General features: G+C 56.6%; 2 protein-coding genes across 2 annotated transcripts; both read right to left on the bottom strand.

Annotated features, from left to right (window-relative positions):
- Positions 1 to 9,690: 9,690 nt before the first annotated feature.
- Positions 9,691 to 23,396, bottom strand: LRRC32 (leucine rich repeat containing 32). The gene is made up of 3 exons (XM_014855817.3): positions 23,260 to 23,396; positions 18,583 to 18,673; positions 9,691 to 13,769 (listed from the first exon to the last, which is right to left on the bottom strand). Exons 2-3 carry the CDS (start codon positions 18,667 to 18,669, stop codon positions 11,865 to 11,867), a joined length of 1,992 nt encoding a protein of 663 aa, XP_014711303.3. The 5' UTR covers positions 18,670 to 18,673; positions 23,260 to 23,396; the 3' UTR covers positions 9,691 to 11,864.
- Positions 23,397 to 38,317: 14,921 nt separating this feature from the next.
- LOC106840416 (guanylate cyclase D-like) lies at positions 38,318 to 64,372 on the bottom strand. The gene is given in 18 exon segments (XM_014855871.3): positions 38,318 to 38,633; positions 42,734 to 42,812; positions 43,921 to 43,927; positions 44,151 to 44,245; positions 45,087 to 45,173; positions 46,158 to 46,332; positions 52,297 to 52,316; positions 52,319 to 52,473; positions 52,909 to 53,072; positions 56,019 to 56,167; positions 59,297 to 59,446; positions 59,757 to 59,854; positions 59,856 to 59,911; positions 60,123 to 60,299; positions 62,911 to 63,039; positions 63,123 to 63,219; positions 63,907 to 63,991; positions 64,330 to 64,372. Coding segments are annotated over 18 exon segments (1,875 nt in total). The 3' UTR covers positions 38,318 to 38,524.
- Positions 64,373 to 69,344: the final 4,972 nt, after the last annotated feature.

The following is a 69,344-nucleotide window of genomic DNA, read 5'->3' as shown; positions in this document are numbered from 1 at the left end:
GGCAAAAATTCCATCCAGTAAAAATGACTCTGGATAATCCGTTAAGTGGAAGGACCTGGGATATTAGAAAGTCAAAAGGTCAAGATGACACTGTGTAATTTTCTTTGCCTCTTGACTGTGACCTCCTTTTCCCTGGAGCATCAGGAGGCAAGGTCTAGTCCGAAGCGGAGAGCGGGCAGAATTTGGAGGTAGTGCGGGCGAGAGTAAACGCTTGCTGGGTATGAGTGCACTATATGGGCAAGTCAAAGAACAGAGTAGAAATCACCTGAAATCCTCCTCTCATTCTTATTTTTTGGCGAATATCTTCCTTCAGTCTTCTTTTTTTTTGCCCTAATGCACATTAAAAGCTATACTCAGTAGAGTATGAAGTACCTCCTGATGTGGTGACCTGAGAAACACACGACACCACCGCTTCTGTGGTATTCCTGCCCAAAAAGGCAGAACATGAGAGAGGAAACATCAGACAAACCCAAACTGAAAATCAGTCTACAAAATCGTTGGCCCAGACTCATCAAAAGTGTCAATGTCACAAAAGACGATGAAGATTGAGGGACTGTTCCAGACTAACGGAGACAAGAGTCACGGCAACCAAACGTAAAGCATGATGCTAGACTGGATCCTGGATCGGATGGGACCTTGCGATAAAGGACATTATTGGAGCATTTAGTGAAATTTGGATCTCACCTGAGGATTAGATAATATATTATGGCAATGTTAAATTTACTGATTTGATAACTACACTGTGGTTAGGTAAGAGACTGTCTTTTTCTTAGGAAATATGCATTGAAATATTTGGGGTAATGATGTTTGCAGCTTACTCTCAAATGGTTGGAGAAAAAAAATGTGTATATATAGAGATAGCAAGTGACAATTGCTAACCGTTGGTGAATCTGGGTGAAGGATATATGGGAGTTCTCTGTACTATTCTTGCAATTCTTCTGCAAGTTTGAAGTTGTTTCAAAACTAAAAGTAAAAAGAAAAATTGCAGTCCAATTCGAATAAAACTTCAGTCTCTGGGAGAAAATATTTGCAAAAGACATACCTGATAAAGGACGGCTCCAAAAAAGAAATCTATTTACAAAAAAACAAACATAAAAACCTGCCGTAGGACCCAACACGTCCCCTCCCAGGTATTGACCTGAGAGAAACTAAAACTTATGTTCACACCAAAACCTGTATGTGAATGTTTATAGCAGTTTATTTATAATTCCAGCCGAAGACTGGAAACAACCCAAATGTTCTTCAATAAGCGAATGGTTAGACAAACTCTGATGCAGCGTTCAGTGGAATACTGCTCAGTATGAGGAAGGAGCCTCGAGACTTTCAACAGCGTGGATGACGCTCAAGTGCGTTGTAGTAGTGAAAGAGCCCAGACAGAAAGCTACCTACTGTGTGATTTTATTTATGACATTCTGGAAAAGGCAATACTGTAGCAGACACTATAACACATCTGTGATTCCTCGGGGCTGGGGATGGAGAAAGGAGTTGACTACACAAGGGCACAGGGGACTTTTCAGGGGGATGGAAACATTGTACATTCTCACTGTGGTGGTGGTTACACAACTGTATGTTAACAAAACTGGGATCTTACACATATTTTATAACCCACTTTTTTCACTTCATATTACTATTGGAGCATCTTTCCACGTCAATAAATACACCTCTACATTCATATCATTTAAATGCCTGATTAGTATTCCCTTGTATGGATATACCATAACTGACTATATCAAACCCCAATTGTTGGCTGTTTTAGGTTGTTCCTAATTTTAGATTATTATTAATAATGCTGTGATTGGGTTAATTAACGCAAAGCTGATGAAGCTTTAGCTGCAGGGTCCCTCACTTGCTCAGGACCTTTCCACATGCCTGGGAAGGTCTAGCAATTTTATATTTGTGATTTTGTCTCCTTTTTGTAAAAGGGGCCCCCTACACTGCACAAGCTTCAGGCTCCACAGAAGCTGGGTGTGCCCCTGGCGATGATAAACATCCTCACACTCAATTTTCCTTTGGCTGCGTCTTTATTTCCTTGGGATAAACTCCTAGAAACAGAATTGCAGGGTTAAAGCAGATGCACGTTTTTAAGATTCTTGGAACAAATTGCCCAAAAGCCCACCAGAAGAAGTGATCTAATTTACACCCCAACCCAGCCCTGAACGAGAACACCCAAGATTGGGGTGGTTCCATGGGACTGTGTTTCTCTGTTATTGTGGCTCAGTTATAGTTGCCATTAGCACTATCTCCCAAAAGCAGGGGTCTTGACCTGAGATCCATGGAACCCATGGGTAGAATTCTTAGGGTCTGTGAACTTGGATAAGAAACAAAATTACATCTTTATTTTCATCATTAGCCTCTAATTGAAATGTAACAGCTCTTTCCCTCATGAATGCAGGCTGCCAATCCCCATAGTCTTGGCAATACCTGTGACGTTAGCAGTCCCACCCCCAGCAGAAATTACAGATGTTTCCATCTTGTCACCATTATTGTAGATCTCACAAGAAATTGTTCATGCTCATCAGTGTTTCAAAACCACAGTAGTTATAATATCTGCTGCTAGATCTCATTATTTAATGTGCTAACAAAAAATCTGTATTACTAAATCACAATCATTTTTTAATATTCTAGTGACTGCATTAGATTGATTTGAATTGATTTCCTTTGTAATCGTGTGTATTTTTTGTTCTATGAATTTAAAAACCTTATTCTGAGAAGGGGCCCATAGGCTTCATCAGACTGCCAAAGTTTCCATGGCACAATAAAGGTCAGAACCCTTACTGTATGGGACTCTCACCTCACGAGTCCTTAGACTTGTACGTGACACAGAAGGAATTATACTTTCATGACCCCTGCCTGAAGCCCTGTGTCAGGTGCTGGGGTATAGAGGCGACAGGATAGCCCCCGCCCTTGAGGAGTCCACAGTCTAGGTGGGAGATGCAGTTTCACAGTTCATCCCAATCATTGTCCTGTGGTCTGGGGGCCCAGGGTCTCAGACTTTCCAGAATTTTAAGAAAAATCAGAAATACAGGTTTTTCTATGGGCCCATATAAAACAATTCTTCCAATTTTTAAATGTTGGCAATTAAACCAGATTTTTATAAACCAATGTGTGGGCCAAATAAAGCACGCCTGAAGGCTAAATCTGGCCCAGAGGCCACCAGTTCTCAACCTTTGCTCTAGGAGGAGAACAGAATTCCAGTTAGAGGGGAATAAATTCACTCTGTGGAACAAAATGGCGGGTATTCTGAGGTGGCCCCCAACCCACACCCTCACTCTGCTCCTGCAAATGAAGGAGACAGAAGATTGGAGCCCTGGTGTTGGGAAGAGAGGGTATGGGAGCAGGAGCTCTGTGGTGGACAGTGTGGGTCCCCGCAACTCGGCTGCAGGCCTGGCCAGAGACAGACACCACAGTGGGGAGGGCGTCAAGGGGGCTGCGGGAAGAGTGACGTCGTTAAATGACTGCATACCTAGAAAACCCAAGAGCCTGTAGCAGAGAAACAAGAACCAAAAACAAGTGCAGAAACAAAAGAAACAGCTCACAAAACCTACTTGAATGAAGAGGAAAAATTGATAAGGTTATTGGATACAAGATAAATATATAAAACCAATCACTTTTCTCTATTTTGACAATCAGCATGTAAAAATGGAAAGAGAAAAAATATTCCACTTACAATATTGAGAAAAAGTACAAAATAGGAATAAATATAACAGGAAAGACATAGGACCCATATGAAGAAAACTGTATGATCTTGTGGAAGGACTGAGCAAACGGAACAACATACCATGCTCTTGGATGAGAAGATTTAATATCATAGAAATGTCAAAACTCCCCAAATCAATTCCAGACAGAGTGAAATGGGTTTTTTTGTTTATTTGTTTGTTTTTGAGGAAGATTAGTCCTGAGCTAACGTCCTTGCCCATCTTCCTCTACTTTATATGTGGGACACCTACCACAGCATGGCTTGCCAAGTGGTGCCATGTCTGCACCTGGGATCCGAACCCGTGAACCCCGGGCCGCCAAAGTGGAACGTGTGCACTTAACCGCTGCGCCACCGGGCCGGCCCCAGAGTGAAATGTTTATACGGAAGAATGAATGCCTAAAAATAGCCAAAAATTTATGGGAAATAATAACAGTGCACCAGGACAGGCCTTATATGTATCAGAACAAACTCTAAAACCAATCACTAGAGAGAAATAGATCCATGAAACATACAGAACATGAAATCCAGAAATGGAATCCAAATATATATCAGAATTTCACATTTGACAGAGCGAACTTCTAATTATTTAATAAATGATGCTGGCACAATTACTGTCCATCTGGAATCAAATAAGATTTGACCATTATCCAGCTTCATAATCAAAACTGCACTTCAGATTATTTAAAGATTTAAACGTAAAAAAGAAAACAAGAAAAAAAGAAGAGGAAAATTTAGGAGACCATACAAGCAATCCGAGTGAAACAAACTGAGAAGCCACAAAGGGACAGGGAGAGCTGAGCAGCATCGTGGGGCACAGTGCACAAGCAGAGTCAGCAGACAAATGAGAGACCTGGGAAACGTTTGTTATGAAGACGCTAGGGGAAGGTTAATAACTGCAGTGTACCAGGAGGTTTTACGAATTGGTGAGGAAAAGACCACTCAACAGGAAAATGGGCAATTCAAGGGAAGAGTTGATCCAAATGGCCAAGAAACAGACGACAAGCTGCTCAGACGGAGTGGTAGGAAAGCGCGATTTAAAGGAACAGTGAGAGGCCACTTTACACCTGTCGCCGTGGCCTGCGTTTCTGGCAGGGAAGTGCCGGAAAAAGGTACTCTCATGAGGTGTCTGTGGAAATGTGGAACGTGACTGTCTTTTTGAAAAGTAAGCTTTGTTAAAATTATATATAATATCTATCCATTGATCGAGAATCCCACTTATAAGTGCTTACCTGACAGACATACAACTCCCAGAGACAGCGGACATACAGACAAAGATGCTTTTGCAGCCTGTTTACAGTTGCAGGAAAGCGTAACCAAGTGGATGTCCATCCACGTGAATGGCTGAAGCAACTACGGAACAGTCACCCTGTGGAATTTTATGGACTGTCAAGAATGAATCAGAGCTACGTCGGTTTGTTTGGGGGGGTTTCCTTAAAGTATTGTTGAATGAGAAAAGCAGGATGCAGGAAAATGTATATGAAATGACTCCATTTTTATAAAACGATACATGCATATGAGTATTTGCATATAATTTAAATGTGTCTGTCAATGATTACTTGACTATGGAGAAAACATACGGAAGGTTAGATATGAGAATGTTAGTAAGTTACCTAGGATGGAAGAGGAGGGTACAAGCTGACATAGCCGGTGCAGGAATGGAGGAGGGAGCCAAGCCCATCCTACGCCCACCCCCGAAAATTGAAAAGCAGGGGCCTTTGGATTTAAAGGACTGGATTCTCTTGTCCTGCAGCCTAGCTAGCCCCCTACCCAACAGTGCTTAACTCCTGGGACCCCCCAGCCCCCTGCCCCCTTAGCCACCCCTCCACCCTCCTATATGTGGCCCTCCATATTTTCCTTCGTGATTCTAGAATGGGGCAGCCGAGGCATCAGGGGGAGGGGAGGCTGGGAGGGTCCCAGTGTAGGGGCCACTTTCAGTGCGTGAAAATGGACCTGGGGCTCTAGAGTGAGCTCTCGCTCTCCCCAGGCATTTCGGCAAATTCATGGGAGTCAGGGGACCAGGCTGGAAGGAATATTAAGTCACTCAACTCGACTTGAGTCCTCCAGTCTTAGCTTCAGATCTCGTCCTCGGAGGGAACTTCTCTGAGTCGGCCCATCCCAACTATTTCCTCTCATCGTACTCATCACAATTTGCCATTTTGTCTTTATTCGTCTGTGTGTGTGTATGTGTGTGTCTAATGTCTATTTTCCCTAATAAACAGGGAGCACCACGAGGGGAGGAATCTAGTACTTAGCATGGTGTGTAGCAGGGGCTTAAGGAATATCGCTTGAATTCAGTAATTTACTTACTTATTCTCTTTTTCATCGACTCACTCTTTTATTCCCTTATTCATCCCAGAAACATGTGCTATTGGCCAACGACTTTTCCCCTATCCGAGTCTTCCACTTTCCGGGGTGGCTTTTTGGGGGTAGGTGGGGGTGTGGACGTGACTGCAGAATTCCGGGAATGCATCCACAACTTGGGAGAGCTGGGTGAGTCGGAAGCTCTCCAGGGAAGGAAGGAGGATTCCAGACAGCTGGGAAGTCAGAGCAGAGGGTGCGGAAGGATCAGAGAGGACACAGTTGGGAGTGATGGGGCGGAGGCTGGGCACAGGCAGACTCTTCTGCCTGCCCCAGGCCGCATCTTCCCACTGCCCGACTCCGGGCCTTGAGCCATTTGCTTGGCCCAGAGGAGCCTCTCCCCATCTCCACATGTTGAAATCCTACCCTTCCTCGCAGGGACAGCCCAGATGTCCTCGAAGTCTCCCCTCACTCCTGCAGCTGGAAGGGCCGCTCCCTGCTGCAAACAAACTCGGAGCACAAATCTGGACCTCCCTTGTGGCGCTGACCACTTCCTGCCTGTGCTGCGCCTCGGCCCCTCCCTCCGCCCAATCGGCAGAGGATCTGTCCGACTGTTCCCAGGGATCCCGCAGGGCCCAGCACAGAGCGGATGCTCAGCTCGCTCTGGCCTAACATGTGAACAGCACTGTGCATTTGGGGGCGTTGACTATGGTGCTGTTTTTCGGATGGGGAAATGGAGGCACAGACAGGCTGTGTGACTTGCCGTTGCTCCCCAATCAAAGCAGTGGAGGAGCCCAGACTCAGCCCTGCGTTTCGGGTCCCAGAGGCAGTGCTCGCTCCAGGGCAGCTTGGTGGGAGGTGGGAGGGTTGGGTGGGGTGGGGTGGGAGCTGGGTCCTGAGAACCAGCAGGCCGGAGAGGTTTGGAGTTCGAATGGCCAAGTTCAGGGAAAGCACAGCTGGGGAGGAGCCAAGGTATTTATTATGCTTGGTCTGCAGCTCCAAACAGAGCTGATGGCTGGAGCTGCTCCAGCTCCTATAAACAGCTCGGCCTCCTCCCCGCCCCCTCTCAGCCACCACAGCCCCACTGCTCAGTGAGATAGGGTGGGGGAGACGACCAAGGGAGAGGAGGGAGAAGAGAGAGGGCGGGGAGGGAGGAGAGGCAGGGAGGAGAAGAGAAGACAGGGTCCTGCAGGGATCTGGAGCTCCTTTCTTCGCCTCACCACTGGCCACTGCTGCCCCTGGGCAGCCCACACCCTGCATCCCCCTCTCTGTCTTCTGTGTCCCCTGTGTCTGTCTGAGAAGCCTGTCACCCACTCTCTGTCTGAGGGCTGGTCTCAATCCCCACAAGTTTTTCAGTCCTGGAGGGTGGGGGCATCCATTCAGGAAACATTTTCTGAACTCACCTTCTGTGTTGGCTCATGGGCCCTGAGGACACAGAAGGGGCACCAGGTAGGACCTCCCTCATGGTGGCAGGTCAGGCAGACATCCTGATGCTGTGGCTGAGGGCAGCCTGGCGCAGTGGGCAGCTGGAGGAAGGAAATCAGGGCAATCTCCCTGGAGGAGGTGATGTAGGCAGGGTTGGAAAAGGAGGAGTTCAGCAGGTGGGTCTGGGTGGGAGGGTGAGACAGTTCAGGTAGAGGAGGTGGGAGAAAGCCTGGTGTTGGGGAGAGTCGGGCGGCCAGCCCCTGGACGTGCTCAATAATTGTCAGCTCTGAAGACAAGGAGGGAGGCGGCCAGAGAGATGGTCCTGGAGGGCTGCAGGGACCTGGACTTGCAGGACCTGTGAGCTGCCCAAAGGACAGGGGCACAGAACGCAGACAGCGGGTCCTGGTCCCCCAGGGGGTGCCCGCACAGGGGACTCAGAGGTGAGGCAGCTGGTGGGCCATGTGCTGCCTCCTCCCCTCCTGCCGGGACCTGTGCCCGTGGACTGAATGAGCCGGGTGGCCTGGCCCCGCAGGCTGTCTGTGACGGGGGGCGGGTGAGGGCCTCCCCTCCTCCTAGAACTGCCGGATGCTCTGATGACCTACTTGGCAGCTGTGTCCACGTTTGGCTGAAAACAGGAATTTCTGCCTCACTGGGGGTCTTGACCAGGTGAGCGAACTCCCCTGTTTTCCAGGAAGAGGGGTCGGGGACCTGGGGGGGCTCCCCGCCAGATCGGAGGTTCACAGAGCCCCGGGCTGAACTCAGCCCGCCCTCCTGCCTTCCCTGAGGCCTTTGTGGTGCACCTCCTGCCCCCTCACCCCCAGCCCCATCCGTGAAATAGGCATTTACAACTTGCCTTTGGAGAGTAGGAGCTGGAGCAGGAACTGGGAGGTGAGAGGCCACGGCCCAGAGACGCTGGGCTGGAGAAGTCTCCAGGATGCTCGGGGGTGGGGAGACCAGGCAGCACTGGGCTGGCACCATCGGGAGAGGAGGTGGGGGGAGAAGGCGGGCACCTGCAGAGGCGGCAGTGTCTGGGTGTCCAGCAGCTGAGGACGGGAGGCGGAGCCACATGAGGACAAGCACAGGGGGCTGCAAAGTGGGGGCGGGGAGGCAGGGGGACCGTCCCTGCCTCTAGACTCTGCTTCAGAGCCCCCTGCCTGCCCCACGCCCACCACTGGTGAGGTTGCACTTGTCCCCTCCCCCAGACCCCACAGCCTACACCCTCACCCTCCCACTCCCTTCCAGGAACCAGGAATGCTTTTCTACTGGCCCCTCCGGCTCTTCTCCCAGGTTCCGCCTTGAGCGGCAACCTGCCACTCAGTTCTCCAGACCCCGGGAGACCTTTAGCTCTCTTAGGGGTGGAGGGCTCTGGGTATCAGGGCTGGACACTCAGGAGGAGCTGGAGACAGAGCTGTGGGCATCCTCGGAGCAATGGGGTGGCTATAGCAAGGGGGCGATGACCTTCCTGAGGGAGGAGGGCCTGGGATGGGGTCCTGGCGCTCGGCATTCAGATGCTCCAGGAAGATGAGCACACAGCAGGGCCCGAAAAGGAGTGGCCTGAGAGGAAGGAAAAGCACGTGTGGGGGGTCCTAGGTGCCAGGAGAGTGTGCCCAGGGAGGACGCGGTGAGGGGCCCCCACAGCCGAGGGGTCAAGGAGGTGCAGTCTGAAAAGTGCTGAGTTTGGCAAAGGACGCCTTCAGTGACCTTAGGCAGGACAGTGGGGGCACGGGAGGGGCTGAAGGCAGCCTGGGGTGGGTTGAGAATGGGGCAGGGGCAGCTACTTTCCCAAGAAGTTTACCCCTGAAGGAGGAGAAGGAAGGGAAAGCGGTTTAAGGGCGTCTACTACTTCTGGGATGGGCAAGACTCAAGACTCGAGCACAGCTGAAGCCTGAGAGAAAGAAGCGAGCAGAGAGTGGAGGGAGCGAATGAGAGGAGGGGAGAGGACCCTGAGCAAGGGAGGGAGGGACGGCACTGCCTCTGAGATGGGGCAGAGGGGCGAGCTCAGAGAAAGGGGAGCAGAGGGAGCCGCAGAGGAAGGAAAGCCACCATGTTCTCCGTGGCGGGGGGGGGGGGAGTGGGGTTTGTTGAATGTGACAGGACAGCGGTCCCGCAGGGGATGTGAGCAGGGCTGAGGCCCCAAGGTCCATGTGGTGATGACTCGGAGCCTCAGTCTCCCCCCACAACAGTCCTCGGCCTATCTCCCCAGGGGTAGCATGAGGATTCCAAGACAGTAAGGGAAGCAGAGGACAGCAGGGTTCACGCCGGTGCAATGAAGCAAGGAGCAGGCTGGCAGGCGAGCTGTTTCTCCAAAATCATTTTTTAATACATTCACGTGGGTTATACAAAAGGCTGGTGCCGAGGCCGGGCTGTGGCCTGGCTCCTGGGAGGTGACAGCAGCATTGTGTAGTGTTTGCAAAGATCAGGCAGGAAGGGGCCTGCACCTGGCCCTCCAGGCCCGAGGAAAAGCATCCGTGTGTGGTGAGCACCTGTGGGCATGACCCCAGCGGGACCCGGGACCCGACGCCCCCGGCTGCCCCCGACGCCGCCTGGGCCCTGGGCTGGGCCAGGACACCAGGTTCCAGCCCCGGCTCGGCCATTGACTCCCTGAGTCCTCAACCCCCTCTGGGCCTCAGTTTTCTCATCTGTAAAATGGGGCAGAGAGAGGGGCGTTTTCATCATCTCCTTTATGGAGCACTGTCGTGAGCCAGACCGCAGGCCCAGCCCAGGTAAGAGGGGCAGACAGTCACGCAGGGTCCGGCCTGATCCCAGGGCTTCCCTTCTTCCCGGACAGCCCATGATTCCACGGGAATGAGGGATAGAGGGTGATACCTGGATGGGTTTTTCTACCCATTTTTCTTGGGGAAAAAAATGTCTGCACCATGAGGACCAGGAAGAGCATGTGGAGTCAGTGTTCTCTTGGGATGTGAGAGCTGAGAGAAGGAAACCACTCAGGTCCAACCCCCAGTGCCACCACATGCCCCTCAATGAGGTCTGAAGCCACTTTTTTCACAGGCTCTGCCACTGACTTGTGCAGCTCTGAGCAACTCCCATTCTCTTCCTCAGCCTCAGTTTCCCTGTCTGTGCAATGGGGAGGTTGGACCCAGTGGTCTCAAACTCCAGGTCACGCTCTATGAAGGGAGAGGGGATGAGGGAATGCAAGAGCAAGAAGAGAAAAAAGGGGGCCCACAGCAGTCTGCAAAGGAGGGAACAAGGGAAACTGAGGCAGAGAAGGAGCAGAGGGCCCGTGGCTGCCTGTCTTCTCTCTGCCTGCCTGGGAGAGAGGAGGGAGAGGAGTGGGTGGGTATGTGCAACACAGGATGCTCCCAGGCCCTGTTCTGGCCATGTGGGACCACTTCCGGTCCACCTAAGAGCCTGCAGCTGCCACAGTGACAGAGCTCAGGCCGTGGAGGCAGGAGGACATGAGTCTGAATCTCACTTATGGCGTTTCTTAGCTGCAGGACCCTGGAGGGAGACTTCAAGCCTCCTTTATAAAACGGGATAAAATACCAGCCTCAGAGCCTTGTCATAAAGAGGCAGATGCAGGCTTGGGTTTGCTACAGCTGCCAAGCCTGGGGCAAAACAGAACCAGATCCCAAAGATTCTAACTCCTAGCTCAGCGGCCAGGGTGGGGCTGGGATGGAGCAGGGGCCCCCGGCAGGGCGTCGGGGACTTGGGCAGTATTCAGGCCAGTGTGTGCCGCACGGGAGTGCCAGCCAGGGAAGCAGCCCCAGAGCAGGAAATGGAATGGTCAGGCCTGGGCCGGAGCCCAGCACGACAGCGTTTCCCCAGGCCCTGCTGGAGCCGCCGCGGCCTGCCAAACAGCGCTGGGTCCAAGACGGACTCATGTGGCTCCAGCTCTCTTCCGGTCACAAGCTCTTCATGTTCCAGAGAAGCTGAAAGTCATTATCAGAAGATGTGACAAACAGTCTGCTTGGAAACGTCTCAGACCAAGGCTCTTGGTCTCGCCCCTTGGTTACCCTGGCCTGGCCGGAGGCAGGACCGTCCACACGCAGCCAGCGGGGCTGCAGGGCTCCCACACCGTGTGGTCACTGCATGGCTCTGCGACCACCTCCCCTCCCAGACCGGGAGATGCCTGAGGACAGAGATGCGTCTCGTTCACCAGCGTCCCTGGGAGCCCAGAGCAGGGTGTGGCACACAAGAGATGCTGGTGAATGTCTGTTGATCTGATGGGTCAGCTTTATTCTCTGACAGTCCTGGAACTGCCCAAGTTCCGGCCTCCACAGCTGGGCCACACGTGCGGCCTGGAAAGTGAGTCACTTACCAACGCCGCCGGACAAGGGAAAGGAGCCCAGGGCTGGGATTCAGACACCAGGGTTCTCGGACCCTGGCTCACTGGGTGACCTTGGGTCAGTCCCCAACCTTCTTGGGCTCCCCCACTGACCCGGAAGGGTCTCTGGGCTGAGCTGTTCTGCAGCCCCCGCTTCCTCTAGGCTTTGAACTGTTGGTTGAACTTCTGCTGGCGGACGCAGCAACAGGTGGCCAGGGTGGTGAGGAGGATGGCAGCGACCAGCGTGAAGGTGAGGATGATGATGAGGTTGACGGTCTTGAGCCCCCCCTTCTCACAGTCCTCGGGACGCACGTGGCTCAGGGACACCTCCTCCTGGGAGCCGAAGCGGCAGATCAGGTCCTGGGTGGCGTCCACGTCCACACGGCCCTGGTGCAGCTGGGAGGCCAGCCAGCCATTGCCACAGCAGCTGAGCGGATTCCCCCGCAGGTAGAGGCGCCGAAGGCTGGTCTCCAGGCCGCCCATGGCGCTGCCCGGCAGGAGGCTGAAGCTGTTATTCCTCAGGTCCAGCACCTCCAGCGACACAGCCTGCGTCCAGGCCGGCAGGCGGCTCAAGCGGTTCTCGGCGAGATTGAGCCGCTTCAGGCAGCTGAAGCAGGGCAGATCCACCTGCAGGACGGCCAGCCCATTGCCCTGCAGGGCCAGGACCTCCAAGGAGGCCTCCAGGCCTGCCAAGGCCCCTATGGCCACATCCAGCCCAGGGTTGGCGGAGAGGTCCAGCTCGGTGAGTGGTGTGTGGAGGAAGGCACCTGCCCTCAGCATCTCCATCTCATTGTCCACCAGGTTCAGGATGCGGAGGGAGGAGATGCCAGAGAAGGCCACACAGCCTGGGGGTCCAGGCTCCCCGGGGCCCCCACAGGGGCTGACTCGGTTCCCCTGCAGGTTGAGCCTCTGCAGGCTGACCAGGCCGGCAAAGGTATATGGGGGCAGGTCCCGCAGGGCATTGTCCTGTAGGAGCAGCGTCCGCAGGGACCCCAGGGCTCTGGCACCCAGCTCCAGCATCTCCAGCGCATTGTGGCTGACGTCCAGGAGCACGAGGCAGGGCAGGGAGCCCGCCCGCTGGGCCTCAAAAGCCCGCAAGCAGTTTCGGCTGAGGTTCAGGAAGCGCAGGGAGGTGAGGTGCTCAAGAAAGCCCTGGGGAATGAGCTCGATCTCATTGTAGCTCAAATCCAGATTCAAGAGCTGGGAGAGTGGGTGGGCGCTGGCGTTCCGGCTGGGGTTCAAGAGGGGCAGCGCCGACCAACCCTCGGAAGGTGCGTGGAGGCCCTCGCCGCCCGGGGGCGGCCCCACAGGGAGCCGGATGAGGTTGTTGGACACGTTCAGGAAGGTGAGTCTTGGGAGCGCGGCCAGGTCAGGGAAGTGGAGCAGCTTGTTCTCCCGCAGGTCGAGCCAGGTGAGCTGGTACTCGGCCCGGGGCTCCGGAGCTGTCTGAAAGGCCTCGATGCTGTTGCAGCTGAGGTCCAGCACCCGCAGCTGCTGGAGGCTGAAGTCGGAGATGCAGGTGAGGGAGTTCCTGGAGAGATTGAGGTGGGCCAGGCGGGGCAGGGCGTCAAAAGCGCCGTCCTCGATGTCCATGAGCACGTTGCTGTGCAGGTCGAGCCGCTCCAGCGCTGGCGTGCCCCCAAAGGTGTGGCGGGCGAGGCGTGTCAGGCTGTTCTCCGCCAGCGAGAGGGAGCGCAGGGCGGGCGCCTCCCCCAGCAGCCGCTCCACCAGGCCGCTGTACAGGCTGTTCCCGGACAAGTCCAGGGACAACACGTGCGGCAGGGGGCCCAGACCACCAGTGCTCAGCGCGGTGCCCACCGCCAGGCGGTTGTGGGCCAGGTTGATGTGCTCCAGGTGGGGGAGGGCCTGGAAGACCCCTGGCTGGAGGAAGCTGATCTCATTGGTGCTCAGGTCCAGGTGACGAATGGCGGTGTAAAAGCCCAGGGGTGACGCCAGGATGCTCCGCAGCTGGTTTCCTGATAGGTTGAGGGCCTCGATGTCCCGCGGGAGCCCCGAGGGGACCTGGAGCAGACCAAGGCCCTGGCACAAGACCTCCTTGTCCACCTGGGGAGGGGGAGGGCAGGGAGAGCAGCGGGCATTAGTGGGTGCAGCAGGAGGTGGAACCAGACATGCTCCTCTAGGAAGGATGACCTGAGGCCCCATCAGGATTGGCTAGGCTTCTCCGCTGGCCTCCCAGGTTGCTGGGCGTTCCTCCATCCCAGCCTAAGCACCCCATGTCTGGATGACCCCATCCGGCCCCCTGTCTCTGGCACCACAGACAGTGCTGGCATCAGGGAGGGAATCAAGGAAGGTTTGATGGGTAGACAGGCAGAGAGATGACAGACAGATAGAAGGACAAATGAACTAACAAAAAACCATGTCCTGGGGCCGGCCCCGCGGCCGAGTGGTTAAGTTTGTGCTCTCCACTTCGGGAGCCCAGGGTTTCGGATCCTGGGCGTGGACATGGCACTGCTCATCAGGCCATGCTGAGGTGGCGTCCCACATGCCACAACTAGAGGGGCCCACAACTAAAAATATACAACTGTGTATCGGGGCACTTTGGGGAGAAGAAGGAAAAATAAAATCTTTAAAAAAAACCAAAACAACAAAAAACCCTGTACTGATTATTATCCCATTTTACAGGAAACTGAGCCACATATCATCTAGGGTGATCCAGAGCCAGTGAGCAGCAGGGCCAAGCTGGGACCCAGGCCTCCGGGTCCCACATCCTGGGTTCCCTCTATGGGCCCAGAGAGTGAAAGCTACCCAGCTGGGGTTAGCATGTTTCCAAAAGGGAAAAATGCAGTTTGCACTCCTGTCATCAGTTTTTATCTTGACTCCCCCCAGATCTCATTCAAGCCTTCATCCCGTGGGGCAGAGCCCCGGTCCCTGAGCCTACCTTTCTCCCTCACCCTCCCCAGGTTTGACCTCCTTTCTGCTGCTGCTCCCCACCCCCACCCCTGTCAGAGGCTTCACTTCCCATGGCCGGGTCCACATCAGCCCCAGAGGTGGGGTAGGGGGCAGGGGAAAAGACCGCCGGGGGCCCAACCCACATCTTTGATGACATGACTATGATTTTGCTGCGTGAGACCCATCAGGTCACATTACCACTCTGGTTTCTCATCTAGAAACTCATACTTCTCTAGCACCCACTCCACATTTTATATTTTTATTTAGCATTTTCAGACCCATGGTCTCATCGGATCTTCACAATAGACTGCCCATCAAATATGATCACCCCGATTTAAGAAACCTGAGCTCAGAGAGGGTAAGGGAGGCTCCAGGATCACCCAGCCGGGAAGGAGCAGAGCTGGGGTTTGAACCCAGGTCTTTAAATAACCAAAGGCCCCACTTTTGTCCTTCCACCACATGTGCCTTCTGGAGCCAGAATTCTTTCTATGCAAATGCAGTATCCCTCCCATCTTTTCCAGGAACCCCAGCCTTTCCCAGCAAAGGGTCTGAATTCCACAACCACCCAGCTCAGGCCCACTCCTGCCCTGGCCTCTGTCTCCATTGACCCCTTCTGACCCATCCACCAGCCAGATGCCTGGCAGCTGCTCAAAAAACTCAAAAACTCTACTCTGACGGTGCTGCCCTCTGCTTAGACCCCACCAGAGCAAAGGCTAGGACCCTCAGCATCGTTCAAGGCTATTTGTGGTCCCTGCTGACCTGTTTCCTCTCCTTCCAACCCACTCAAGCCCAGCCCATGTGCAGTGACCACACCTGACCGCTGCCCATTGTGCCCTCCCACACCTACCTCTGGGCCTCCTCCTTGCTGCTCCCTGTGCTGGTTATACCCTTCCCAACTAGATCTGCATGGTGAACTCTGTGTGCTGAGCTCCAGGGCCTCCTCCACCAGGGAGCCTTCCCTGACTGCCAGGCACGTCGGGGCCTCCTCTGGGCTCTCACAGCTCCTGTGCCTCCTCTCTCAGAGCTTTGGCCCCCTGAAATGTGACCTTCTATGTGGGGACCTGCTAGACAGTGAGCTCAGAGCAAAGAGGGACTGGTGTGATTGGTGTGGCTGCCTTGGACCTGGCCCACAGAAGGTGCTCAGGAAACCTTTTTTAATGAACGAAAGAGTCACAGACATCATCAGCTTAGTGAAGGTCTGAGGGACGGACTCAATCACCTTTCTGAAAGGAAAGGAAACGGATGATGATCTTTATATCAAAGTCAAAGACCGTTAGAGCCAAAAGAGTCCGACCTCCCATTTCCCAGATGGGGAGACCGAGCCTGAAGGTGGCAGTGACCTTGCGAGGTCACAATGAGTCCGTGGCAGAGCTGGGAGGGCAGGAATACCAGCCCGGGTGTTCCCTGCCTGGCCCAGCTCTCGGCTTCCTCCAGGTGAGGAGGGGGGAGGCACGAGCCGCCCTCCACCCGCCTGTGCGTGACTCCTGCTCTGAGCAGCACAGTGACTGGCCCTCCTCGAGGACACCCCGGCAGTCGGGCGCCCAGGTGAACTGGAAACCTACCCGGGCCGCCCCGGCAGTCCTGCCCGGCTCCTCGCCCCCTCCTCCCTCACGGCCTCTCTGCCAGCTGGGGCCACGAGCAGAGCCTCCTCATCCCCATCCTCAGCTCAGAGACCATCCGGATTAAAGCAGAAGCCGCAAAAGGAACACGAACACACTGACCGCCACGAGTGGGAGCCCCAGCTCTGCGCCAGGCTCATGTGAGGGCGCAGGCCCCTCCCTCATGTAATCCTCCTCCGCATTACTCACCTCACTGTACCCCTAAGGAAACTGAGGCTCAGGGGTTGGGCTGCCCTAAATCAGGGGGTCAGAGGCTCAAAACCACCACTGCGGGTTCCTCTTCCTTCTGGTGTCAGCTGAGTTCTGACCACGAGGCCCTCGGCCGGGCGAGCACCAGGCTGATCCCTTGGGCAGTTACTGAGTGTTTGCAGGGGGCGGGGGCACATTACCCCACGTGCAAGCCCACACCTCGTCTCACCTCTGGATACTCAAAGGCTCCCTAGGGCAGCAGTCCCTGAGAGTGGAGCCGGGACACAAAGCTGGCCAAGCCCAGAGCCTAAGACAGGCTTTCCGCTCAGGCGCCCAGGTTCGCCGTCACAGAGGCCCAGGGGCTGCTGGCAGGCAGGGCTGCACTGGGCTGCCCAGCTCTCCAGTCCAGGCCAGAAGGAGCTGGAAGGCCAGTGCAGCCCGTGGCACTCCGTTTCTAGGCCGCCCATGGCTCCCTGAGCTCCCAGTCCCCAGCATGACTGACGTGTGTGGGGAGGGGTTTTGGGGGAACCAGCCCTTAGCCAAGTTCAGAGCTTCTTCTGAACGCCCCCCTACCCACTGTCTCTGGGATGCCGAGATGCCACTGCCCAGCTATTTTTTCATTTTTTTTCTTTAGGAGGGAAGACGACTTGCCACCCACCCCATTTTGCCACCTGCACATAGAAGGGACCCAGAGCAGGAAGAGTGACCCGGCAGTGGACAGCACCAGCTCGGGGAGCTGGGTTCAAATCCTGGCTCTGTTACCTCCTATCTGTAGGGCCCTGGTGGGTCGCATCCCTTCTCTCAGCCCCAGGTTCCTCAGCTGAAAAGAGGAATTCTAGGCAGGACAAAATGAGAGAAAGCCCTTAGCAGGGTGCAGGCAGCTCGCAGGCCCTCAACACGTGGCAACTTCTTTCTACTGTTTTGAAATCATCATAACTCCTTCCACAGTAGTTCAGAAAGTGCTCTCCCACCCATTAGCTCGTCCTCCCCAAATCCAGAGCCCATCTGGTTTCCCCCGCCTGTCGGCCGGCCCAGGCCCTTCTCTTCTCTGAGCCTGCGTCCCCGGGTACAATGGGGGGCTGCATATGGTGACATCTGAGGCCTTCTCTGCCCGTTATTCTGGGTTCTGGAAATCTCGGAAGGGCTCCAAGGAGCAAGAAGCAAGGTGGCAACAGCAAGACCCTGCAAACCCCAGGAAAGGCCCGGCCCTGGCTGCCAGCACATCCAGCTTCCAGAAGCAGCTGCCCATCCTGGGTCAGAAGCTTCCAGTCCCAGCCCCAAATGGGGCTGCCAGAGGGCCTGTCCCTTCCCCAGCCCAAGCTCCAGCCTTGACCTCAGTGACTGCCCACCTTATACGTGGACCTAGAAGGTCCCTTTTCCCTATACCCCATGGGGTCATAGTAACTTCAGGGCCATTCCCCCGGTTCAGGGCAGGAAAAAGGAACAAAGTGAGTCAGACCCGGTCCCCTGGCCTCAAGCAGTTCTTGGTCTGGCAGGTGACACAGGCTTAGACCTATCTACCAACCACCCCATGTGTTTGAGACAGAGGGAGCTTAGGGCTGTGGAAACCCAGAAAAGGGAGCAAACACAACCAGGTCAGGCTGGGAGCAGTCAGGGAGGCTTCCTGGAGGAGGCAGCATTTGACCTGGGCAGTAATGAGAGACAGGCATCTGAGCAGGGATATGGCAGACAGGCCCATGTCAAGGAGCCCAGATAGGGAAGAGGATTTGTCCCCAGGAAGGACCCAGTACAGAAGAGGCCCTCCCAGCTGGCCCACCCCAAATTCCCCACACATACACATATTCTGCATCACTCAGCTGGGCCCTCTGCCCTGTGGGGGCAGCTTGGGGGAACAGGCTCCAATATCGGCCCTGCTGGTCCTGGTTGGATGACCTTGGGTCAGTTACTTAACCTCTCCAAACCTCAGCTTCCAGCTCTCTAAAGTGGGAATCATGGTACTCAGCTGGCAGGATTCACAGTAAATAAGGTATTTAAACATCCTAGCGGGTGCTCATTAAACGCAAGGCTTGGCAGAACTGAGTGCATTCTCTTCCTCTCCTGCCTCTTCTAACTCTGGCGGCCGGGGCGGGAGCGGTGGGACACCCTAGGCTGGGCGGCTGGGGTGCAGGCACGTGCCCCTGCCTGGGCAGGCTTCTTACCATCTTGCAGGACACCTGGTCTCGGTGTTGGGAGGCAGCCAGGCTCAGGGTCAGCACGGCCAGGAGCAGCAGGATCTGGTGGCTCATGGCTCTGCAGAGGGCAGGAGGAAAGCGGAACACAGTAGGACCACAGGCTCCTTCCCATGGCCAGCCTGTCTGACCCACCCTCGGGACCCCCCGACCACAGCGGCAGCTGGGGCAGAGGTGCCGAGAATGGGGCACCTCGTGAAGGGGCTGGGAAGTGGGGCTGCAGCCCATCATGAAGGGCCTGCGCGGCCAGGCCAAGGAGCCGGGCCGTTGCCCTGGGCAAGAGTTTTTAAGCAGCGGGTGACATGGTCAGATTTGGGTTTCAAAAGCCCCCACCGGGTGGAAGACGGCCTGGAGAGGGTGAGCAGGAGGCAGAGTGACCCTGAGGGCCGCCTGGGCCAAGTGCAAGGTTGGGGTGGGGTGAGGTGGGGGGCTGGGCCTCTGACTCCACTTCTACCCAGGCCACAAGCAGGTCCCCCATCCTCGCTCCTCAGGCCCCAAACGGAATTCCTCGATCCCCCACCCCAGGACGTTTATTTTGCCCTTTTCTTTTGATTTTCTGATTCTGGAGTCCCTGCCATTGTTTGAAGGCTGGGCCCGGAGCCTTGACAGGAAGCCCCACCAGGAGGCCTGCCCTGCCCCGGCACTGTGGCCGTGGACTTCCCCAGGAGCAGGCTGCCAGGCCCTCTACTTTCACTGAAGCCACCGCCAGTGCGGGGACGCTCAGGCCTGCTGGGCCAGCCCTTCTCTCTATGAGCAGCCGGGGTGGCATTGAGGGTGAGCACAGAGGTCCTCAGCAGGGTCGGATCCCAGCGCTGCAAAGGGCTCCCTCACTGAGGACCTGGGCCACGTGCTAGGAACACACAGATCAATCCACCAATTTCATTCATTCATTCATTCACACCTTTACTGAATGCCCCCTCCTGTCTGGCTCTGTGCTGGGCACTGGGGATGCAAATAAATGCACAGAAGTTACATACAAAGCGTTAACAAGGAGGGACACGTAAAACCCTCCAAGAGCACTGGACTCAGAGTCACCCATACCTGACCACTCCCTCTGTCTCCTCCACTGACCTGCTGTGTGACCTTGTACAAGTCACTTCACCTCTCTGAGCCTCACTTTCCTCTTCTGAGGTTAATGCCAACCTCGCCAAGTTTTGTTAGAGATCAAATGAGATATATTCTATGAAAGTGCCCCTTACAGAGCCTTATTATGCACCAGGCACTCTTCTCCACACTTTCCATGTATTAACTCATTTAATCCTCATGACAGTTCAATGACTTGACTGAACTAAGCCAATGGTTCCATGACTACCATTCCCATTTTGCAGATACAGAAAGAGAGACTCAGAGAGATTAAGCAACACGCCCAAGGTCACACAGCTAACAAGTGGCAGGCCCAGGAAGTCAGGCCCCTGGGTCTGTGCCCTTAACCTCTACACTGTAAGGTCTCCCACAGGTGCTCGATCAATGAGCACTGAATTGTGACGTGAAGGATGCTTTAGAAGAAGAGGTATTTATAGGGCCTCTGAGGGCTGGGTCTTTCCTGCTGGAACCCACTAGCGTCCTTGCGATGAGTTTGCAATGAAGGTGGCTGCTCTGAGGTCCTTTCTTGCTCAAACAGGCCAGAGCCACAGCCCTGTCTTTTCCAGGGTGTCCCCTCAGGGCCATGGGCCCCCCGCCCCCGCTGCTGCTCTCCTCTCACCTGCATTACAGGTCGGGCTTTCACAGGAAATTTTGTTCTGCTGCTTAAAAAGCAGAACATCCCCCTCCTTGTGAAAGCCAGCGTACTCAGAAGTGAGTGGAAACCCCTCAGCGGGGCCTCCGAGGCCCTCAGGGAGCCGCCCCGCCCGCCCGCCAGCTCTTCTCTCCAGCTTCGTTTCTCATTGTCCCCTCCCCACTCTGGGTTCTGGGAGCCTCCTATTTCCTCCAGGGCTCTGAGCACCTTTTCACTGCCCCACACCTTTACTTCCTCCTCTCTCTTGTGCAAAATACCTCCTCAGCCTTTGGGGCTCAGCTTAAGGCACCTCCTCCAAGAAGCCTTCTCTGGTTCCCCAAATCTGGGCTGTGTACGGCCTCTCCTCCAGGTTCCCACAGCCCCCTCGCGCAGCACTGAGTGTTCCGTGGTTTGTCTCCTGACCCCTCTCCTAGGGGACGTGCCTCTAGGGCACAGCCGGCTCGCTCTCCTCTGGGACCCGGCTCCACCATGTGTAGGCCAGGCCGGAGGAGGAGGCGCTGAGAACTGACACGAGGAGTCTCGGAGACATGGTGACACCGGCGAGAGCAGCTCTTCACCTTGACTCTCCCTTCACCAGCCTGCCCCACTCCTTCCCTCAACAGGGGTTCTGAATGCTCTCCCTGGAAAACTGTCCCCCCCCACCATCTGCCTCCCGGCCTCCGTCATCAATACCACCGACTGAGGCCCCAGCCTGGGGCCTCGACCTCAGCAACACCCTGCTTCCACCCCGACCCTTCCCGCTGTCCCTCGCAGAGCTGCCAGGGCCACGTCCACTGGAGAACCTCCAATAAGACCTAAGCGCCACCCCACTGCTCTGACTCCGTCCACCCTTCGCCCTTCGCTAGCCCAGTTCCAGCTTCCCCAACCTTCCTCCAGCACAGCCGTGCCTTCCTGCCTCGGGGCCTCTGCCCATGCTGCTCCCTCCAACCAGAACGCTCTTCCCCACTTCCCCACGTGGGTGATGGTTTCCCTCACATGGATCACTCCTTTATCATCTACTTCTTACTGTGAGAGCCGGGGTCTAAGTGGTGCTCACTGAAGGGACAGCGAAGCCAGGGGTGGAAGCCGGCCTGCAGTGGGCTGTGTGGTGATTGCGGGGTGAGGCCACAGAAGGACCAGATTCCTTCTGAACCTGAGGGAACTGCCGCCAAAGGGGCTCTCACGTCCCCCTCCTCTGCCTGCCACATGCCACCCTACCCCCAAGATGAGCATCTGTGCATCCAGCAGGGACGGCCCCTGCAGCCGGGGGAACTCTGCCCTGGCATCCAACAGGAAGGGGCCCTCAGTTGTGGGCACCCTTCAGCAGCGCCCAAGACACCGTATGCAGCATTGGAGGGCTGCTGGCTCTCGAGACAGAGGGGAGAGAGGACAGGGCTCTGAGGCCCAGGCCCACGTGCAGACTCTAATGCTCAGCAGCCCTGCTCTCTGTGCCAAGTCTGGTGCGTCTGGGTCCCATCTTAGGGCAAGCAGCCCAGTTCCTGTCCTGCCCCTGGCTGCCCCCAACCACTGTGATGATCAAGCTGAGGACGGCTGTGAAGCTGCCCCCGGCAGGTACTGTCTTTCCCAGCTGGGACAATGACACGCAGGGCTGAGCAGCCCAGGCGAGGTGAGCTGAGGAGGGAGGCCCCAGGCCTGCAGATAAGTGGCCTAGGCCAGAGGAGGCAGGAGGCATCGTGGACTCTGACTGGGAGGTGAGATGCCAAAGAATATCCATGTGTGTGCGTGTGTGTGTGTGTGTGTGTGAGAGAGAGAGAGAGAGAGAGAGAATTGGGGGTGGGGGGCAAGGCCTACCATCATAATAAGCCCATGCCTACTATTTAAGGATGTTAGACACTCTTCCACACATTTGAGCTATAATCATCTCATTTAATTCTCACTGTTGTTCTTCCAGTGAAGTAGTCACTACAATTTCCATTTTACAGATGAGAAAACTGAGGCTCAGAAAGATGAAGTGACCAACCCAACAGTTACTCAGCTTCCAAGTGTTTGGGGATTTAGGCCACGTCTACACGACACAAAGGCTGTGTTTTCTCCAGCAGGTGCTGAGCTGCCCGCCCCTACAGAACTGTCCTCATTTTGCCCATGAGGCAAACGAGGCTCAGAGAAGTGACTTACCCAAAGTCACACGGTAGCAAATAGTGGAGTTGGGATCAGAATCCAGTCTGTGCGCCTCCAAAGCATATGTTTCCAGACCCCCGACCAACCTCTCCCTCTCTAATCCCCTCCACGGGTCTCCCCACCCTCAACGCACACCCCCAGGTAGACAGGCTCCCAGGGGCCGGCTCCGGGGTGCTCCTCTCGGCCCGGATCGCTGGCAGAGCGGGGTCCTGGGAGAGCCGCTGTGGCCGTTCCCACCAGCAGTGAATCACTCAGGGCAAGCCCCATTCTGGAGACATGTGCATCCCGCGGGGGAATTAGACCTTAACCCAAAGGAATGTGGCTGTGATGGCGGAATTTCAGACAGCTCAGGGTGGGGGTGGGGGTCCCCTCACATCTTATCATCCATGAAGAAGGCTGGCCTGGAGCCCTTTGGAGAAAGGTGGGTGACCCCTCCCCCCCAGACCCCGCAGATGAGCAGGCTATCTGGCGCCGTGGGTCGGGAAGCCCCACGCGCGGGGCCTGGGTCAAAGGGTGGTAGGAGACCTGGATTCCAATCCTGGTCTGGCCTTGACTAGCTGTGTGTCCCCAGCAAGTGCTGGCCTTTCTGCCCTTCTTTTCCCATCTGTCAAATGGGACCGCTGGCCTCGCCCATCGTGGGAAAGGTCTGCTGAGACGGGAGCCCGGGAGACCCCCGGGGCCGAGGGAGGGTCCACCCTGGCTCCGCGCATGCAGTGGGGGCGGCGTCCCGGCGTCCCGATGGACTGAGCCGTGCTCTGGGGGCGCGGGCCGCCGTCCCGGGGGGCGGCTCCTACCTGGCTCAGCGCGGCCGCCGCTCCTCTCCCGGGCAGCCCCGGCACATTTTGCGCAGCCCTGCCCCGCCCGGTCCCAGCCGCGCCGGCCCCGGGGTCCCGCGCGAGGAGGCGCCCGCCGCTCCGCTGCCCCACGGGAGCGACCCGCGAGGGGGCAGCCGGCCCCGATTTAAATACCCCTCCCGCCCACCCGCCCACCACGCCCCCCTCGGCCGGGCCGCGCGGTCCTAGCGCCGCCGGTGCGCCCGCGCGTGACTCGGTTTATCCGGAACCCGCGAGGCAGGGAAGCATCTTCTTGACGCTGGAGCCGCGGCTGAGAAGGGGCGGGCCGAAGGGGGCGGGGTGAAAGGGCGGGGAGGGAGCGGGGTCGCTAAGGAGGCGCTGGGCGAGCGAGGCCGGCGGGCCGCCGCACGTGCAACTCATGGCCGCGCGGGGTCCGGAGCGGGGGTGGCTCCAGGAGCCGCAGGTCCGCAGAGGAAATCCGGACTGGCCCCGATTTCCCCGCTGCCGGCGCCGCTGCACTTGGGGAGGGCCAACAGGAGAGGTGACGGCGGGGGCTGAACGCGGAAGGAAATGACCCTTCACTGGCCCTGGGGCGGCCACGGAGGGGGTTCCCCACCCCGCAGCCATCCCTTCTGGCGAATCCAGGCAGGGCGCTTCCCTCTCTGGATCGTGCTCCGCTGTCCAGACCCGTCCTCCTCCACTATCTCCCGGATCTTTAAGCAGCCTTGTGAAACAGCACCATCAAAGTCCCCAGTTTTCAGACAGAGAAACTGAGGCTAGGGATGAGTATAGTGAATATAATTAAAAAACAGTTGTCTGGGACCAGGAAGGTCCCCATTTATATTTGGGGAAACTGAGTCTCAGAAAGGTTAAGTGACATTTCCAAAGTGACACAGCCTATAAGAGGCGGAGATTTGAGCCCAATTTGTCCACACGGCTAAGTCCAGGCCATTCCACGCACTCTTTTCCGATCACCGTCTTGCTGGCATGGTTTTCAAGTGCTGTGCAAAAGTGGTACTGTGGTGTCAGTGTCTTTTACATCAGAGGGTGAGGCACACCTTTCCAAAGCCACTCCCTCTTCTAGGGGCCTCGGCCCTAGCCAATCACAGGGACGCTGCCTGGCTAGTGTGGACCCAGGGATGAGGGTGCCTGGGGGAGGAGGGTCCCACTGTCCTCTGGGCCATGGTTCCAGGGGTGGAGGAGAATTCTCTTCTTCCTCTGTGTTTCTCCTCCCTGATGGTCAGTGGCCCTGAGAGGGGCACAGGGTACCCCACGTTACAGATGGAAAGAGATCGCAGACTAAAGCTGTGCTTAGCAGCTGGGCTCCCTGCGTCCTAGATGGCTGCTGCCATTCCTCCCTCCCATCTCGCTCACTCTGGGGAGAGCCTGGGCAGATGGGGACGGCCCAGAGAGGACAAGCTGTGATGGGGTGGCCCAGGGCTAACCTCGTCTCAGAAGAAGAGATCAGAGACAGCTTCCCTCTGGTGGGGCCTGAGCCGCAAGGTGGGCGGGGGCGGGGAAGGTGGCAGGACCTGGGCAGTGTGTCCACAGCTCCCCCTCCCTCCTAGCCACCGGAGCCCTCAGACCTGTGCTCATGGAGGTCCCAGCTGGTCATCCCAAGCCCTCTCTGGATCCTACTGCTCCATCTGGTCAGACGGAACCTCAGTCTCCCTGTCTGCTGGGGTTGGTGCCAGAACTAAGTATATGGGGCCCAGCCTGGGGCCTGCACCCGGTGGGTATGAGGTCATTCCTCACTGTATTTACCGTAGCCAGTGATGATATTTTTGCTGTGTACCCTGTGGGCTTCCTTTTCCAGATGCTTGTCCAAGGGGCCACATGTCCAGGAAGTGCTCGTGGCAGCCCTGCAGGTGGGCAGAGTGTGGCTGAGTTGGACTCAGGCAGGTCCCAGGGGGCCTCTTTTGTCCCACCTGCTCCCCCTCCCCCAGCCCCAGGCCAGCTGGGCGCTGCCCCACCCCTCCCTGAGCCGCTGGGCAGCCGAGCAGAAGCCGCTGGCGGGGCGGGGGATCTTGGGGGCTGGGCGGGAGCAGCCCACCTCCCACACCCCTTCCAATGGCTGTGGTTTTGCTTAGTTAGTTCATGGGGTTCCACCTCACTCAGTGCCCGGATGGGGCTCCCCAAGAGTTGGAGACAGATGGGCAACCAAGCGTGTCCCCCTCTGCAGAGGCCTCTCGGGACTGGGGGCTAAAAGCCGGGAACCCCACGTGCTCAGCGCCCCTCCTTCACCTCTTCACTTCTTCAGTGGTCATGTTGCTGTGTTACTTTTGGCAGCTTGCTTGATCTTTCTGACCTCAGTTTGCTGATCTGCAAAATGAGACTAGTAAGAGCACCTGCATCTCGGCTTGTTGTGAAGATCAAACGCAACGGCGTGACTTGCATAAAGCACCGGCTCCCGGGGCGGCCCATGCTCCTTGCTCGGTAAACATGACTCCCTTCCCTGGTGGGCCTTATGGCTGGTGACGAAAAGAGCTCATGGAGCTCTCGGACCAGATGGGAGGCAGACGAGAACACAGGATGGCTGAGTCCGGAGTCCTTGAAGGCCAGGTCCGGGGGTCTGAGCTTGATCAGGAGGGGGAGGGAGGCTGGAGCTGAGTAGGGCTGGCTGGCCTGGCAGCCATGTGGAGGGCAGCTTATCATTGAAAGCCGCCAAGGCCAGCTCTCCGTCCAAGGCTGCTTGGCTCCTGCTCGCGCATCTTCAGGAGTGGGGACTGCTCCTGGCCAGCCTGCAGTGGGCAGCTCAGTCTTTGCAGTGTTGGTGCTTCGCTGGAAATGCTTCCATTCCCCCTACATCTGTCGGGGAGCACAGGAGACACTCTTTTCCTGTGTCCTCAGGACTACCCTTCTGAGGTGAGAAAACCCCCTTAGGCACCAAGTCAGGCCCAAGGCTCCCTGCGAGGTTTTCGCCTCAGCCCTAAACCCAAGGGTTCCGAGTAGGAGCAGGTGACCCAGGAAGGCAAGGATGTACACATCCTGTGTGACTTTGGACAAGTCACTAAACGTCTCTGAGCCTTGCTGTCCTCATTGCACCCTGGATGACCCCCAATTTAGTTTCCATTGTTCTATGCCAGTCCTTCCTCTCATGTGGCAAATCGGAGTAAAGAGTCACAGGCAGCCTTCCAGGCGTCTTTATTCTCAATTACTGACTAGGAAACTGAGGCTCAGAGAGGTTAATTAACTGACCCAAGTCACACAGCTTTGGAGCCAGGAACTGAACCCAGCTCTCCAGACTCCCAGGCCAGATGTCAGCACAAGGATGTGACTGTTCTCACTCCCTGCCCCTGCCCAGCGCCTCTGCGCGCCCCTGGGAGTCATGGGGTTTCCTCATCAACACTTACTGGGGCCCTCGTTTCTGGGGCAGAGCCCTGGGTTCCCCAGTTCTTCTGCCCTCCCTCCCTTGCTCCCTAGGGTGACTGGACTCAGACCATACCAGCTATGGGTCACCTCCTGGAGGGCCAGCAGGAGAGGTGAGCAGGTGTTGCTGGGTGTCAGCTGAGGGGAGTTTGTGAGCCGAAAGCTGACACTGGGTACTTGGAAAACAGATGCTTCTAAGGGACAGGTGAAGCGTCCTTGCTCTGAGGACTGGCGGAAGTATTAATGGAATGGTTAGGGCTTGCAGGGCCAGGCCTGGGCGTCCTGGCGCTGGACGATCTCCTCCTCCTCATCTGACGGGGGGGACTATCATTGTCCCCCTTTTACAGAAGAGGGACTGAGGCTCAGAGGGGTTCTGTGACTTGCCCACGGTCACACTGCTAACAGCACAGGGCATAGCCACCATTCCCATCAAGTCGTCAGACTGCAAGGTCCTTGTGCGTGGCTGGCGACTGGCTTGGCTGGTTTTCTGTTCTCAGTGGGGCACGAGTCACCCCTTCCTTGTGGCTGATGGAGCAGCCAACGCAGGGCAGTAGGTGCTGGTGAGGCCCAGGGCGTCCCTCCGCCGCCACCCAGGAGGCTCCTGGCTCTGAGTCTGCTCAGTGAGAACCGGGCCTGAGGAGTCTGGAGGCTCCCGGGGGGCCCCCAGGGAGAGGGGGGATGTCAGGTGAGAAAATTCGAGACCGGGTGCCGCACACAGGCCAGGATCAGAAGCGTCTCTACAGCTTGACTGTGCCGCGCCGCGGACCGTGAAAACCACAGCTCTCTGCCACGCTCAGGCTGCTGGGAACCTGCGGGTTTGTCCCCTTGAGCCACCCCACTTTTTCTCTGTTTTAACCATTTGAAGGTTAACCCCTTCTCTCGATGATCCAGGGTGATCACTGTGGGCTTTGGTGACGGTCCCTGATGCCATAGACTATAACCTCCCATTAACAACAATGGCAACCGAGCCGAGCCCCTGGTGTGGGACAGCAGCAGACACGAGCGTGCCCTTGAAGGCGGCACTAATGAGAGGGAGGCTGCCGCGGGATGGCCCCCGCCGCGGGGGACGGCGACCTTGGGCAGGTCATCCTCCCCTGGTAGTCTCGATTTCTCATCTGTAAAATGGGGACAGTCATTCTGCCAACTTCAAGGGGGTGTTGAGACGATGACACTGTGGAAAGCTGAGTGCAGTCAGGGCTGAGTCAGCGTGATTGTTGACAGCACCTCCTCACGTGAAAGTCGGGGACTGTGGTTGACTGAAGGGGGCTGTGGGCGGATGGAGCGCCCAGTGATGGGAGACGATGACTGGGAGGGGACTGAGTTGGAGGGACCTAGTTCTGTAGGCTCAGGGGACCCAGGGCAGAGCTGGCTTCTCAGGCAGGGCCCGGCTCCCGTGAGGCGAAGGGCTGTGGTCCAGATAGGGCATCCTCCCACAGTGGGCTCCCCTGCCTCCCAGGGTTCCCGGAGGTCCCTTCCCAGCCCTCCCAAGCTGGGGCTCCTCGCTGTGCCGAGCTCCCCGCTGCCTGTGGGCTCCTGTCTTCCTCCGCGTGGTCAGAGCCCCTGGGCTGGCAGAGCTTCTGGAAACTGGCTCACGCGTACCCGGCGACCCACAGAGAAGGGTCGCCTCCCGAAGTTTCGGAGAATCCTGCTTGCCTTCTCTACTTCCACTCCAGGGGGGCCGGCAGATTCTCGGCCCCTGGAGCGTGGGGATGAGGTCGCAGGCGGGCTGAGCGTGTGAATCCCCCCACACCCGCCTCTTTCACTTGCCCCACGGGCCGTGCTCCAGGGTTCACGCAGCAAGCTGTGCCCCGTCCAGTTCCTCCCAGACTTCTTGTTAAGACAGATTGCCCGGCCGACCCCAGGGCCTGCTCTGAAGGGGGTCCCGGACTCCACGTCTGGAGCGATCTCCCAGGGGTGCTGAGGCTGCCAGTCCGCCAGCCCCGCTTTGAGAAGGGCCGCGCCTGTGCGGCCGTGGGGCTGGCCGGCTCTGGGTGAGGCTGCTCCGGGCCACCTTCACCCATGCGGAAGCGGGGATGGCAGCCACCCTGCCCACTGAGGCGCAGAGCTGAGGGACTGAGGTGGACAGGTGACGGTCGACAGGACTGCGAATCTTCCTTAGCAGGAGTCAAACCCTGAGACCCGCGTGAGGCCTCGCGACCTTTCCGGTTGGGAAGGGGACCGGCTGGGGCAAGCTGCCTTCTAACGCAGCTTTCATGTTGTAACCCATTTCATCCTCCAACACCTGGTGAGGTAGATGTTATTAGTATTACTATTACTTTCTCCACTTTACAGATGACACATGAGGAAACCCAGAGAGGTTAAGTAATTAACTCAAGCTTGCACAGCCAGCATGGATGAGTCCAGACAGTGGGGCTCCAGCGCCAACCCACTTAATGCTCTATTGTATTGCCAATTGAAGGAGAGTTAATTAGCCAAAAGTGCATATAATCTAAAACTCTTTAAATTTACCTCGACACCCCATGTGTAGAGCTGTATTTTCCCCCTTCTTGGGTAGGGTAAGAAGGGACCTGAGGAGGGCCGATCTGAGGAAGAGAGCAGCCCAGGTTTCAGGGAGGGCCCCACATGGTTCCCATCCTCACTGCACGCCCACTGCTGTGTGACTTTGGGCTGGTGGCCTCACCTCTCTGAACCCATTCAGTCTCTGTAGAGTGGAGCAATGATGGACGACTAGGGCTGTTTGAAGAGTGAGCTCCTCTGTGTTAAGTGCGCCCCCCCCTCCCCCCGTGGAGCTCGCCCTGTCGGTGGCCCTGCTTATGACTCCTGGTGAGTTACTGTTTGCATTTTTTTGGCTGCAGCTCTATCTTCTTTATGCTGGTTTAGTTCAGGGAGGGAGGGAAGCAGTTTGCAAAGCTCCCCTGGGCTGTGCTCCGGGGATGTGCGGAGGGAACCTGCTGGGCCTGTCCCTCGGGGCAGTGAGAGAGGGCAGCGTGTTCATTCTGCAGGGGACAGGTGGGGCCCCCAAAGGATGGCAAGGGGGCAGGGGCCTGAGTACACCCTCCTCTCACCGGGACAGGGTCCTCTTTAGTGCAGGCCACTGTGGCCCCACCTTGTCCTCCTCATGACCCCAGGGTCTTCTAGGGTACCTCAGGTGCTGGCCTGTCGGGAGAATCTGAGGCTTGAGGGGGGCAGTGACCAGCCCGAGGACACACAGCCAGGAAATGGCAAAGCAGGGACTGGAACTCTGCCTCTCTCTGCTGTGTTGGGCTGTCGGGACTCCCCCAGGAGATCCCCCCACACACGTGCTCCCCCCAAAACACAGCGCACCTGCACAGGCACACCTTCACATACAGCCCCAGAGACAACACAGGACGCACAGGGCCACAGCTCGGGAAAACAGCAAGCACGCATCAGCCTCCCCCAGGAGCCTCACCCAGGAACCTCCCCCAGGTGCACACTGTCCGCAAATGTTCACAGAGACCCCCTCAAAGTCACACACTCACCACCCACAGATACGTACGCCCTGCACAAATTCAACTCATATACACACCACGCATGCAGCACACATCCCAAGTGTGAGCACGTGCGATGGGCACACAGTGTATATATATATATATATCTCCCATGCAAATGCCGTAGTCGCAAATATACCACCCACGTTGCCCACGGCCACACTTCACGTCCCATACAGACAGCAAAGACTTAGAACACCCAGGCTCCCAAACCTGCACACACGCACTGGACACGGTGTGCAGGTGAGCATGCTGTGTGTGTGTGGACGTGGACACACGTGGACACACGTGCACACGCTCGTGGGAGCAAGGCCGCGATCTCGAATTGCTCGTGGCTCTGATTTTCTCAGAAGCAGACCACACACGAGCCAGGTGGCTTCCACTAGGCTGCTTTCCTGGGGTGTGAAAGGGCGAAGGGGCAAGGGCTCGGCTGGACAGACTGCCGTGGCCTCCCAGGATGCCGTCATTACTCCCAAGGGGATGCTGGGAGCTCCGGACCCCAGGAGCCTGGGCTGGGCTGGGGCTCCAGGATGCAGAGGGCTGGATCCTGTCTCCTGAGGAGTGGGTGCCCGGCCCCGGCCCCACAGCCAGCCCCTCTCTCCAGGCCTGGAAGCGTGGGCATCTAGATCACTGCTCCCAGCCTCTTCTAGGCTGTGTGACTTCTGCCAGCTTGCCCTCCCTCTCCCCTGTGCGCTGGGGGCAGGAGACCTGGGTTTGAGGCCTGAACCAGACCCCTATAACTGCAGGCGTCAGGGCCCGCCTGGGGGACGGGGCTGTGCTTCCCCCCGGCGGAGGCCTCCTCTTGGGAACCCCCCTGGGCATCCCCTCGCCCTGCAGGTTCTCCTTCAGTCAGCGTAGACACTCCCCTACCTCACAAACCCCTTCCGGGCCTCCCAGGTCCCCACCCGCGGGTGCCCAGCCCTCCGGTCTCCCCGCAGCCAGCCCTGTCAAGGCTGTTGGCTGCGCTTGCTGTCTCCATTCCCCTCCACCCTCCTGCCTGCTTCCTCCACTTGTCTCCAGCCCCATCCTTCCGACCAGCGCATCCCCAGCCTCCCGGTCCAGAAGTGCTATGGACACTCTTCTGTCCCCAGCTCCATTGGTCCCTTGGTCACTTGGCTGCATGCATCACAGCTGCCCTCTCCCTCCTTCCTGAGGGCCCTCTCCCCTTGGCACCCTGCGAGGCCCCCCCTCCTTCTCTTCCCACCTCTCCTGCATCTCCTCCTGGATCCTTTTCTAGCCCCTCCCCTTCCTCCTCCTCCTCCACCTGATCTTTAAATGTGGAAGCTCCTGGGCCTCCCTCCCCCTTTGGCCTCAGCTTGCTTCTCTCCTCACCCTCCCGCGAGGAGAACTTCCTGCCCCAGGATCTCCGTTTCCTGTACATCATCCAGCCGTCCATCCTCCACGTGGCGGCCAGATGGAGTCTCTCCAAAGCGCAGATTGGACCAGGTCACTCCTCGACTTAAAACCCTTTGATGGCCCTGGGGGGCCGAGCACGTGTCACATTCCCCATTTTCCTGTCTCTTTCTCTCCTCACCGGGGCCAGATTCCACATCACGCACACATGCATCCTCCATCACCTTCTCTCTGCTCCCTGCTCTCTCCCAGCTGTGCTCCATTGTCTCTGTCTCAGTCCCTCTCCCTTCCCCTCTCTCCCCTCTCTCTGTCTCTCTCTCTCCATTTGGAGTTGCCAGAGCTGAGGGCTATAGGAACAAGCTTGTGGGGCTCCCATACCAAAAACAACAAAAGCCGAGCCCTCTCACTGGAAGGGCTCTTCATGGCTGTGCTACAGACGTCCAGGAGGCCAGGAGAGGGGAGGCTGTGGCCGCAGAAGTCCACCCTCCCTTGGGTTGCCTGCAGGGGGACCCTTGAAGACATCCTGCCCCGTGACTAGAAGGCCCGAATCAGCCCTCTAAAGGGCTCCTGGATGGCCGGAGTTCCCCGGCTTCCCTCCGTCTCTCCCACTGCCCCACTCGCACTGCAGGTTCAGACCTGGACCTCTGTCCACAGCGCACTCTGACGGCTGCCCTTCAGCTCCTCCATCCACCATCAGGACATCTGGCTGTTGGCCTTGGCTTCACCCGGGGCCCTGGCCTCACCTGCCTGCTGCTCCGGACCTCACCCCAGAACTCACCCCATTTCCTTTGGCTGGCCCCGCCCTGCGGTTGGTGACTGAGGCTGTCACTGTGTCTGCGTCACAGTTTTCCATGTAGTGTGTGGCTGTGGCCAACAAGGCAGCCAGGATGGTGACTGTGGTGGGGGCTTTGGGGTCGAGGTCCAGTTCTGGACTAAGTCTCAGTAGCTTCATCAAAAACATGGGATGGGCGGGCTGGCCCCGTGACCGAGTGGTTAAGTTCGTGCGCTCCGCTGTAGGCGGCCCAGTGTTTCGTTGGTTCGAATCCTGGACGCAGACATGGCACTGCTCATCAAACCACGCTGAGGCAGTATCCCACATGCCACAACTAGAAGGACCCACAACGAAGAATATACAACTATGTACCAGGGGCTTTGGGGAGAAAAAGGAAAAAATAAAATCTTTAAAAAAACATGGGATAGGGCCGGCCCGGTGGCGCAGTGGTTAAGTTCACACGTTCTGCTTCTTGGCGGCCTGAGGTTTGCCGGTTCGGATCCCGGATGCGGACATGGCACTGCTTGGCACAACATGCTGTGGTAGGCGTCCCACATATAAAGTAGAGGAAGATGGGCATGAATGTTAGCTCAGGGCCAGTCTTCCTCAGCAAAAGAGGAGGACTGGCAGTAGTTAGCTCAGGGCTAATCTTCCTCAAAAAACAACGATGACAACAACATGGGGTAGAATAGAATTATGGAATAACGCTTACCTTGCATGACTGTACAGAAGATTGAAGCACAGGTATTCCATCCATATCAGTTCCTTCTTTTCAGTGAGATAAAGACCCTCCCGCGGGCTGCCCACAGTGGGAGCCTTGAAGACATCCTTTCAAAGGCTCCTGGGCTTTTAATCCTTCTTGTGGGTGTTCTTTGGGTAACCAGCAATGAGGCAAGAGGCTGAGGCTGGGTACTGATTGGCTCGGCACCATATGGGGTCTGGGAGGCAAGGGGGTGGTGGGGAAGAGTGGAGGGCCCTGGGAGGGAGAAGCAGAGGTCTGGAGGGGTTCACGAAGCTTGGCTGCATGACGCATGATGATGCACTCTCTTCTCTGGCTCCCAGGAAAGCTCCAGAAAACTCTCCATTTCTCATTGATGCTCTGGGAAGTTGGGTCGGTTTCAGGGCTATATACAAGTGCTGAGCGTAGGCTCAAGGTGGGCACAAGGGGGAACAAAGACTGCCCCCATGGCCTGGCTTCCCTCAGGCCATGAACCAATGGACAATTCTGGCGAAAGGTCGAGTGGAAACTGTGATATTCCTTGAGCTGGAAGGATTTTTCACCTGGACACAATGGTGACATGAGAAGGTTGCAGTCTTTAGGCAACTGGTTCCAGGTTTTGGGGGGTTATTATAACTACTTATATGACTACTTTTAATAATAAAAATTCTCTAGGTTGAAACCGGGGAACTGAGCAATTTGAGAAGACAAGATGGGCTTGGCACAAGGGTGGGAAAGGGCTGGGCATCGGGGCGGGGACGGTGGGAGGGTCCTCTGGCAGGAGCTCCATGGTGGAGGGCCCTGGCCACCAGCAGTGCAGAGAGTGCTGAGCAGGAAAGCGACATGGTGAGGTCTGTGCTGCAGGCAGACTGGGGACCGCAGGGGCCGGCGGGGAATGGAGGCAGGAGGCCAGCATGGAGCCCAGGGCTGTTGTGAGGACCCCGGTGATGGGGCCTGGACAAAGGGGAGATCCCCGTGGTGGGCGAGATGGATTTGGGGATGGATCATGGGAGTGCGGAGTGGGCCATGGAAGGACAGGGAAGAGAGTGTGATCAGCCCTGGTTCTGGCCAGGTGACCTGGCAGAGCATAGCCAAGGTGATCTGTGGCTCATCAGGGACGTGCCCCGCAGGCAGCCATGAGCCTGGAGCCCAGAAGGAAGGTGTAAGTCAGCAACAGAAGAAGACTGCCAGCAAGAGCCTCATTCTCCTGTCTGTGCGCGGGGACCAACACCTCCCTCCCAGGAGAGGGTGTGGTGGGTTGTGCGAGCCAGCATCCAGGGAAGCACTGGCTAAGACTGAGCATCACTGTGTGTCATTTAATAGGGAATGCAAATGGCTGGAGACTGGACAAACCTTTGACACGTGCCGACTTGGGCCAGGCCTTTCGGACAGTAACAGGACACTGAGATCTGCTGTCCTCTCACTGTCCTTCAGTCGTCAAGGAGATTCCTAAGCAAGACTCCTCTGTGGGTTGGGCCCCACCCATCAGTGCAGCATCGTTTCCCTCCCTAGCTGGGCAGACGAGCCCAGGGTGCCTGCCTGCTGGCTGCGGAGGGCCAAGAATCTGGGGGTTGCTGGAGAGGCTCCTGGTTCTCTCTGGAACAGCTTGCCTGCCCCCTAGTGGACTTCTGAAGAGTCTCGGGGACTCATGGAAACCCCTTGGACAGGGAGCTTGGAGATTCCGTGTCCCGACTGGAGCCCTGAGCAGGAGTGGCTTGTGCACGCAAGTCTGGGGCAGAGTGGTGACAAAAGGCAGCATAGGCGGCCCTCGGGAAAGAACCTGGGCTTCTGCATCCCACAGCCCCAGGTGAACCCAGCAGCAATGGGGATGATGAAACCCACTTCCTAGGGCTGCAAGGACGGTTCCCTGAGACAATGCATGCACAACATGCTCAGTACATGTGTGTCCCTTCCCCCTACTCTACGTCGCTTCACCTCCTCTGTGAGTCCAGACAGCTCTAACAGTCTTTGAGCTGACCTGGATCTTCATGCGCTTGGATTTCCTTGAAGCGAGGTTCACCTGCCACCACAGTGGCCTCCTCCCCCTCCCCTGCCCTGTTACATTGCTTCTCCCACCAGGGTCGCAGAAAGAGGGCAGACCCAGTCCTGCCCTCAGGATGCCCCCAGTCTGGAGGAACAGTGCTGGGCAGGGTGGTCAGGGGGCTTAAGGGGCCATAGGAGGTACCCCTCCTGCAGTCCACAGGGGTGGAAGTCGAAGTTCCAGGGTAGGCTTCCTGGAGGAAACAGCAGAGGAGCAGAAGCATAGAGGGTAAGGAGGAGTTGGCTGGAAGGGGTGGGAAGCAGAGGGCTGGGGAAGAGCCCTCGGGCGGGTGCAGGATTGGAGGTGAGGGCATCTATAGCAACAGGAGGGGTGGTGGTGAGGAGACACAGGCAGCCAGGAAAGCCACAGGCACACACCCACCTGCATCTGATGGGCCAGATCGCAATGAAGCAGCGGATGAACAAGCCCAGAAGCAGGGAACACAGAAAAGAAGCTCTGCGAGACCTCGGGAGCCGGCACTGCAGGAGGGGAGATGGTTCATTAAAAGCCTTTGGACTAACTAGTTCACTAGTTTCCTTGTTCATCCATCAATTCAACCTCCCAGCGCACGCCACTTCCTGGGCGTTGGACTGAAGGAATGAACTAGATAAGGTTCCTGCCATCAAGGGAGGGTCAGGCATGGCAACTGCTTGTTTCATACAGAGGGCAGTTGGGAAAGGGTTTCAGGAGGAGGTGGCTTTTCAGTGGACTTTGAAGGATGTGTAGGAGTTCACCAAATGTTGAAAAAGGGATAAGGTCATCTAGGTAGAGAAAATAGCAAAAGCAAGTTGTGGCATCATGAGGGGTTTGGAGAGGAGGAAGAAGGCTGTCATAGCCAGAGAGCTGGGTGTGCCGAGGGCAGATGAGGTGAGGCTGGCGTATGTAGGGCCTGAAATGTCAGGCTAGTGTTTGCGTTTTTGCAAGAAGTCTGTCCCAGTTTGTGCCTGGCTGAAGAACCATGAACCAGGCAACCCAAGATCACCCAGCCCTATGAGGACTTTCTGGAGCCCCATGGCCCCATCCACCAAAGGGAGAATCCCATCCCCTAGAGATGGCTGAGGTGTCCCATTGCTGGAAACCCATCCCAAGGGACAGGAGGATGGCCCCAGGCTGGTGGGGGACAGGAGGGGACCTCACGGGGACCAGCTGACATTGACTCATCATGAAAGTCGTGACTAGGGGCCCCATCTCTGGGGTTCCACCTGGATGTGTGCAGGGAAGCCCCATGCAAATGCTGGGCCTGCTCCTCCTGAGAGGAGGGCCAGCTCCGAGAGCCGCCTGGGCCTTTCCAGGAAGGTCTGTCCTCACGCCCCATTCCCGGAGGAGAGGGCTGTGTGCCTGAGGCAGCCCACTGGAAGCCTCCCAGAGGCTCTTTCCCTGCGCGTGTACCACTGTGTGACCATCTCAGATCAGAGACAGACAGAGCTGGCGCGGACGACTCATTTCCCTCCGAGCCTCTGTTTCCTGCTCTAGAAAGTGGGCAATAGCTCCTGTCTCAGAGAGCGGTTCTGGTTGAGATGGAAACCATGGAAACTCCAGGCCTGGGGCCTGCCCCATAGCAGGCAGTGGGTAAATGTGGAATAAATGAGCCCCAAAGGCTTCCCGGGCAGAGGAAACCAGCCCAGCCCCGGGCGGGGGCACCACACAGGAGCCAGGCAGCCACTGGCCCTCCTCCTTGTTGACCCCGTCTCCAGCTGATGGAGGAAGGTTTTGTTTGTTTGTCTGTTTTTTGAGGAGGGATTGGTCCTGAACTAACATCTGTTGCCAATCTTCTGCTTTTTTTTTTTTTCTTTCTCCCCAAAGCCCCAGTACATAGTGTATATCCTGGTTGTAAGTCATTCCAGTTCTTCTATGTGGGATGCTGCCACAGTGCGGCCTGATGAGTGGTGTGTAAGGGCGGGGTCGGGTCCCTACCGTGCAGTGAGGGGCTGAGGGCTTAGAGAGGCCCCCTGACTGCTCACGGGAGGAAAGCTGAGGCCTGGTTTGAATTCTGGTCTCCCGCGTCTGCCCGCCATGCTGGGTCTCCATCTACCCCCAGCCCAGAGGGACCTTGCAGCCACCTGGACCAAACCCTCCTTTTACAGAGGAAGAGACTGAGGCCCAGAGAGAAAATCCACAGGCCTAAGGCGGCCACCCAGAGGTCACGGAGGAACAGGGCCATGCTTCTGTCCCCGCACCCCAGGACCACAGTCACGATCACCCACTGAGCCGTGGGCACGTCCACAGACAGGCCACCCACATCCTCCCTTCCACAAACTCCCACAGGCTCGCTCGGGGCCAGACCTCTCAGTGGTTGTCACAAGGACGTGGGAGGGAAGGGTGACTGGCCCCATTTTGCATTTGAGGAAACAGGCGTAAAAATGTTAGGTCCAGAGTCACGCAGGAAGGGGCCACAGCGGCATCTCCCAGAGTCGAGTCCAGCACTTTCCACCACACAGCCACTCGTGGCTCCACACATTCATCATCCACATCCCTTTCACGGCCCTCTCTCTGACACACACACACGCACGCATACGCACACGCACACACAGGCAGCCTGGCCTCTGTGACAACAGTGACCGGCAGAACATTTTCTGAACGACCTGAGTTCAGTTCCAGTGCCAGCTCCCTCTCCCGAGTGGTCTTTTGAGGAAGGAGAGTTTGTTCGCAGCTTACCCTGCCCCCGGCCCCCACCCTGGCCCCTCCGTCAGGGAAATGAATTCCACGTGCGCTGGTCTGTCTGCTCTGAAATCAGCCTGAGGGTCTGGTGAGCACTCTGATGTTGGAAGCCAGTCAAATGAGTTGGCTGTGGGGTTTTTTGTTTGTTTTTCTTTCTGTAAGACAGAAGTGTCACTTTCCTAAGAACCAGGGAATTATCACTCCACTCCCCTCGTCTCCCTTGAGATTCTGAGAGCCCGAAACCTGGACTCCCAGCACAGTGCTCACAGATGCCCAGAGGGTTAGGCCGGCTGGAGAAGAGAGGGAAGGAGGCAGCCTGCTTGAGCATTTGCTGCAGGCTGAGCCCTGTGTCAGGAACAAGCCTTATGTGGGCCCCCTCAATGCCCATTTTAGAGATGACAAAACAGAGACTCAGAGAAGTGACGTGACACAAGGAGGTGGCCCCGCTGAGCCCGGAGCCCTCATCTGCCTGGCTCCAGCTCCCGGCCCCTGTCTTGCTTCTGCCTGTAGCAGCCGTGCCACCGGGGCAAACGGCCTCCTCCCTCTGGGCCTGGGCACCTTAGCTGTACAACTGGGGCTGTGTTCTTGACGCCAGGAACAATGAGCTTTATAACAAGGAGCTCTCAGAGTCAAAATGATTTGTCAAGAGCAAAGCGCTGCATGAGAGGGGTGGAATATTTCTATTTTTATTGTTTTTGCGTCAAGAGGCAAGTTTGCCCCTAGGAGTCATACCGGAACGCATCCATTACTGTCGCTCCAGCGCACTTGCTAATGAGCACCCAGTTGGCTTGAGGAGCTCAGCGAGAGGATTCTTTGAGGGGAATGGAGCGGGGAGGGGTTGAGGGTGTGCAGGCGCAAGAGTCTGGCTGGCCCTGTCCCTCTCCTCAGGGTCCAGCCGAGGCCTTCCCCAAGCTCCAGGGCCTAGCTGGGCACTGGTGGGCTTGAGCAAAGGCCATCTTGATTTCTTGGTTTATGAGGTCTTGCCAAGGGTCCCTAGGGAAAAAGGAGAAACAAGAATAACAAACCCACCCCCCAGAACAAGAGTGGTAGGTGCTGGAGCCCACAGCTGCTTACGAGGAGCCCCTTTCACCCCCTCGGCTCCTCCTGGGCCCTGCAGCAGCCCTGCCGTGGCCATCCCAGCGCCCTCCGCACTTGGAACCTTGGGGACCAAGGCTCAGAGAGGTGATGCGCTGCTGGCTTGTCTGCATATGTGGCTTCCAGTCCAGAAGCCTCCTGGGAGACGGGGAGCTAGCCCCAGCTCTGTCCCCCGCTCAGGACGTGAACTTGGGAGGCCATGAGGCCACGGCGTGAGGGGCTCTGTGACTCTCCAGGCGTGATGCAAATCCGGGGTGGGGACACTGGGCCCTGCACACAGTCATTTTCTCCTTTGCTTCCCGCACATGCCCAGAGGAGGGGAGAGCGGGTTATGGCCTCTGTACAGAGAAGGGAGCAAGGCTCCCAGGGACAGCCAGGACCTCACAGCAACCTGGCAGGGGGCAATTTGGAGGCTGGGTGCCAGGGCGAGAGGGGAGAGGAAGGACCACTGTGTGGGTTGTCTCTGTGCCATGTGACAGGAGGCACTTCCGTGGGCTCCACCAGGACAGGGGAGGGGCTTCTGACACCTTACCCCAATCCACATCAGCCTCCCCAAACACACAAATACAAAGATCAGTAACTTCTGCAGATACGGCAAATACAGAAAGTGAGGATAAAAGCATCTTTAAAAAAAATCAAGCTATAGCGCACAGTTCCGGTAAAAATTCGGTAACTGCCTTGTAAACACAACTCCAGGACAGGTGTGCATCCCGGGGCCGCCCTGAGCCCTTCCCACAGAGATTCCAAGTGTCTGCGTCTGTTGGCCTGTCTGTGATCTCACCTCCAGGTAGGCGGAGGGGCATGTGGTGGGGTTTCCGTATGTGTGTGTACCTCGTGCCCAAGACGAGCGCCGTGTGTGTTCGTGTGCGCACGCCCACATGCACAGGCGCGGTCCCCTGTGCGCCCACCTACCGGCTCTGAGCACGTGGGCCGAGGCGGGTGCCGATTCCCACCCTGCCCGCCTGGAGGCCTGCAAGGCTCCCGAACCGGGTGGAGCTCACTGGGGCTGATCTCCACTCTCCTCCCTCCCTGAGCCAAGAAGATGAAAACATTTCTGGCACTTTCTAAAGTTTCTGTCCAGGAGTGGGAAAGTCATCAGCTGAGGGAGTTGGGGATGACACATGGCTGCCAGACCTGCCGGTTCCCACTCCCAGGACGGGCGGGCTGGGGGCTGGGAGCCGGGCTGCACGGCCAGGGCCCTGCGGGGGAGCTGGCGGGGGCTGGAGAGCCCACCTTCTCTGCATCCTGGGCATAGGGGACCTGCAGGCGCATCGTCGGCCAGGATCTCCTGGGGTTTGTGCAGGCGGGAGAAAGTTCCATAAACACATCAGCAGGAAATGTCAGGGGGTAACAAGTGCTATGGGGGCTGCAGCGCTGGGAGATGGGGTAGAGGGTGACGGCCCGGCTCCATCTAGGGTGTGTGATCAGAGCCACCTGGTGAAGCAGGCAGCATCAGAGCTGAGACCTACAGGACGGGAAGGGAGCAGGCCAGGGTGTTCCAGATGCAGGGGACAGTGAGAGCAAAGGCCCTGTGGTGGGAGGAAGTTCAGTGTGTTTTAGGGAACAGCGAGGAGGCCCTGAGCGGGTGGTGCACGGTGGAAGGTGGCAGGAAAGACGAGACCGAGGGGCAGGCACAGATCAGCCGGAGCAGGGCCTCAGAGGCAACCTTGAAACAGTTCGAGCCTGAGCCTCAGAGCAGCAGGAAGAACCCAAGCGGGTTACACGGGGAAGTTGTATATTGATCATGTTTGAGCTTTCTTTAAAAAAATCACTGACTGCCAATGGAGATGAATGGAGGGGCCCAGTGGATGAGGGGAAATGGCAAGGAGCCCCCCTCAGTGGGCCAGCAGAGGGGCCCACATGGAGGTGCAGAAGGCAGCAGGTTGGGGTGTGAGGGACGCAGAGCTGTGGGACGTGCTGAGGATCCCAGGACAGCGCCTGGCCCTCTGGGTGAGGAAGGTGAGGCTGTCAGGGAGAAGAGAACCCTGGAGCAGGGCCAGGCTGCGGGCACAGGGGCACCCAGTGGGTCTGCAGAAGGCATTGCTGAGGGCAGCCGTGGGAGCTGCAGGGCCTGGAGCTCAGAGGGGCAGCGTCGGAAGGGCAGCCCCAGGGAGGCGCCCTCTGCAACCCCAACATTTAAGGGTTGAGGGGAGGAGAGGAGCGGGCAGGGAGCCCGCAGAGAATGAGCTGGAGAGGAGGGAGCACAGCCGGGCGCCGAGGAGGCCGCGGAAGAGAGTGTTTCTAGGAAGAGCCAGCGCAAAGGGGAAATTCTGCTGAGCGGTCGGGCTGAGAACTACAACTGCCCACGGATCTAGTGACACGGGTGGAGGTCACCGGTGTCACGGAGCCTGGGGGCAGGTGGGGGTGGAAGGCAGACGCAGGAGCAGGGCAGGGAGTGGGAGGTGAGGAAGTGAAGCCAGCGTCAGCAGACGGGCCTTCTGAGAAGCACAGCTCCCGAGCGGCAGAGGTGGGGTGGGTAGCGAGGGCGCGAGGTCAGGGGACAGGAGGGCAGGAGAGGAGGGCTGAGAGAGAGGACCTTGCTGGATGGGGAAAGGGCACGAAGGGGCCCAGCCGTTCTCCCCAGGGATGGGAGAGCTGGGGCTGCTTTGGCACATGGGGAGGCCCAGGGAGGACAGGGACCCGCCACAAGTCACACAACCAGCCCCATCCGTCCACACAAGGACTGTCCACAAGGTTGCAGGCCCCTGGGCTGCTGGTTCTGTGCCCAGGAGGCTGGCGTGTCCTGTGTGTTCTGCACCCCGGCCCTTCTCCGTATGCCAAGGTGGGCCCGTCCACGCCCGCCCCCTTGCTGGACGCTGCTGCGTGTTGAGGGAGGGCACTCAGAGATGAACGGGGACAGCTCCTGTCCCCTGGCACTGCTGTGCCCTGGGGTCCCTGGGGCCCCGAGGCCTGGGGGCACCTGACGGCAGGATGGTGTGGAAGTGGCTGCTGTAACCGGTGCCTGCAGCAGCCCTGTCCACGTCAGCCCGTCCGCTTGGAGGACGTGCAGCCTGGGCTGCCTCAGCGCTGGTCTTTCCCTAGGAAGCCCATGTGTCTCCCACGCATTTCTTGTCCTTGAGAGATGGGAGGGGGCAGCCCTGCGTTGGGGGCCATCCTGCAAAAGCTGAGAGGAGCCAGCCGGGAGTTCTGATAAAGGAAAAACTCTGAGCAGGGAGCTCTGCCGTGGTGCTGCTGTGGGGGCCAAGCAGGGCACTGCCCATCCCCAGGCTCAGTGTCCCAGCCGGGGGAATGAGCCCGTGGGCCGCTGTGGGCCTCGGGGCCTTCTCACATCTGGGAAACTGTAATTCTCAGCCACTGGCCACACCTGTGCTCCTTGCACTCCGGCCCTCTGTGGACTGTCCACTGCTTGGGTGGAAGGGAGTGAGGAACAGCACGTCAAAGCAAAACGTTATCGCTTCCCCCCCACAGCATCCCCGTGTTAGGATGTGGGGTCCCAAAGGGCAGAGGACAAAGAGAAGAAGCAAGTTGCTGGGCAGGCGCAAGCGCTCAGAGAATCTGCGTCATTCGGCCCTTACAATGTGAGTGCCCTTTGGTCTATAAATTCCTCGTCTTCAGAGATCGTCTGAATGGCGACAAATGCTCGGTGATATTTGTTAACACTTTACCGCAACCAGCTCAGCATGGGCAGCTCCTACGTGATCAGCCACAAGCGGAGGGTTGAGCTAATCGTGGCGCGCCCGCGTGTCGCAATCCCGACGCTGTGTGTTTACCTAGCGCTCTGGACAATCAGGAGGCGAGGTCATGGAGGAACAGGATCCCACCCACAGCGAACGCAGCAGAGACGCCTGCGGGAACCCCGCCGATGGCTCACCGGCTGCCTCAGGAGTAGGAAGATGCGGACATTTAATCATTAAAGAATTCTGTATTTTCCACGTTTTCGACACTAGGGCGGGTAATACTTTCATAATCAGAAAAATAGCAGATATCAAATTTCAAGCTGAAGAGGCTAAGCTTCTGGAGAAATTCGTCTTACTCACCCAGGTTTGACGTCCGTATGTGTGGGGAGGGGTCTGGGGTAGCCTGCCTTCCCCGCCAGCCAGGTCTCCTCCTCCACCCCTCCCCCTGGAAGAGAGAGGAAAGGGCACGGAGCAGAGAGCGGGGCAGCGGTAGGTAGGCAATTCCAGTGGCTTGGGGGAGAGCAGCCTAGAGCCTGGAGGCGGGCTGTCTGGGTCCAAATCCTGGGTCTGTCGCTTGCTAGCTGCGTGACTTTGGCCGACTTACTTCACCTCTCTGTGCCTCAGTGTCCTTAATGCTCCATGGAGTCAATGCAAGGATGAAATGAGTTAATATTTCTCTGTTAGGGAAATAAATAAGTAATGAATCACAAATTCTAAGACCAGCAGCTCTGGAATGCTCAGATGCCACTGAGTCTGTGATCTGTGAGTTTCCCCAGCCATTGAAGGACCTGCTGGCCTCCCCTGGGGTGGGAGGGCAGCTGCCTGGAGGTGAGGAGTAGAGGGGCAGAGGGGCCCTGAGGTCAGAGCCGGCTGGTCTAGAGGTTCTGTCCCCGGCTCCGGGCCGGGGATGGGGATTGCCCCTTGGAGCCCGGGCCGGCCTGAAGAAGCTGAGGTTGGTGCGCTGCCCTCCCAGCTCCCTCTCGGCATCCCCAGGCCTGGCCCTAGCTGGGGAACTGGGGGAATGAGAGGGGGTGGGGGAGGAAGAAAAGTCACTCACAGGAATACTGTACCATTGCCTTTATTGAACGTTAACATTAAAAAAAGAACACAGAGGTTACAGGGCCGTCTCTGCCTTTGAGGTGCTCGTGGGCAAGTGCCACCCAATATCGTACCTACAGCAGCAGAGGGCGGGTGGTGGCACTGCTGGGTGCACAGAGAAGGCATGACAGTTACTGCTGAGAGAAAGGAAGAAGAGTGCTCTGGGTCAGGGCAGACTTCAGTCAGAGGTGATGTCTGTGCTAGGGTTCTGAGGGATGAGTAGGAGCCCAACAGTGCTACGGAGAAGGTGCAGGCTTGGAGCCACCAGACCCAGGATACAAGCTGTGTGATTTTGGACAAGTCATTTTGCCTCTCTGATTTAATCTCCTCCACTATAAATGGGAACATTGATCCTCCTTTCACTATTGCTGTGAGTAATAAATATCTTAATATATGTTGTGTACCAGCGTGCTGCCCAGGCAGGTCATCAATAGAAGTAACTGCTCTGCCCTGGCCCTTCTCCTCATGAGGAGCCAAATGAGGGACTGGCTTCCAGGAAGAAATGTTTCCTTAGACTTTGGGGAGTTGAGAGGACGTGGAAAGGTGACCGACTCCATCCCCGACTTCAGGCAGGAGTTTCCTCCAGCAACATTAGTCAGACGAGAATCTCTCCCGCTGCCCATAGAAACTGGAACTTTGGGGACTTTTCCCACCAAGCCCAGGAAAGAAAGTGTCTCACCTTCGTTTCCGTCTGGCCTCTGGCGTCAATTCTGTAGGCTTCATCCAGGCTGAGCAGTGTCTAGACTGTGCTTCTGCTGACGTGAATTCTGTATGCTGAGGAGAAAAGTGGGAATCAAGTCACCACCTGGTGGCAGCATACCGAGTGTTCGGTAAAGTCATTAAGAGCCTGGAACAGCCCCAGTTCCAGCCAGTAATCACATAGTTCTGTTCCATGCGATACCCTTCACTTGGCCTTCTTGGTCCTCTAGTAGATTGTCAGTCATTAAACTAGAGACCTGGCGGAAAAGCAAATTACAAAGATTGAGCGTTAAGAGGCACTCAAGATGAAGCCAGAAGCACTAGGAACACCGTTTCTCCTTGCAGGGAAGCCTATGGAGGCTGAGTCAGGGCAGATAAGCAGCTTTTATTTTTCTTTTAAGAGCAGGTCACCCCAATAGGACCACCAGGTTTGGTTATGCAGGATGTGCACTGAACAACATCATGGAGCACATGGCCTATGCGGCCACAAGCAGAGGTCCTAGGACTTGAGCTTTTTCAGCTGCTCTAACCAAGAGTCAGAGTGACTCCCGCTGCCAGCAAGAACCGACGATGGCATTTAAAAAACTGGAAGGGGTCTCCTCGTTATATAGATGGGGACACAAGATATAGAGGGAGAGCATTCTGGGCAAACCAGGCCGGGCCAAGGCTGGGACCATGGTCTCCTGCCTCTCCAGTCCTCGTTCTCTCTGCTGCTTCTCCCATGAATCCTCACAAAAACCCTGCGAAAAGGTAAAAGAACTGGGGTGGACATCCTCTCCCTCCAGTTGCTTCACTGACACCTAGGGGATGCTGCCACCAGGCAGAGATTTGCTTACTAAGCACCGTTTCAAAGAGCCAGGCTGCAGGGGTCATTGAGAGAGTCCTTCCGGGCAGGATAGAAACACGAGACCCTCACACAGCCCCGTGCACTCCATCCGGGATGCAGTGTTAACAGTGTCCCCAAAGAGGCCCGTGAGCCCCACGACACCCACCACGCAGAGCCCTGAGGTGCAATGTGCCTGGTGAGCTCCAGCAGGCCGTGGCCAGAGAGAGGTCCCCATGACAGTCTTGTCTTTCCCCACGCCCACTGCCATCCCCACCCTGCAGCCCGGGCTCTGACTGGGGGGTGAGGATAAAGCTATCTGGAGTCTCTATGACACCCAGAAAGGAGATGACCTCTGTGCCAGGCTCTGGGCAGGGGGCGGGGGGACACAGATAAATCGGAGTCAGTCTCTGCTCTTGGGGAGCTCCCAGCCCTGCAGGGGGAGATGGGTAAACTGTGAACAATGCGGTAAAGAGTGAACCACTAGAGCCGTGCCAGTCCGGAAATAAGACTCTGACCCAGCTCAGAGGGCTTCCTGGAGGAGGAGGAAGTGCATGAGCTGTGTCTTGAGGGATGAGAAAATGAGTGGGCAGGAAGCAGCAGGTGCAAAGGCACAGAGGCAGAGGGCCCCCGTGTCTGAGGGAAACTGCAAGCATTGGAGTATGGTTGGAGGGCCAAGCGGAGAGGGAGCTGAGCTGGAGAGATTAGCAAGGGCTTTGCAGACCATGGAGGGGAGTTTGGACTTTATCCTGCAGGTGAAATTACGGAGGGAGGAGGGAGCCGGAGCATGAGAAGGACATATTAGACACCCTGAGGTCTCTCCCAGACCCACCCAGCAAACACGCAGCTGTTCGCATGACAGCAGAGGGTCCCTGTCCTGCCTCTTCCATCAGACTGCCAGCTCCTCAGCACGGACGTAGATGCCCTCGACAGATGCCGAGACAACAAAAAGAAAGATGCGTGAATCTGAGCATCACAGATTCTTTGGTTTATAATATCTTAGAACCTTAAAATAATAGAAGAAAGAAAGAAATGTAAAACCTTTCTGTCATAGGGTTCTAGAATCTCAGAATTCCAGAAGCACGCCATTGGGGTTGCCCCAGCCAATGCCCCAGGCAGGGTTGGGGAACTGGTCTGGCCTGTCACCCCGGCCCCTGCCCGTACCTGAGTGCAGGCCAGCCCTGATGCGAACGGGCACGGTGGGCGCATGCCTCATCCGGAAGTCGCCCACAGAGCTGAGGGTGTCCAGGGCCATGTTGGCGAGCTCAGCCGCATGCCGACTCCGGTTGTGCCGGGGCAGCCCCAATGCCACCATGTAGGCGTCCCCGATGGTCTTCACCTAGAAGCCACAGCCTTCATGCTCCAGCCCAAGAATACACCTGCTGGCCTGTCCCTCATCAAGCACGAGGCTGCCTCGGGGAGCCCCTGACTGGTCCCTGGGCCACAGTGCCGTCTCTGCCAGGCCACCCGTTCCGGGCTCTCCGGCAACAACTGGGTGTCACATTTCAGATGACCCTGAAGTGTGGGTGACCACACCTGTCTCGGCTCCTCAGACCCCAGGCCACGAACAGACCTGGGCGCCCATCTGCACCACGCCCCAGCGCCCAGCAGGGCTCCAAGCTAGAGAAGAGCACGTACATAGTGGATACCTTTCCTCTCTCCCAAAACCCGGGGGCCTTCCCAGGTGCACTGGGGAGAAGGTGGATGCTGGAATCAGATAGATGTGGATTTGAACCCTGGCTCTGCCCTTTACCTGAGGCAGCCCACTTCACCCATGTAGGCCTCAGTTTCCTCTATGTGGCGCGTATTTTAAAGATAAAGTATGGGAAGAACCAGGCCCATCACAGATGCTCCATAAACGGAGACTTCTGTCTTTATCGTCATTGTCATTATTTCCTTGGCTAATGGTTTTGGAGAAGACAAAACCCCAGAATCTCGGAAGCAGGAGGGACTTGAAAGGCTCCCATCTCCCCCGGCCCCAGGGCCGTGCTGGCCAGCTCGCGTCTCTTGACAGGAAGGGCCCTCCTCTCGGGGTGGTTGCTTCTCCCTGCAGGCAAATGTTGAGTTGCATTGGAACCTGCCTCTCACCTGCTGGTCCCAGCTGTACCTCCTGAACCGTCTCCACAGATCTTTCCCAAGCGCCTTCTCTGTTCCGAAGGCCCTGTTCCAGGTGCTGGGGATGCAGGTGTGTGTGGTGGCCTTCTCCCCTGCCACAGGCCAGGCCGGCCAAGGAGAGGACAGTGACTCTACCCCGAGTCTTCCGGTCGGCCCCAGAGCCCAGCTGCCCCACTGCCGCTCCCACAGCCAGCGCTCATCGGCGGCACCCGGGCCGGGCAGAGCCGTCCCTCTGGCCAGGGACACCCACTCTCCCTTAGCACCTGGCGGACAGTAATAATAATGATGATGCTTTCGCCTGCCCATAGGAGGCGCTGTAATTCAGTAAATCTCACGCGTTGGCCATGGACTGTGCCTTCTTCCTGTGTCCCTACATCTCTCCCTCACCCGGGCTGTCCCCAGCCAAACACCGGGAAGTGACCTGCCCTAACCATGCACATTCTGCTGAGACACTGCAATCTGCTCCTGGCCAACGGCCGCCATGATTTGCAGAATTGCCGGACTTCTTCCGAGCAGTCGCTCCTGGTTCCCCACACTTAAGCCACACAGGAACCTCTCTCCTCCCCACAGAGCCACGTGCTCACCTCCAGGCCTGATCCAGGTCCCTCTGCCTGAAATGCTCGCCCTGGGTCCCCATCCGGGGAGACCGAGCCCCCATCAACCCAGCTCACGCTTCATCGCATCCATAAGATGTTCCCAGTCACCAAAAAGTCACTTCCTCCTCACAGCTGCGACCTCCCTCTCCCTCCCCGTCATCCGTCACCTGTCATCCGTCACCCAGCACTTGTGGGCTGGCAGCGGAGTATGGCAGGGCAGGGGGCAGGGCTACCCCCCACCGAGTACCGTTCACAGAGGAGAGAGAGCCCCCCCACCCCACGTCCCAGGAGGGGTAAAGACGAGCAAGCCTGGCTTTCCCTCTGCCCGCCCTCTGCTTCCCCGCCCTCTGCTTCCCCAGAGGAGGAAGAACGCGTTATCGGAAGGGCAAGATTGGAAAAAGTGCCCCCTCAAATACACGTACAGCAGTTATAACGTGCCAGCCACTGTGCCAAACCCTTTACAAACATAAATGCATATTTGATCTTCACAAGAATTCTGTGAGGTAGGTAGCCTTACTATTGCCATTTTGCAGGTGGAAACTGGGCCAGAGAGGTTAAGTCACTCTCCAATGTCACACAGCACAGATTTGGACTTGGTCAGTCCAGCTCCGGAGCCTGTATGCTATGCTGCCTCCTGATGCACATCGCTTGGGCCTGTCTGGCTCTCTTTTGAGGAGAATCTGTCTGCTGCACAGGATGTCCCTCTGCTCCTGCCCAGCGCTTGTGTCTGGGCCGGGTCCTGCCTCCCAGAGGCCACCAGGAGACCTACTGCTCCCTGGCCCCACTTCCAGCCCGCCAGCTGGGCAGCTGCAATTCACCTGCAGTACACCTGCTCCGGGGACCAGCCTGCATCAGCTGCGTGACTCAAGGTCCAGGCTGGGAAGGAGAAGCCGTTGAAAGCCCCATGGTGGCCACACATCCAGCCCACACTCTCCAAGATGCTAAGCTGCCCACTAGCCCTCCCCCTGCCTGCCACTGAGCTGGAAGGGAGAGTTTGGTGCAATCAATAATCATCCCTACAATCCCAGTGAAAGAAGGATGACCAGGCACAGGGCCCACTCTCTAGGAGCTCGGACTTGCAAAGATGGCCACTCAAAGCCTCCTGGCGCCGTGGACACTCAGGGCTACCAAGGGCTGGGGCTCATCGTTCAAGGCTCTGGTCCTTTGCAGACGGGGGAACACAGGTAGAAGAGAGCTGAGAGCAAAATTTTCCATGCTAACAAACACAGGCGTGAATTCCAACTCCATCACTGGCTTGCTGTGTGACCTTGGGTGAGTTGCTTCCCTCTCTGAGCCTGTGTCCTCACCTGTACAGTAGGGATAATGATCCATCCCTCTGAGGGGCATTTCAAGGGTTAAATGACATACCCTGTGATAATCCCTAGGCCAGGCCTGTCCTCTGTAGATGCTTAACCCATGCTAGTGCCCCCCACCCGCATTCTATGCTTTCAGGGGGAGGCCTCAGCACCTGCTCTTACTGGGTTGTCGCTGTCATTGTGTTGATGAAGGAATGAAGGACGGCACTTCCTCTCACCTTGCTTAATCTGCAGAGGATCCCAAGCCATAGGCACTTTCACTTCTGTTTTACAAATGGAAGCTTGAGGCTCAGAGAGGTGAAGTGATTTGCCCAGGGTCACTCCGCAGAATGGCTGGGGACAGACGCACCCCCGGGGCTGAGCGGCTGGGTAGGTCCTGTCCTCCCCCGCAGCCCACATGGGCTCCCCTCTGGAGTTATGTCCGTAAAAGAGCTCGCTCAGCGCCTGCTGGGAGGGAATCACAGACTCCTGTGGAATCAGGAAATGGTCGCCTGGCTGCCTCCCAGCCCAGGCCGGATTAAACAGCGGTAACCAGATCCTGCTGGGGACGAGGGGAAACCGAGGCGGACGGCGTGAGTGATGAGAGACGAGCTCGCACATGGCGAGGAACGGTTCCCCTGTCTCCCCACATCTGGAGGGGTGTGTGGACCTCGTTTCATTTCATTTTGTTCTGCCAGAAAGACACAGACCTCTTGGCCAGGGTTCAGAGCAGATCAGAAGGTGTGACTCAGAGCTGGGAGGGACACGTGTGAGAAAAGATTAGCAGGGGAGGAAGAGAGGAGGCCAGGGGCGACTCAGGGCACATCAAAGCCGCGGGGCTCAGCGAGACCAGGTGAGGAATCTCTTCCTGGGGCCCCTGGGGCTGGAGCGGCTCTGGAGGCAAGAGGGGAACTCAGCCAGAATGAGAGACGACGCCTCAGGACAGCGGGCTGGGGTAGGAATGTGGGGTCCTCAACGGGAGATGGGAGGGAAGCTGCATCCTTGGAAGGTCAGCGGCTCGGGTCTCCGCAGGTCAGTGTTGGGCAATGTGGTGCAGTGGACAGAGCCAGGTGGCACGGGTGGACATCGCGGGTCCCTGTTCTGGCTCTGCCGCCTACCAGCTGTGTGACCTCAGGCCAGGCACCTCGCTCTCTGGGCCTCAGTGAGCTCCTCATTTGGTCTACATACATTTCCTGAGGCCCTGCCGTGTGTTGGACATTGCCAGGCAGTGGGGACAGAGTGCTTATGTTGGAACCATAAAGTGTGGCTGTGTCGTCCAGGGGTAGTTGTGAAAGCACCAACAGGCACTCTGAGCCACTTCTGGGAAGGAAAGGAAGTTCACCTGAGACCAAGGTCATCTGAGACAAGGGAGAGCAGTGTTCTGGGAGGAGGGAACAGCATGTACAAAGGCCCGGTGGCTGGGGAAAGCAAAGCACATATGCGGAATGTAGAGGCTTCAGAGGTGGAGTGGTCAGAGATGCAGGTGGGGAGGTGGGACCAGCTCCTGAAGGGCCTTATGGGCCACTGTGAACTTGTGGCTTTATCCTGAGGACGTCCGTGTCATGGGGATGGTGAGGGCCCCTGGAGCAGGGTCTTGGGACCAGAATGTCCAAGTTCAAATCTCAGCTTCACATGCCACTGGGAATATGTAATTAGACAAGCCACTTAATCGCCTGTTTCCTCATCTATAGATTAGGGATACCAGCACCCACCTCACAGACCGCTCAGATGATTAAATGGGTTAATACATATAAAGCACTTAGACTACTGTCAGGTATACAGTAAGCACTCAATAAGTACTGGCAATTATTGGCACTGTGCACAATGCTGTCAGCAGGGTGCTTAGCCCCTCGGAGAGTTAGTTCTCTCCTCTGAAGCTCACTGTCCAGGAGCCCTTCCATCCTGGCCTCAGCCCTGCGCCTGGCCCTCCCCTGTCGCTGTCTCCTTGGTGGGCTATGGCCGGAAGTGGGCTTGCGGGTCCCAAAGGAAGGCTAAGTCCAGCAGAGCCTGAGTGTGGCTGTCTCCTGGGCCCTCCCTCCCCACCTCCCCCGCCTGCCATGTCTGACTCTGACCCAAGACCCCAGCAACCGAAAGAGGTAGGTTGGGACGGGAGAGTCCCCATACAGGGGAGGCTGAAGAGCATCGGGGCAGAAGGCTAGCAGGATTACTCCACAGTTTACACAGCGCTTCTCCAAGGGGAACAGGATCCGCCCATCGTCCGTGAAGCCCCAGGATGGGGGTCATCATTCCTGTTGCAGAGATGGAGAAACAGAGACCCAGAGAGGGGAGACCATTTGCCCAAAGCCACACAGAAGGTGGTGGCCTGACTGGGACTCCAACGCAGGATGGAGAGGTGCACAGGGACTAGCTCACGGAGGGTCTTGACGGCTCTGCCAGGACCCCTGCCGCCCCATCCAGTGCTCCCACCCACCCACCCACTCCCACCACCGGCCCACTTCACGTCCAGCCATCACAACCCATTCAGCGTTCCTCTCACTCACCAGGCCGCCCTCTCAAGCCTCAAGCTTTAGCACGTTGTTCCCCCATGGGTGCCTGGAGCAACCACATCCAGACTGGACAATGCTAGGGAGACAACACCTCCTCCAGGAAGACTTCCTCGCTCTTCACACGTCTTCCCGTAGCTGGAGTGGGTGCTCTGCCAGCCTGCTCTGCCTCCCCTGATCATCACTTTCACTGTGAGCTGTCTTCCTCTTTCACCTACAGCACGGAGGGCTCCCTGAGGACAAGCATGGGAGGTGACCCATCGGTCTCCCCTCGCCCAGCACTGGGGGAGTTTATTTCCCCACCTCTTGAGTCTGGGCTGGCCTTTTGACTTGCTCTGACCAACAGAATATGACAGAGAAAGCAACTTGCCCAGTCCCAGCTTAGACCTCAAGAGGCTTCTGTGCTTCTGCCTTCTCTCAGAACCCTGCCACCCGTGCAAACGATTCCAACCAGCCGCTGGAGGATGAGGGACCACGTGGACCAGAGCTGAGCAGTCCCAGACAAGGCTCCAGAGAAGTGAGCCAGCCCAGCCAAGATCCGCAGAGCCTCCTGTGTCACCCACTGCTGACCACAGATGCACGAGCGAGTCCAGCCGAGTCCAGAGAACTGACCTATCAGCTTGTGAGCAGTAATAAAGGCTGATCATTTTATACTACTGGGTTTGGGGGTGATTTGTTACACAGCAAGGGCTAACTGATAAAAACACAAAAATAAATGACCGGAAGTAAATGTACGTCACAAACACTGTAGTAAAGGAAGGAGAGATGGATGCCAGCCTCCTGGTACTCTCACCTTATACACGTCGTGGCTGCCAGAACAGCATGGAACAGCGTGTAGAGGGTGTTGAGCAAGGCTGCCACCTCAACGGGCTCACTCAGGGCCGAGATGATGGTGAACCCCACGACATCGCTAAAGTATATGGTAACCTGGTCAAAGTGCTCCGGCTCCACGGTTGCCCCCATTTTAGAGCTTTAGCCACAGACCTGAAGGGGCGGGAAGAGCCAGAGTCACAAGGTGGGACGACCCCCTTTCCACAGTTTGAGGTGAGAGTGGGATATTTAGGGGAAAATTCTGAGTTGAGCGTCAGGAGATCTGGGACAGGTCTGCTGGGGTGCTGGGCAGCTCTAGCTGTCCCTCTCTGGACATTACTTCTTCTGAAGTCAGATGGGGGACCTTGAGCCCTCTCCCTGTTCCCAAGGGAGAGAGGTAGCAGAAATTCAGTACTGCATGCCCAGCACAGTGCCCGGCACATAGAAGGGCTCTGTGGGAACATGTTAGATAAATGAACAATGAATGAACTGAATGAATCCAAGGGGCCCAGATTTACTGAGCACCTGCCATGTTCCAGCTCCCGCGCTCGGAGCCACTGGCTAGAGGCAGCATCAGGCCTGAGGGGCCACTCACGGAGGGAGCATCTGGAAGAGCAGGCTCTCCGTCCTCTGCCTCTCCAGCTCCAGCTCCTCAGTCCGCTCCCGGACCAGGTCCTCCAGGTTCCAGGAATACTTCTGCAGCATCCGCGGCATAGAGTCAGCAGGACTGGTCTTGTTGCCTTGATTGATGCTTTTGAACTGACGATGAAATGAAAATCCCAATTTATCCATGGAACTCAGCGCCCTCGGCCCTCAGCACGGGAATCTGGGCCACAGGAACGAACCAGAGGGAGTCCCTGCCTGGAGGAGCTGGATCGGTGGGGAGCAGGCATGTGACAGACACGAGGTGGCAGCTCTGACAAGGGAAACCACACACAGCTGGGGGGGAAAACGGGTTAGTTCTGTGTGGGGTGGACAGGCAGGGAGAGGACTTCACGAAGGAGCCTGTGCCCAGCACAGCATCACTGTCAGCAAACAGTGACCCTGCTGCCCTGGTTCTCACAACGACACTGTGGAATAGGCCTTCTTTGTTTTTCTTGAAGATAGAAGGATGGATGGATAGATGGATGGATGGATAGATGGATGGATGGATGGATGGATGCATCAATCAATTGATTGATAAATAGACAGATAATAGATAGGTGGGTGGATATGACAGATGGATGGATGGACAAGTGGATGGATAGATGGGTGGATAGATAGATAAAAAGAATATCTGTAGATTATTTATTTGTATAATCTGTTTCTACCTCTCTACTTCTATTTGCTCCAAAAACATTTTTAAGTACTAAGGAAAATGAAGCAATACCATAAAATAAAATAATAAATGTGTAAGGCCACTGGGACCAAAGGAGAGTAAAGGTTAAAAAAAAAAACTAATCCAGGAGTGAAGTCTATACGCAAAATGCATGCTACACTTTTGGTCACAATTTTGGATATGAGCTTCCTAGCAACAAAGCAAAGAGGGAAACATAGGTTACACAATCTGCGGAGTCCATGAGACAACGGAGCAGAAAACTGGTTGCTCAAAAGAAACACAGCTGCTGCAGGCACCGAGCAGTAGGTCTTCGTTTGAGGACATTCACGCTTGGTCACAAATCGTACCTTCAAGAACAACCTTACAGGAAATATGACAGCGTGCTTCCTAAGGAGATTTACTAGAAGCTTCCCCAACGTGGCTTGCACCTTCTCAAAGTGCAGTCAGTAGAAGCAAATTCATGATGGTCAAAGTGAAGGGGTCCAGTCCCGTCTAAATCCAGCATCTGAGTGTGTGTGTGCGTGTGTGTGTGTACATGTGTGTATCCAATCTCCATCGATACCACTTCTCTCAACCAAAGGTCTGTAAGGTGCGGAGTGGCAGCGGCCCCCAAAGTCCCCCCATTTTGTATTACCTGTTAAAGGCAGAGGCATAAGCATTAAAGGTCAGTGGGGGTGGGCGTGATAGCTGATGACCTTGAGACACCAAGGACACGAAGCTGACTACAAGGTTACCTGCAAGGAGGGCTCCCTTTCAAATGAAGAAACGAAGGATCTGAGAGGTGAAACGACTGGCGAGGACCTCACCGTGGTGGAACTGGCTTTCGCACTTTTATATATTAATCTTGTCATCTGCCAGCCTGCTGAATTATTTTATCACTTGGAATGTTACACTGTTTCCCTTGCATTGCCCAGGAGCACAGTCATAGGATCTGCAAATACCATCATTTTCTTCTTCCTTTCTAATATGCGTTTTCCTGTTTAATTGCGTCGGCTGGTACTCCCAGAACAATGTTAAGTGAACTTAAACTCGGGTCTTTTGACTTCAAGGTCCGTGCTCTTTCTCCAGTTCCTCACCCACTCTCTCCTTTTCAGGGAATCACCTTTTTTTCTTTCATTTTTTTTTACTTAACATTGGTCTCTCCAGTATGGCAAGTTAGGCCAGAGTCGGTCTTCCCAGGCAACTGTTAAGGAGGCTGAGGCTCGACAGAGAATCAACTTGCCCAGGCCAGCATTCTGCAGGCATCCGGACCCTCAGCCCCCGACGCACTCCCCACCTTCCATGTGCTGATTGTACCATGTGCCTTTTTCTGCCTCCTCTGCCGCTGGGCCTGAGGCAGCATCTTCCCCCACGGTCGCCCCGCCTTGCTGGCCACGGCAATCTCCGATCTCTGGAAAGAGTCCCTGCTGGGGTTCTAAGAACCAGTTGCTTGTCCCGGCTCTGCACCCACCCTCATGTGGCCACTGAGCGCTCATTTGCTCTGAGGTCCAGATTTCTCGTCTGTGAAGTGTAGACAGTGCCCCGGATGCCAGAGCTGAGGTGGGGAGGGCACGTGGTGAGGCTTTTCAGAGGACACCGTGAGTTTCTCCTCGATCTGTCTTCCTGCCCCTCGCTCCCTCATTGCCTGTCTGGGCGCACCTCTCCTTGCTGAGCCTCTCCTCGGCAACGCGCTGCTGCAGCTGGGGAGTGGAGGGCGGAAGGGGAGGCCTGCGCGTGTCACCTCGGGCTGGATGGGTTGGCCCTGTGGGAGCTATTAGCTGGTTCAGTCAGGCCCACATACTCCACCACCGCCCCGCAAACTCATACAGGCTTGCCTCGCCCCCTCCCGCTGCAGTCCCAAGGCAGGTCTGGGGGCCCTGTGCCCCTCGCATCCTCCCTTCCCCAACGTGGGGAACCAGTGCTGCCTCCCCAGCCACAGAGGGCCTCTCCGCTCCGGTGCCAGGAGGCCTGGTACAGGGCTGCGGCTCCCAGCACCAGCTCTGCAGACGGACAAACCTGGGTCTGGATTCCAGTCCCACCTCCCTCAGTTACCTTAGGCAAGTTCCCTCACCTCTCTGTGCCTCAGTTTCTCTCCTGTAAAGCCAAGATGATAACAATACTCCTTAAGGATGGCCACTGTGATCATAAGATTAAATGAAGTAAGCATAGCACTTAGCAGGGTGCCCAGGAAGGCCCTCAACAAACGTCCAAGGAACGAGGCTCTGGGAAAGCTCTCCTCAAATGGTGGACCCCAGGCCCCACCCTCAGGGAGGATGGTGCTAGCCCACTGCCCTTTACTGCATAGGGTTTCTAGACCCCAGCGACAGTGTCTGGCTCCCACTGGGCAAAGTGAGGTGAGCTGATCAGCCATTTCTTGTGAGTACCCAGCTCCTCCAGGGTGCACTGGCCTGGGGGTAGGTCTGGTCCAGGCTGGGTCTGTCCTCAGGGGCCTCCTCCCAGCACTGCTCCATCAGCCGGATGCACTCAGGTGGCATGTGGTCAGGAGACACCCGTGGCCAGCACAGGGGATGGGGAGACGCCACCCTCCTGATGATTTCTGCCACAGACACTGAGGGGACAGTGGGCCTGAGGTCCCCAGGAGGGCTTGTGGGAGGGGGCTGGCCTGGGGTCCTGAGAGGGAGGACAGGGTAGGCCTGCGGGGGTGCAGGGATCAGGCCCTGAGGGTACTCTTTGGCCCCCTGCTGTGTGCCCCAGAGCCTGCTGGCCAGTGGACCCAGGATGGCTGCCTTCCGGGGTGCCCCCCACCCCCCAGGGATGTGGCTAGGAAAAGGATCCCAGACTAAGAGCCGGGGGTGCGAGGTTTGGGTTCTCGATCTGCCTCTACCTCTCTATGAGATACAGGACAAGGCGATGACGTCTCGGAGCCTCAGTCTCCCCATCTGTGAAATGAGCTTAATGAAGTGCCTCTCGAGAGGGGTGCTGAGGGGGGAGACGATGGATGTTAGGTGCCTGGCACCTTGCAGGCTCTCCCCACCCAGACGTGGCAGCAGTGGCTGCTGTTCTGTCCCAGCGACGCCCAACGCACTCCACTCGGAACCCTGACGCCGCGGTGCTTTCTACAGCCCCGCCCCCTGGAGACGCTCTGGGGCCGGCTCCTCACAGTGTGAAGCAACGGCGGTCTGCTTAGCACCATCAGCGTCTTCATCGTCATTGCTAGTTTCCCACGACAGTCCTGCCGTGGACCTTCCTGTCCGCACTCCGTGTGATAAAGGTGACCAGAAAAAGTTGAGGTCAGAAAGATCAGCGTTCTAGAGCTGGCTCTGCCACTTGCCATCGCTCTGTGCCTCAGTTCCCCCACCTGATAACTGACGGGAATAAGCCCCCCTCCGGAAGCTGCTGGAGAGCTAGGGGAGCTGAGAGACTCACGAGGACACTGAGAGGAAGAGGAGCTGGGCCCAAGCCCAGGCTTTCAGCAGATTGGGAGGGGACTTGGAGACAATCTGCTTACAGGTGTTATGTCACCTCTCTGAGGCTCAGTTTCCTTTCCCATAAATGGGGCACAGTAACAGAGAGGACCTCAGAGGGCCGAGAGAGGAGAGCGGCTCAGTCTCGCAGGAGGGCTGGGATCCTCCGCTCGTCTGGGAGCTCGTCTGGGAGCTCGTCTGGGATGATGGATTCATCACGCACACACACGCACAGCTCTTCTTCAAAAGCCTGCAGATGGTGTTGTGATGAATAAAATACGAGTCCATTTCAAAGCATTGCTGATTTCAGACCAGATTTCGTCTTTGGGTGTCTTTCCAGTCAGCAGATATTAAAAGTCAAATAAGACCATGTGAGGCTCCGAACTTTTTGGACATTAAAATGGAGTTCTCATACGCGAACATGCTGGGAAGCACTGGCCTGGGCTAGGCCACTCTCGTGCTCTGTGACGGTGCCAGGCCCGCCGGCCACACCCAGTGCATCGCTCCGACTGCTCGGCCCTGCTGATGGCTGAGTGAGGAGGCCACCCCTCCAGCTCCGCGGGAAGATGCTCCCTGAATGACCCCAAGAGATCTTAGGTCAAGAGCCCTGAGCTTGCCCCACCCCAGACCCACTGCTTCCCGCTGAGAAGCCCCTTCCTTCCTCTGAGCCTCAGTCAACTAACTGAAAAGATGCCACTGACCCACCTCCCAGGCTGTCCAGGGGAATAATGCATGTGAAGGTGGTTTGGAAACTGCAAGTGCCCTGCACACACAGGACCTTAGAGATGTCATTTCTAAGATGTTTTTCTAACGTAAGGTCTGGTCCCAAGCAGGAGAGTCAGGAAAGAACCTGGGGTCCCCCATCAGCCCACCCTAAAACCCCCCAGGCAGATGTTTGTGTGCCCACCATGGGTCAGGTAGTTTGTCTAAAGCATTTCACTGAATCCTCGTGACCATTCTGGGAGCAGGCATCACGGTTCCCATTTTACAGATAAGGAAACTGAGGCTCGGAGCCTGAAAGGTGCTTCCTCAGAGCCATGAGGTGACTCCTTGCGGAGTGGGGCTTAGGTCGGTGTCGGCTGACGCCTGTGCTCTCAACACTGTACTCCCTGAGACCAGGGAGAGCACGGCCCAGGAGGTCACAGGCGCTGGCCTGACGGCCCAGTCCAAGCGAGGCTGGCCGTGGAGCTCCAGGCCTGGGCCCTGCAGAGAGCCTGACCGGGCGGCGGCCTGAAGGGCCTGCACTGTGGCGCGGCTTGTAGACATCTGCTGGTCTTCTGCTCCCAGCGGGCAGATGTGGGGGGGCGGCTGAGGTGTTGAACAAACAGCCTGACAAAGCCCCTCTCCTTCCCACTCCTCCACCTCATAAATTTGGGGCCTGGAATGCTCATTATTCTCTGAGCCGTGCTTTGAGGGAGAAAGGGAGTGGGGCCAGGCCTCCCCGTGAGTTAAAGATTATCCACTGTGGCGGGAGGGGATGGTGGGCTCAGCTCTACCACGGCCCTGCATGGCGGCTGAGATGCCAGGGCATCTGCGGGCACAGGTCCCTGGGATGGAGCAGAGGCAGCAGAGGGACAACTGGAAGAGCACCCCGGGGTCAAGGGAGCCCGGAGAGAGAACACGGAAGGGGAGAAAACATTTCCGAAGTGGGCCCTGGCACTGGGGTCAGAAGAGAGAAACTAAGACCGGGTGACAGTGGGGAAGGTGTGAGGGACTAACCTGTACGCCCAGGAGTATGGGGACAGAGATGCTCTTGAAGGAGCCCACCCTGGGCAGAGAACCAAGCCCCCAAATACTGAGCGGCCGGGCCACATCAGACATGGGTTGGGGGTCTGGCACATTTTATATCGGATCCCCATTTTAAAGATGAGAAAACTGAGGCTCAGAGAGGGTAAGTGATTTCTGTAAGGTCACACAGTATGTGATAGAGCTGGGGAAGAGCTGAGGTCTGCCTAGACAAATAATCTGTGCTGGGCAGTGGGTGGTTAGGGCAGGAGCACCCGCGAGCACGGCAGTGACACTGGTTGAGGAAGGAACGGGTCAGACCTTCCACTTAGAAACCACCATCTTTAGCGCTGGAGCTGGTCAGCTGCTATTTTGGCAGAGTTGCTGAAGGATGCCCTGCTGAAGCCAAAGAGACCCAAGGCACGTGTGTCTGTGTGGTTATTTTCAGGCCTGGATTTCCTGATGGTCAAAGAGCAACTGAACTACGTGGAGACTGCCGTCAGGGACAGGCCAAGGAAGGAGAAAGAGTGCTGTACCTTCTGCCGAGAGCCCCAAGGAGCAGTAGGGCGAGCCTCGAGTGAGCACCTCCTGCAGGATGATGCTGATGCTGAAGATGTCTCCTCTCGGGGTGCCCCGCCCGGGTATCCCGGGCCCCTGCACCAGCTCCGGAGCCGTCCACAGCAGCTCTGCAATCACAGGGCAGGGCCACACCACCATCACCACCGGACCACCCAAGCGGGGCTGAGCTAGTCAGATGCTTCACACCTGTGGGGTCATTGCCCTCTCCCTACAGTCCCCCAGGGAGATAGAAGCTTCATTCTCCCCATTTACAGGTAAGGGGCCTGAGGCTCAGTGAGGAAAAGTCATCAACTCAAGGTCACAGCACAGGAAGAGCCGGAGGACTGGACATCTCCCCTCTCTTCTGCCTCACAAGCACCTGATTTAAAAGGAGGCCTCAGAGCCTCCTGGCAGCCCCCTGCCCACTCCTGAGCTGACCTTCTGGGGCCAGCCAGGAGCGGGGAGCCCCCTGAGCCTCCAGGAGCTCCACGTAACCATGGTCAGTTACCTTCAGTACAAAGCGTCCATCCACCACGGTTTCGGGACTTGAGGCGGCCGTGAGGGAAATGTCGATGGTGCAGATACCGCACGCCCTAGAGTGGACATAATGGGGGTCCATCAGGCCTGTGATGAGTGAAAGGGACCCCTGGTCCTCTCAGAATTCCCACAGACCCCAGAACCCTTTGTCATACCGTTCAGATTTTCCTTAAAAATGGAAAGAGCTCAGGTCTGGGGAATCGAAGCATCTCTCATCTCGCCACCCTCCCCATCCCCCACAGCTCCAGGCCTGGGGAGGGTGCTCACGTGGAGCAAGACCAGCAGGAGTGAGGCCTTGAAGGTCCACCCCAGTGGCAGAGCCTCGTTCCACGGCAGGTCCTCCAGGCTGCCCCAGGCACAGTGCTCCAGAACCACTGTGCAGAGCCCGGGGGCCACGAAGAAGCCCAGGCAGGTGGCCAGGTTCTTGTGCCACAGCTCCCGCTTCTAGGGCCAACGGTCACCGTAGCAGCCCCCTCTGAGAGTCACAGCCGAATAGCACCTATGGTGACTTAAGAAGGGCCTCAAATCCTCTGACAGTCCTGCCATCATGAAGTGGGACCTCCGTCCTGCCCCTCGAATCTGAGTGGCTTCTGTGCCTGCTGTGACCCACAGAACACGGTGGAACGGTCTGGTGCATTTGGGGTCTGAGTCTTAGGAGACTGGCTGCTCTGTTTCCCATCCCTTGGAGCCCTCTCTCCTGGAGCCCTGACCGGCCGTCAGAAGTCCCTCTACCCAGAGCGACCCCGCTGGAGAGACTGCATGGAGAGGCCCTGAGACCACCCAGAGCTGGAAGACAGGTCCGGCTGAGCCCGCTCAGGGCACCAAGCACGTGAGTGAGGCCATTCCAGCCCCTCTGAACCAGGGCTCAGCAAACTTTTCTGAAAAAGTCCAGAGAGTAAATTTCTTAGCGTTGTGGGCCATGTAGTTTCTGTCACAAATATTCTGCCGTTGTAGGGCGAAAGCAGCCGTCAACAATACACAACAAATGGTCATGGTTGGGTTCCTACAAAACTTTATTTATAAAAACAGGCAGTGAGCCTGACCCGGCCTGCGGGCCAGAGCTTGCCAACCTCTGACAGCTCATCTACAAGCTGAACACCACTGAGTGACCCCACCGATGCCAGGTGGAACTGAAGTATTGCCCAGCTGAGCCCTGCCCAAATTTCCCACCCACAAAATTGTAAGATATTATAAAATGGTTGCTGTTTTGGGGCAAGTTGTTACACAGTCACGGACAACCAGAACAGCCTACTAAAGGTTCTGAGAAGTCCTATGGCTAACCCAAACAATTTATAAACTTATCTGACCGTGTATAGAACCTTTTCTTTTAAGAAACCTGTACTCACACTGCTTGCAAGACGCCCGCCAGAAAATAGCTAACCTAACCTCCAGTCGCTTAATCTCCCCGAGCTGATTTCAGACAGTGGTCACGTTGGACACAATAATAAAATTCACCGTTTGTCAAAGGCATGTGACTCACCAGGGACAGTTTTGGGTTATTTCATGTACTTTCTCCAATCCTCGTAATCCCCCGGGGGGAGCTCATTAGCTCCATCTTACAGGAAAGCCGAGTGTCTCGGGGAGGCCGAGTTCCACCCGGGGTCTTCCTGACTCATCTCCTGCGCTCCGTCCTCCATCCCACAGTGCCTCTCAGGATGCTGACGATCTCGGGGGTGAAGGGGCTTATGTGATCAAGTGATTGGAAGCTCCCCAAGGGAAGGAACCCCGTCTCTCTCTTCATGGCTGTGCCCCCCAAACCCAGAACACAGCCTGGCACATAGGCAGTGCTGAATAAATAGTGACTAAACGGGAGGATGGGTGAGGGATGGAGGATGCAGGATGGGGTCCTTCGATGGTGTGGATTGTGCGTGTGATGATGCTGATGGAGGGGACCTGTGCCCCTAGTGGTCATGGTGACGATCATGTTGCTGTGGTGATGTGACTCTAGAGATGCTGGTGTGCGATGGTGACAGTGATGCTGTATAATTGTGACTGAGGTCCTGGCACTGAGAGTAAGAAGGACTTCCTTTCTGAGGCTACCGACTTCCACATCGAAGAGGGCCCCATCCAGACTGGCAGGGGTCTCCTGACAGCACCCCCTCTGCGCCCACTCTGCGCCCTCTGCAGCCCTACCTTTCTCAAGAGACGGAGGCAGGCCTTGTGTACCCACGACACCCCAAATCCCATGAAGTGAGGGGGGCTCCGTGACCCAGAGACTCCGGGGGAGCAGAGAGGGGAGGGTGGGAGAGGCGGAGGCCTGGGGCTGTGTCCTTGCCCCGGCTTGGCCCAGAGCTGGTTGTCACCCTCGCCCTCTCTGCCCTCCTCACTGAGGGATTTCTGCCTCCTCAGCCTCATGCCCAGCCTGCCAGCGAACTCAGAGGAGCAGACAAGGCATCCTTCGTATATCAGTGAGGCCTCCTCTCAGCAGGAAAGAAAAAAGGTGGAATTCCCCAGGGGAGAAGGTGGGAAAGAAGGACAGGAGCCTCATGTCGCTTCCTGTAGAAATGACTAGCCCGGCTCATCCACCGTGAGCCACGGACGTGTGAATCAGAGCCTCAGGGAGCTACGTCGGAGAACACAGCACCTGAGAAACCGCAGTGTCCTCAGCAACTTTAGAATCTTGTGGTCTAACCTCTGACCTTCCAGCCTCCCTGTCGGCTGGTGGCCCACATGACAGGGCCTCGGGGACCCGGGATCTCCCTGCTCCTTGCCGAGGCAGGAGGAGGGTGACCTAGGCTGGCCCCACTGCTGAGAGGGAGCCCAGGATGGACCAGGCTGGCAGTGCCCAGGCCTCAGTGGCTGGGAACTGGTTGTTTTCCATGGTCAGATCACGAACGACGCCGGACCAGGAGCTGGAGCCCTGCTCCCCACTTCAAGATCTGCTACCGACTGGCTGAGGGGCCCAGGAAAATCACTGCCCCTCTTCGGGCCTCAGTTTCACATCCTGTAACAGCAGTGGGCATACAGAAGCCCAAGAGGCTGTGAGTTCCCTTGGCTTCTCCCAAAATGCCTTTAGCTCCCCAGGCCTTGGCGTGGCTGTGGCAGAGGCCCTCACCTGGCACGGGGCCATGTTGGTGGGCTCCTGGGGGGCTGGCAGGCTCCTTGCTGACCCCTGGACCACCGACCTCAGGCTCCCACCATCTGCCACACTTCTCGATTCACTCACACTGTCCACGTAAAGCCTCTGGAGGGAGCAGGCATGTCAAAAGCCTAGACCTGGCCTGAGTCCACGGCCTGCCCACCCAGCCCAGCGCCTGCCCCACCCACTTGTCTGCTCGAGGGCAGATGGATGAAGGTGAGCTCCTGGGCTGTCAGCAGGATCCAGTGGGAGCCCCGCGCCAGCTGCAGCTGCTGGATGCCCAGTCTGGAGGCAAGAGAAAGTGCAGGGCAGAGGAGATGGTGCCAATGTCACTCCCCCCTCAGTCTGGTCCCTTGGACTTGCCACTGACCCAGAGCCCTCCCCTATCCTCTCTCTGTTCCCCTTCCTGTCTCCCCAGCAGTCCCAGGTGGGCTGAGAGGGCACCACCGAGCACTGTCCCCGAGAGAGGCCCTCGGCCCGGCTCAGACCTGGACCAGCCTGATGTGCCTGCTGGTCCCCAGCCTCGGTGTTCCCAAGTTGCCTGGAGGCCTCCTGGGGTGGCCAGAACCTGGGGTGAGGGCTGGGGGTAGAGTGCTGCCCCTTCTCAGATGTGGGAACTCAGAGGACTTCAGACCCAGGAAGAATTGATTGCAAAGCTGAAGGGCCCTGGGGGTCATCCTGGCCAAGCCCTCATTGTACAGATGCGTGGCCCGAAGCTCAGGGAGGGATGGAGTGTTGTCTGAGGTCCCAGGCTTCTTCTCCATGTCTCAGAGGGACCTCTTCAGGAGGCACCCGGCCTTGACAGGGCCTTGAGTGAAGCTCAGGGATGGACAGAGCGCTGGGTGGTCCTGAGGTCCTGGCACCAAGGACGGGAAAGCCCCCTGCGGATTGCCGGGGCTGTGCATGCAGGAGAGAGGCCATGCAGGGAGGAGACAAAGAGGGGCAGAACGAGGCTCGGGTGCAGAGTCTCACCTGAAGAGGCAAGCAAGGGTGACACCAGCCAGCACCAGGACGCAGGCCAGGGCCAGAGCCAGCAGGCTGCTCGGTGGCTGCGCACCTGTGGGGGACACAGGGCAGCCCTGAGTCCTGACAGTAACAACCAGACACTGAGGACAGCCCCTCCACTGAGCTCCTGCACCTACTCCTTGGTCCTCCTCTGGGAAATGGGGATGCAAATCCCCACCCAGCCCCCACCCCAGGGGGGAGGCTCAGAATGACCCCCAACTGCAAAAGTCCTGTCTCTGGACTGGACATCACGTCACTTACTGATTCCCAGCACTGCTGTCCAGGTTGTTGGGCTCCCTGCCTCCAGGGCCCCACAGATCCTGCTCAGAGCCCAATACAGTCCTGGTCACACTACGGGCTTCTGTCGGCTGACATGTCAGGCCCTCTCACTAGACCGAGGGCAGCTGGACAGCAGGGCCTGTGTCTTCCTCATCTCGGTGTCCCTGTTACCTAACACAGGGCCTGGAGAGGGCAGGTGCTGAATAAAAACTGTATATCCACGTCAACTGTTATCCTACTTCTTCTTGCATGCCCCCTCGCAGTGGGCCACGCACCACCCATTTTGGCAGCCAGTTTCATTGTCCTTCACTCTATTAGAAGAGCTGTCCTTGCACTGAATCCAAGTCTCCAGCCCTCACGTCAGGAGTTGGGTGTAATGAGGCTGTTCTGGGCCGCTGGGCAAGGTGGGGAGGGCTGCTCTGCTTGGGCAGCCCCGGCACCAGCCTAGGCTGGCAAGGTGGCAAAACGCCCAGCCCCAATCTGGAGAGAGGACATTGACCTCCGCTGCCACAGACGGGGCCCCTCCCTTCTTCCTTCCTTGCCTCCCTCCCTTCCTTCTTCTTGTTGGAGGATGAGCCCTGTTCTGCTTGGCCCCTGCTGAGGCCCCCGAGTCTGAGTTAAGTCCAGATCATCATAATGGCAGCAAATACCATGTAGCCCTTAGCATCCTACTGTACACTGTGTTGCAGTAAGCACCTCTTCCAAGGATGTTGTGTATTTCAATTCAGTTGTTCCTCACAGTGACCTCTGGAAGGAGGGACGGTCATGATCATGGTTTTGTAGAAGAGGAAAGAGAGAGCTAAGTAGCTGTCTGTGAGCGGCAGAGCCTGGGGTCAAACCCAGGCAGTTTCCTCTGCCATCTGGGCCCCTAACTACTGCACCATCCGGCCTCTCACCCTGGATCCTGGGGGGAGGCTTGGAGCCTCAATCTGGGGGAGGTGAGGGAACAAGCACACGGTACATGGTCGAAAAGCATTCCAGGCCTGGGGAGCAGCACGCACAATGTTCTGAAGCAGGAGCGCGACTGTGTGTTCATGGGGAGGGCAGAGCGAGTGGAGGAGACAGAGGGCAGGAAGCAGAGGGGACAGTGTGCTGTGAAGCCCATGGCGAGGACTCTGGATGACTTCCACTGAGGCAGAGCTCCCGCAGGTTCTGAGCAGGGGGGCCAGATCTGCTTCTGTTTTCAAAGGCTCCTCCAACCTGCCAGGCTGAGGGACGGGACAGGGCAGGAGCAGGGAGGTCCACTGGGAGGCTGTAGCGGTGACCCAGTGGGAGACACTGGGGGCCTGGACCAGGGTGCTGGTGGTGGAGTGGCGAGCAGGGCTCTGCTTCTGGGCAAGTTGTAAAGATGGAGCCCCCAGGTGTGCTGACAGGCTGGGCATGGGGCATGAGGGTGCCTGAGACCTGGGGAGGATGGGGCGTCCGTGACCTGCCATGAGGAAGGTGATGGGAGGCAGGTTGGGGGCAGAGCAGGAGCTCAGCTTCAGGCGACATCAAGTCTGAGACATGACTAGGTATCCGGGTGTCTAGCAGCATCCTACTAGATACAGAGTCTAGGAGATACCAAGACTGGAGACGTCAACCTGGGGGCCACAAGAATGGCTAAGACACCAAGAGAGTGAGTGCAGAGAAAGAACAGAAAGGGCCGAAGCACCAAGCCCACAGGAGCCAGCGGCAACAGGCGGGAGCCTCCGGAGAACAGAAAAGATGACTGAGAGGGAGCACCAGCGAGGGGCGCCCTGGGAGGGTCAGTGCAGCAGGCAGGAGGGAGCTGTCAGCTCGCTGGCCAGGCAAGATGAAGGCCAACAGCGGGCCCTGGGGCTCAGCCACGTGGAGGCCATTGGTGGCCTTGACATGACCGTTCATGTCAAGAGAGTGGTGGAGAGGAATCCAGAGCAGAGGGAAGGTGACATTCAGTCCAGTGAGCGTGGACAACTGTTTCAAGAAGTCTTGTTGCCAAAGGGAACCAAGGAATGAGGCAGAGGCTGAAAGGAGGTGTGAGTAAAGGAATCTGGACAGTTCCACATTCCACCACAAAAACAATCCGAGAGAACAAAGCCCAGGACACAGCCTCTTGCCAACAAGACCCCGAGACACAGGGAGCAGAGAATACAGCCCCGGATGGGACAAGCCCAGGCAGTCCTGGGTTCCTAGGTGCCCCCTGGGGGAGTGGTTCTCACTGAGAAGATGTGACCTTGAAGCCCCGTCCTCTCCCCTTGGACGCAGGGCCTGCTCCTGGGGTCTACCCCATCCCATGTGCAAGGACAAGCAGGTGAGGGTGCTAGGTCTTTGTTCCTATTTATAGATGAGAAATGGAGACCCAGAGAGGGCAAGCAACTTGCCCAAGGTCACACAGCTAGTCAGCAGCAGCCTGGAGCTGCAGCCCGAAGTATATTTGCCCCAAAGCCCCTACTGTCTGGTCTCTCAATCCACATGCCTGATCATTGTACTGGTGATGACCACAACAATCCTAGCTGGAGTGAGAGTTGCCATTTTTGGATTCCTGAGAGAAGATAAATCCTGAGGCTGGTGCTGCTGCTCAGGCTCCCTCCACTCCTCGGTGTCCCCTCCCAGGGCCCTGTCTTAGAGCACCTGCCCTTGCCACCCATCCCCCTGTCCACGGTGAGTTCCCTCACCAGGGCTTGTGGTGACTGTGAATCTTATCCCCCATTGCATCCTCAATTCTCAGCTCCAAGCTTAGGACACAGTAGCTGCTCAATAAATGTTTGCTGATTGATTTGTCAAATGACTTCATTAAAACCTGTTGGAGGGTGAAGTCTCTGAGTCAGGGCTGGTGGGGGAGCAGGTGGTAAAGATCTCCTCTGGGCTCCATGAGCCCCTGGCTGCCCCCAGCATGGCTCTCACCACACTGTGTGGGGTGGTCTCAGCTGTTCCTGTCTCTGCCACCAGACAGAGGCCCCAGAGCGCAGGGCCTGGGACTGACCTTCAAGAACATCAGCTCTCAGAGAGGTGACGTCAGCAACATGGCAGGGTGAGCTCACCTGGGACTCTCTCCTCTCCAAATTACAACCAAAAGGAGCAACCACATAGCCACAAAAGAATCCTAATAACACAGAGATCGTCAGAGACCCACAGCAGCCAAACGACAGAGGGCGGAGAGGCTGGAGCTGCCCTCGGAGGAGCTGGAATGGGGTAGGAGAGAATTTCACTCCCACCCCTAGAGACTGGGATTTCTGCTGCAGGGGAGGGAAGGAGCAGGGGAGGAGCCACACATCCAGGGATCATCCAGGACTCCCACCACCCATGCAGCGGAAATCCACTAACAGGGGAAAGCTTTCACTTGAGGGGACCCCATCAAGCCAGGGCCCCGGGAGACCAGAGAGCAAGAGCTGATGGGAATCCAGGTCACCGTGAGTGAAAGTGCCCCTCCTCCCTCAACCCCGCGCTGCACATCCACCACCGGGGCTGAAGGCGGAGAGCTCAGAATGCGCAGCTCTCAACCCCCATCTAGTTGTGACAGGCTGTAACTGCAACCAAATAACAGCATCATGCACAAAAACTGCTCCTCTACCATCCAGCAATTTGTGAAACCTCCAGACCAAAGGGAAAACAATAAAAACACAGAAGTAGGTCCTGAGGGCTTGGAAATAGGTAAGCTAAGTGACAATGAATTCAGAGTAGCTATCATCAAAAAACTCAATGAGGTAAAGGGAAATACAGAGAAACAAGTCAACGAGTTCTGAGGTTACTTCACAAAAGAGATTGAAACTATAAAGAAGAATCAATCAGAAATACTAGAGATGAAAAATACAATGGATCAGATAAAACAGAATATGGATTCCCTGAATGCCCAGTAGACACCATAGAGGAGCAAATTAGCATAATCGAAGATAGACAGGCTGAATGGCTCCAGACAGAGGAAGAAAAAGAACTAAGAATTTAAAAAACTGAAGAAAATCTCCAAGAAATAGCTGACTCAATGAGAAAATCCAACTTAAGAATCATCAGTATTCCTGAGGGCATGGAAAAGGAAAATGGAGCAGAAAGTGTGCTCAAAGAAATAATAGAAGATAACTTCCCAAATCTAGGGATTGAGGGAAAAATGTGTGTGGAGGAAGCTTTCAGATCTCCTAGATTTGTCAATGTAAAAAGACCTACTGCAAGGCATATAGTAGTAAAAATGGCAAACATGAATGACAAAGAAAGAATACTCAGGGCAGCAAGGCAGAAGACAATAACCTACAAAGGAACCCCTATCAGACTTCCAGCAGATTTCTCTACAGAAACCTTACAAACTCGAGATTGGAGTGACATATTCAAAACTTTAAAGTACAAAAATCTTCAGCCAAGAATAGTCTATGCAGCAAAAATATCCTTCAGATATGAGGGAGAAATTAAATCTTTTCCAGGCAAACAAAAGCTAAGGGACTTCATAACCACAAGACGTGCCCTACAAGAAATCCTCAAGAAGGCTCTCATACCTGAAAAAAGAAAAGAAGAGAGAAAGAGGTCACAAAACACAGAGTAGGGAGACAGATAGAATCGGAATAGGATAGAAAATATTCAACTATAGCATTAGGATAAAGGGAAGGAAATCAGCAAAGCAAAGACAATCTTATCACACTAACCACAAACTCACAACACAAGTTAGAATAAGAGAGGAAAATAATAATTTAGGAGGGGAGGAGGAGAGGGACTGAATAAGTTTAGGCTAAGGAAGTAAGAGACCATCAGAAAATGGACTATGTTATGCACGAGATTCTGAATACAAAGTGCAGGGTAGCCACTAAACTAAAAAACAGAACAGAGACACAAAACATAAATAAGGAAAAAGCTAAGAAACCCAGCATAAGAAATTGCAGAAGTCAATGGCTAGGCTAAAACACACAGGACAAGAAACAAAGGAAACACAGGAAAACTGGAAGACAAGCAACAGAATGACAGCATTAAGCCCTCATGCATCAATAATCACCCTCAATGTAAATGGATTGAACTCTCCAATAGAAAGATACAGAGTGGCAATATGGATTAAAGAACAAGATCCAACAATTTTTTGCCTCCAGGAAACAAACCTCACCTCCAAGAATAAACACAGGCTCAGAGTGAAGAGGTGGAAGACAATACTCCAACCTACTAGCAAACAAAAGAAAGCAGGTGTCGCAATA

Source organism: Equus asinus, chromosome 20 (assembly GCF_041296235.1).
Source record: "Equus asinus isolate D_3611 breed Donkey chromosome 20, EquAss-T2T_v2, whole genome shotgun sequence".
In the NCBI taxonomy this organism is placed as follows: Eukaryota; Metazoa; Chordata; class Mammalia; order Perissodactyla; family Equidae; genus Equus; species Equus asinus.
The sequence above is the reverse complement of the archived record's forward strand: the minus strand, read 5'-3'. Positions and strand labels throughout refer to the sequence as shown.

Excerpts from the sequence above, each read along its gene's own strand:
- LRRC32 (XM_014855817.3), bottom strand. The coding sequence starts at position 18,669 with ATGAGCCACCAGATCCTGCTGCTCCTGGCCGTGCTGACCCTGAGCCTG. Across the intron at positions 13,770-18,582 it reads ACCAGGTGTCCTGCAAGATG|GTGGACAAGGAGGTCTTGTG; the intron begins GTAAGAAGCCTG and ends CCCCCTCCCCAG.